The 70,289-nt window shown below is 46.6% G+C and overlaps 2 protein-coding genes and 1 pseudogene across 3 annotated transcripts; all 3 read right to left on the minus strand.

Annotated features, from left to right (window-relative positions):
• Positions 1-18,717: 18,717 nt before the first annotated feature.
• Positions 18,718-25,686, minus strand: Cenpa (centromere protein A). 2 transcript variants are annotated; one of them, XM_013013607.1, is made up of 5 exons: positions 25,504-25,686; positions 21,103-21,200; positions 20,295-20,372; positions 19,870-20,020; positions 18,718-19,554 (listed from the first exon to the last, which is right to left on the minus strand). In XM_013013607.1, the coding sequence occupies exons 1-4, from the start codon at positions 25,592-25,594 to the stop codon at positions 19,886-19,888; spliced, it is 402 nt and encodes a 133-aa protein (XP_012869061.1). In that variant the 5' UTR covers positions 25,595-25,686; the 3' UTR covers positions 18,718-19,554; positions 19,870-19,885. The 2 variants fall into 2 exon arrangements, with proteins under 2 accessions (XP_012869061.1, XP_012869062.1); XM_013013608.1 differs by lacking the exon at positions 20,295-20,372.
• Positions 25,687-33,609: 7,923 nt separating this feature from the next.
• Positions 33,610-50,036, minus strand: Slc35f6 (solute carrier family 35, member F6). The gene is made up of 6 exons (XM_013013797.1): positions 49,899-50,036; positions 39,018-39,090; positions 38,143-38,314; positions 37,661-37,873; positions 36,867-36,977; positions 33,610-35,043 (listed from the first exon to the last, which is right to left on the minus strand). Exons 1-6 carry the CDS (start codon positions 49,973-49,975, stop codon positions 34,574-34,576), a joined length of 1,116 nt encoding a protein of 371 aa, XP_012869251.1. The 5' UTR covers positions 49,976-50,036; the 3' UTR covers positions 33,610-34,573.
• LOC105983564 lies at positions 42,444-46,056 on the minus strand (annotated as a pseudogene).
• Positions 50,037-70,289: the final 20,253 nt, after the last annotated feature.

Consider the following 70,289-nt stretch of genomic DNA (forward strand, 5'->3'; position numbering starts at 1 on the left):
CTGACATTTTTGGTGTTTAACTGGGGATAAGAATTGAAGAACTTTCCTACCTGAGCTGGCTTCAAACCACAGTCTTCAGTTCTCAGCCTCCTGAGTAGCTAGGATTACAGTCGTGAGCAATCAGCACCTGGCTTGTTCTGGATTCTTTACAACACACTTCAGAATAAGCATCAAATTAAGTGCTATCATGATAGTAAGAGAAATGAATCATACTTTATAAACTACTATGAACAAGGGCTAATAGGTGTTTTATAATGCATCCTTCAATCCTTACAACTCCAACAAGTAGTATCATTTATGTAGGTGTGTGTGTGTGTGTGTGTGTGTGTGTGTGCCAGTAACATGGCTTGATCTCAGAGGGCCTAGTGCCCACTTAGCTTGCTTACTCATAGCGAGTGCTCTACCACTTGAACTACATACCAGATTGGCATTTTGCTGCTTAATTTAAAGAAAGAGTTTCTCAGACTTTTCTGCCTAGGCTGGCTTTGAGCCAAATTCTCCAGATCTCAGCCTCCTAATTAGCTAGAATTTCAAGTATGAGTCACAGGCATCTGGCTAATAAGATTTTGTTGTTGGTGGTGATTGGTTGGTTGTGGGTCTTGAACTCTGGGCCTGGGTGCTGTCCCTGCGCTCTTCAGCTCAAAGCAAGCACTCTACCACTTGAGGCACAGTGCCATTTCCTGTTTTCTGGTGGTTAATTGGAGGTAAGAGTCTCATGAGTTTTCCTGCCTGAGCTGGCTTTGAACTGCAATCCTCAGACCTCAGCCTCCTGGGTAGCTAGGATTACAGGCATGAGCCACCAGCGCCTGGCTCAATACTCACTTCTTATAGATGAGGAGACATAAACTTTCTCAGAAAGTAACTTTCTCAGAAAGTCAAAGTGCTCTATATCAGGACCGGAATTCCGAAAGACATCTGCCTGCTCCAAAGCCCAGCCCTTCTGCTCCATCTTGCCCTTCTGCTCTGAAGGATTGACCCCTACCCTATTATCCCAGGCCCATATGAATGTCAGACAAAACCCCAGGTGTGCATGGACTTGCAGGCAGGGCTTGGCCCTAAACCTTCCATTGTGGGCCTACCTCAAAGTTCCCACCTCCCCCAGCCCTAACAGCCTTTTTGATAACCTCTAATAGCCTTTCAATATCCTCTGTCTCCTTGCTTAGACCCCATAAAAGCCTAATTCCAACTTCGCTGCCTTGCACAATCTTCATCCTGCGGTGGGAAGGTTGCTTGTCCCTCCCTGTAATGCTCACCTGTTGAGATGGAGTCCGGCCTGTTCCTTTCTCAGGTTTCCTGACATGCCCCAGCCTCTAGAGACTGGCTGTCTGGAGCAGAGAAAGACTGTCCTAATGGTGAATGGTTCCCAAAAAGCCTATTGCCAAGCCATCTGCTCCAGATGGTTCAACCAGATCCTCCTTGGGGTGTCTTCTGGAACGGAGGAGTTCGCCAATATTTTGAGAGGCTCTGTGTTGTGTCTCCTTCAGTCTTCTTTTCACTCTTGCTCCCTCATACTTCTCAATGGGGAAGATAGTAACCTCAACTTATATCCAGGTCTGTGTTACAGACCTGGAGCCAAAAAAGGATAGGGAAGACAAGTGGATATTGGGAGAGGAAGACAGACACAGAGGAACCATGAAGCTCATATAGAGGTGGGGAAAGGGGGGAGTGGCTTGGTGGTAGAATGTTTGCCTGGCATGCCAGAGTCTCTGGGTTTAGCCCCAGCACTAATAACAATAATAAAGACAACAACAATAACCAGATATACAAACAGTGAGAACTGAGACCACCGAGTTCCAGACCCCAAGGCTGTGGCCACCCAGAAGGACACAGGAGTCATAGGGAAGGGACCAGCGGAGCAAGAGGTGGACCTACAGCTGAAAATATCCAAGTCAATTCCAATGGTTAACCACAGCCCTGAAAAGACCCAGGAGCTCTCCAAGCATTCCTTTGGCCTTGTTGTTTTCCTTATCCTTTTTCTGCTCTTATTTGTACATAGCAAAGTTTAATTTTGAAATAAAAGTCTTTCTTCTCTGAGGCAGGCTGCAAATCAGTATAATGGATGATTCCAGCCGATGAGTCTCCAACTTGAAACTTGCATTGATTTCATACACATATAGATTCTTTTTTTTGGGGGGGGGGGTCTGGTCGTGGGGCCCTGGGCCTGGGCGCTGTCCCTCAGCTTTTCAGCTCAAGGCTAGCACTCTACCACTTGAGCCACAGTGCCACGTCCAGCTTTTTTCTTATGTGGTGCTGAGGAATCGAACCCAGGGCCTCGAGCATGCAAGGCAAGTGCTCTACCACTGAGCCACCTTCCCAGCCCCCACATATAGATTCTTTAAGCTAAAAGGGACCTAGAAATTGCGTAATGTCCCAATGTCAACAGTATACCAATGAAGAGAATGAGGCTTTGTTTCCCGCTTTTTGTCCCTTAACAAATTTACTTGAGCATTAGCAAGAATAACAATGAGGGCAAGAACCCAACTCTCATAATCACCTCCAGAGAACAAAAGGGATACTTTAAGAGCCGGTCTTCAATCATCTTTCCATTTCCTACTAGTCACACTCTACAATATATTGCTAGATTAAACCCCTATGGTGTGAAAAGTGGGACATTGGAAAGAACACCCCACATCCCTACCCTCAAGGTGACTATTTAGAAAACAAGCAAAAAAGTAAAACTGTGATAAATACACATTATTACCGTTACACAGTATTGTTTTGATACTCTTTCACAAAGCTAGTCCTCCTATTGAGCTTATTTTTCTTCTCTTTAATTGCATTAATCAGAATGTATCTTGTTATTGTATAGTCTCAGTTACTAGGGAGACTGAAGCAGAAAAATCTCTAGAGTCCAGAAGTTTCAGGCCAGCCTGGGGAAGCCCATCTACAAAGAAGGAAGGAAGGAAGGAAAGGAGGGAGGGAGGAAGGGAGGGAGGGGGGGAGGGAGGAGAAGGAGGAGAGGGAGGGAGGAGAAGGAGAAGGAGGGAAGGAGGGAGGGGGAAGGAGGAAGGGGAAAGGGAAGGGAAGAGGAAAGGGGAAGGAAAGGGGGAAAAGTAAGGAGGGAATGGGGAAAGTAAATACCTGAATATGTTTTATGTATATTATTCATTTTTTCCCAGGTCATACCTGTAAGGAGGATATCCACTTTATAGAGGAGGAAACAGGATTTTGAAGATCAAATAACTCAAAGCACAGAACAAAGTCAGATTCCCCAGTGTGACTCTAGATTCTATGTTTGTTCCACACTTGTTATGGAACATAATTTCATTTATATTTGTCTTTTTCTCAAAACTACTATGATATTTTGCCTTCATGGAATTTCCAGGGCAGTGGGCCCCCTATTTGGCTTGGCAATTATGTCCAATTCGATTTATTTGCTTCCCACTTCTGGTTAAAACTCCCTTTAAGATGGAAGCCCTTCCTCCTGAGTTTGCAGGGTTGTTTATGGCCTGAGAAATCTTTAGAGAGAACTTGTTACGTCATTCCCAAAGTGATAAGCAGTGGCTGGAGGGTCAGGTGGCAGTGCACCAAAGATTTTAGATGCAACTTCATCAGTATGGGTAAGACATCTTTTTGCATTAATCCATTTAGAGATGGATGCTCTAGAGCCTCTGACTTTATCTTCTCAAAGCCTTTGTGAAGCCAGGTGCTAGGGGTACATGCATAAAATCCTAGCTACTCAGAGGGCTGGGAAGGTGGCTCAGTGGTAGAGTGTTTGCCTTGCATGCATGAGGCCCTGGGTTCGATTCCTCAGCATCACATAAGCAGGAAAAGCCAAAAGTGGCACTGTGGCTCAAGTCGTAGAGTGCTAGTCTTGAGCTGAAGAGCTGAGGGACAGTGCCCAGGCCTAGAGTTCAGGCCCCATGACCAAAAAAAAAAAAAAATCCTAGCTACTCAGGAGGCATTAATCTTAGGATTGAGGTTTGAAGCCATCCTGTTAGATGCTAAGGCACTGTTAGTAAAATCTACAGGCCAAAAAGATATCAGTTAATGAGGATCCTAGTGATACAGGATGCTGAGATCTAAGAATCAAGGTTCAAAACCAGCCCAGGCAAGAAAGTCCATGAGACTCTTCATCTCCAATTAACCACCCAAAGCCAGAAGTGGAACTGTGGTTCAAGTGGTAGAACATCAGCCTCAAGCAAAAAGCGCTAAGAGACAGTGATCAGCTCCATTGTCAGCACAAACAAACAATAACAAAAGAATAAATCTAAGTATTGTTCCACATACAAAGAAGTCATGGGAACATTTGGCTTGATGGACATTGCACCAAAGTCTGCTCTCAGGATATAAAATCTATATTAGCAGCTCTTACATTGTTTTTTCAAAATTAATGCTATTGGGCTTGAATATGGCTTAGAGGTAGACTGCTTGCCTAGCATGCATGAAGCTCTGTGTTTGATTCCACAGTACCACATACACAGAAAAATCAGAAGTGGTATGTCGCGACCACCTCGACCCGCAAGGATGACGTGACAACAGGTCCTTCTTTCAGACAGTTTATTCAGGACCTTGTTTACAGCTTCTTTTCTCCTACTTCTCTCCTGCCCGCTTCTTCCTTCTTCTTCCTGCTTCTCCTTGTTTCTTCCTGCTTCTCCTTGTTTCTCTCCCCATCCGCCCCTGCGCTCCGGTTATAAGCCTCCTGGATGGCCAATCCTGAAGCGCCACGTGGCATATACCGATAGGGCTGCAAACACGGAAGCAAACTAGGAGCCAAGTCATAGCCATATAAGGAGTTGTTTTTACAGAGAGCACTCGTCAGGGGGAAGACGGAAGGCGGGAGTCCGCACCACGCGGCCCTGCCATTTTAGCTACAATGTTGCTTTTGCAGCCGTCTTTGGTCGCGGCTCCCGCAGCTCTCCACAGTGGTACTGCGGCTCAAGTGGTAGCTAGCCTTGAGCAAAAGAATCTCAGGAACAGTGCCCAGGTGCTGAATTCAAGCCCCAGGACTGGCAGATAGATAGATACATAGATACATAGATTTCTTATGTACAATCAAAGATTTAAGGATATCTTTTATTTCCTTCCTTCCTTCCTTTCTTTTCTTTGCTTTCTTTCTCAATTGTGGAGCTTCAACTCAGTGCCTGGGCACTATCCTGGCCTCTTTGTGCTCAAGGCTGGCACTCTACCACTTGAACCACAGCACCACTTCTGACTTTTGAGTGATTACTTGGAGAAAAGAGTCTCAGTCTCAAGGGGACTTTTCTGGCTTTGAATTGTGATCTTCGGATCTCAGCCTCCTGTGCACATTTTCTCTTTTTTTTTTTTATTGGTCGTGAGGCTTGAACTCTGGGCCTGGGCGCTGTCCCTCAGTTCTTCAGCTCAAGTCGAGCACTTTACCACTTGAGCCACTGCTCGACTTCCAATTTTCTGATGGTTTATTGGAGATAAGAGTCTCACAACACTGTGTGCCGGTGGCTCATGCCTGTAATCCTGGCTATTCAGGAGGCTGAGATCTAAGGATCACAGTTCAAAGCCAGCCCGGGCAAGAAAGTCCGTGAGACTCTTATTTCCAATAAACCACTAGAAAACTGGAAGTAGCACTGTGGCTCAAGCAGTAGAACGCTCGCCTTGAGCTGAAGGATAGCGCCCAAGCCCAGAGTTCAAGCCTCAGGACTGACAAAAAAAAAAGTATTGTGAACTTTTCCTGCTTGAGCTGGCTCTGAACTGTGATCCTCAGATCTCAGCCACCTGAGTAGCTAGGATTATAGGTGTGAGCAACCTGCACCCAGCTTCCTATTTTGAGGATACATAAGAAAAAAAAAAGAGGGGGCGGCTGGGAAGGGATGTGAAGGGTAAACAAAGGAGGAGGCTGCAGTGTACGCATTATCCTGCCCATGTTATTGTAACCCCTCTGTACAGTACGTTCACAAAAAAAAGAAAAGAAAAAAAAAGAATGCAAACAAAATTATCCACAAAACCATTGACTAGAGAGTCACAGTAATATTTTAACATTAAATCTCTCCAAGTTTCTTAGCACAATTTTTTAATCCTAGCTACCCAGGAGGCTGAGGTAAAAGGATCACAGTTTGAAGCCATCTAGGGAAGAAGGTTCTTTAGACCCTTATCTCCAATATAAATCCTGAAGTGGAGCTGTAGCTCAAGTGGCAGAGTGCTAGTCTTGAGCAAAAAAGCTCAGAGAGTATGTAGACCCTTAGTTCAAGCCCCAGGGCCAACATATACATACACATAAATTATATTTAAAATTGTAATTATTGGGCTGGGAAGGTGGTTCAGGAGTAAAGTGCTTGCCTTGCATGCATGAGGCCCTCGGTTCAATTCCTCAGCACCACATAAGCAGAAAAAACCAGAAGTGGCCCTGTGGCTCAAGTGGTAGAGTGCTAGCCTTGAGCTGAAGAGCTGAGGGACAGTGCCCAGGTCCAGAGTTCAAGTCCCACGACCAACAACAACAATAACAAAAAAGGTACTTATTTATTCTCAAACAACTTTATGTGTCATCATTTTTATCAGAAAAAAGCAAAGGACTTTTAAGTGGGCAAAGTGATCACTGAATCTTCTGTTTTTGGGGTGCTAGCCATTATCTAGTAGCACCCTGCTCAGTAAGGACCCCCAGCTCACAGCTTATCACACTGACCACTGGAAATATGACTGCTCTGAATCTCAAAACACAGTTATAAGATTTCAAGATATAGCTGAGGCGTGGGGGGAGGGGAAGATATCCAGGTGCTGATGGCTCATGCCTGTAATCCTAGCTACTTGGTAGGCTGAGATTTAAGGATTACCATTTGAAGCCATCCTGGGCAGGAAAGTCCATGATGCTGTTATCTCCAATTAATTATATATAGAAAAAATAAACAAAAATCCAAACAAACCTGGAAGTCAGGTGGACACCGGTGGCTCATGCTGTAATCCTAGCTCCTCAGGCAGCTGAGATCTGAGAATCTGGGTTTGAAGCCAGCCAGGGCAAAAAAGTCCTTGAGCCTCTCTCTGTGCTCAAGGCTAGCACTGTACCACTTGAACCACAGTGCCTCTTCTGTCTTTTTCTGTTTATGTTGTACTAAGGAATAGAACCCAGGGCTTCATGCATGCTAAGCAAGCACTCTACCACTAAGCTACCTTCCTAGCCCCCATGAGACTCTTATCTCCAATGACTCACAGAAAAAGCTGTAAGTGGCACTGTGGCTCAAGTGGTAGAATGCTAGCCTTGAACACAGAAGCTCAGGAACAGAGCCCAGGTCCTGAGTTCAATCCACAGGACCACCTTAAAAAAAAGTAAAAGAGAATACAGATATAAAATAAATCATTTTTATATTGGTTCTATGTTGAAATAATAGTATTTTGGATATAGTGGGCCAAATAAAAATGTCTTGGTATCATTAGTATATTGTTATGCCAGGATGCCTCTTACTAAAGTGTATTTCTATGCACATGAGTGAGAGCGCATGTATGTACATGTATGTGTATGTAGGCACTGGACCCAAACCAGCTGGTATACTAACTCCCCTCCAGCTATCATTATGGATTCAGGTGCCACTGGAACCATAATGATGGCTCCTGCAGACCCACCCTAACTGTACTAAAGTAAAATCGTTTTTATTATGTCATTTTTTTAAGTTTTTCATTTTGTTGGTACTGGGATTTGAACTCTGGGCTTTGTACTTGCTCTGCAAGTACTCTGTGACCCGAGCCATGCCCAAGTCCCCTTATATTTTAATTACTTTTCAGATAGGGTCTTGTGTTTTTGTCTGGAGCTGGCCTTAAACCATTATCCTTCTATCCCTGCCTCCCCAAGTAGCTGGGATTACAGGCAAATACCACCACATCCAGCTATTACATCCTTTTGTGCTACAAGGATCTCAAATCCACTGAGAGAACAGAGACTGGAGTATAAAATGGACAAAAGAAACAGCCAGATGCCAGTGGCTCAAGCCTGTAATTCTAGCTACTCAGGAGGCTAAGATCTGAGGATCATGGTTCAAAGCCAGCCAGGGCAAGGAAAGTCCATGAGACTCTTATCTCCAATAAACCACTAGAAAACCGGAAGTGGTGCTGTGGCTCAAGCGGTAGAGAGCTCTCCTTGAGCTAAAGAGCTGAGAGATAGTGCCCAGGGCCAGAGTTCAAGCCCCACAACCAACCAAAAAAAAAAAAGAAAGAAAAAAAGAGAAACAGTCGAGAAGAAAACCTCTGTAAGGCTCTACCCAAGGGGGGAATCCTAGCCTGGCCTCCTGCCCAGGGTCACAGTAGTAAGTAATGAAATCAGAGAAGCCCCTGTTCGTCCTTATTTGTGATAACTCCTAATTCTTCATCACATAGGAAACACCATCTTGTGGAACATTATTCTCTATAAGAGAATATAGGTTTAAGCAGGATGGGTAGATAAGGGGATTGAGAAATTTATAAGTTAGGGGCTGGGAAGGTGGCTCAGTGGTAGAGTGCTTGCCTTGCATGCATGAGGTCCTGGGTTTGTTTCTTCAGCACCACACAAGCAGGAAAAAGCTGGAAGTGGTGTTATGGCTCAGGTGGTAGAGCACTACCTTGAGCTGAAGAGCTCAGGGACAGCACCCAGGCCCAGACTGGCATATATATATATATATATATATATATATTAAGCCAGATTCAGTAAATATTTTTCCATTACTCCCACCTCTCATTTTCATTCATTCATTCATTTAGTGCCCATACTAGGACTTGAACTCAGGGCCTCTTGCTCTTGCTTGGAATTTCTGGCTCAAAGCTGGGAGCTCTACCCTTTGAACCATATCTCTACTTCCAACCCTCTCTTGTTTTAGATATTCAGTGAATTACAATCTCCTTGAAGGAGTAAGAGAATGCCTTAAGTTTTACAACCACTGTCTCCATGTTTTAACTATAAAGATTCATCCTAGACCCCTTGCTCTGTTTTGGGTGACAGATCCATGCTAAGCCCCTTGTCTCCATGCTTGTGAATTTAGCAAAATGACAAAACCATTAGGAGGTAACCTGATGGCTCTTTCTTTCTGTCTGTCTTCCTTTCTTCCTTCCTTCTTTCTTTCTTTTCTTTCTCTCTCTCTTTTGTTGTTGTTGTTGTTATTGTTGTTCATGGCTCTTGAACTCTAGGTCTGGGCACTGTCCCTGAGCTCTTCAGTTCAAGGCAAGCACTCTACCACCTGAGTCACAGTGCCACTTCGGATTTCTGGTGGTTAATTAGAGATAAGAGTCTCATGGATTTACCTGCCCGGGATGGCTTTGAACTGTGATCCTCAAATCTCAGCCCCCTAAATAGCTAGGATTTTAGGTATGAGCTAACCTGACGTTTTGGTAAGGGTTCAAACTGGAACCTCTTTCCCAGCTCTAATATATAAATATGCTTGGAATGAGGGCCATCATTTTGGGCCTCTCAGCTCCCATCTCATCCTCTATGTTAGGTGGGAGGTGTCCTGTTCTCATTTTCTATCTTTTCCTACTCTATCCTACTTTGCCAAATAAATCCTTGCTAAAATCTGTTTGTGGGCTGGGAAGTTGGCTCAATGGTAGAGTGCTTGCCTCATATGCATGAGGCCCTGGGTTTGATTCCTCAGTACCACATAAGCAGAAAAAAGCCAGAAGTGGTTCTGTGGCTCAAGTGGTAGGGCACTAGCCTTGAGCTGAAGAGCTGAGGGAAAGCACCCAGGCCTAGAGTTCAGCCCCCATGACCGACAAATCAATCAATCAATCAATCTCAGTTTTTTTGGTGAACCTCCTTGACCTGTTTGTTGTTGTGAATTTTAAACTCCTATGATTCCCATGGAAAGTGGGAAGCTGAGTTGCAGATATCTCCCCACTTTTATCAGGAGTCCTCTTCCCTTCCTTTTTTTTTTCTGGTGACAAGGTGACCTGGGACAAGGGTTAGAGCCCTGGGAAGCCACACTGAATTTAAGGAGAGCTGCAGAGCCCCAGAACTTCAGCTTAGTCCTGAAGCCAGAGAGAGAGTTATGAGATGAAAAGAGAGAGCTGGGTGGGCTGAGCCCCAAAAGGCACCTGGTGGCTGGAACACCAGCTCCTCCCAAAGGAGTTCAGCCTGTGCCCAGACTGCTCCAGACTCTTCTATTCTCCCAGGACTAAGGATGTGTGGAAGATGCCAAGGCTGCTTTCCAGCCTAGGGTTTGTTGGAGTCCTGGGCTTTGGGGAACCAAGACCTTCACTCAGAGAAGTACTGACCTTGGATACAGAATTTTGGGGTTCACAGTGGGGGCATTTATGGTATGAGCTGCATGGTTCAAAGGCTAGCATCTTTCTGGTCTTGGCCATGCTTGAGACCTACATGGTCTGTGACACTGGGCTGTGGGCAGGCTGGGATGGGCAATTCCTCACCTGAGAGCAACACTCAAGCCACCTGGGCTCTGCTTTACCCAAAATGAGGCCAACCCCCCCTGCCTGCTCCCCAGGGTACCACCGAGGACACAGGCCAGAGCCTCCTGGACACCAGAAAGAATTTTGTTTTCAGCAATTATGATTGCTTTCATGGCTAGTTCATAGATGAAATGAGATTCTTTTTCACATTGGCTACCGCTACTTGGCCGGAAAATTTAGGGAAAGTTATTTTAAGGTGCTTTGATCTGCTTGGCAGTCAGGCACTGAATAAATTGAAGATGTCATGACACATTAGTCCTCCTGCTTGGGAACCAAGAGTGACTGATTTTGTTCTATAGCTCACGGCAAACTTTGGGAAGAGCTGAAAGCCTGGAGCTCCACTGAGTCTCGGCCTGGAGACTGGGCCCTTTTCTTGTCCCTGCTTCCTACTGGGCCTCCTCATGGGAGATCCTCAAATAGGGCCCAGGTTCCTGGAGACACTGATGGAAGGCTCACAGCCAATTTTGTTTGTTTTTAGTTGGTTGTAAGGCTTGAACTCTAGGCGTGGGCACTGTCCCTGAGCTCTTCAGCTCAAGGCTAGTGCTCTACCACTTGAGCCACAGTGCCACTTCTGGCTTTTTCTGTGTATGTGGTACTGAGGAATCAAACCCAGGGTCATGAATGCTAGGCAAGCACCCTTCCAAAAAGCCACATTCTCCTCTCACAGCCAATTTTGGTCCCATACTCTTTGCTGGATACCAGGGTAGCCGTTCCCAGTAGTTCTGGCACTGACTTGGTCTGCTGGCTGTGAAGTCTTGGCTCTGAGCGTGGTCAGAAGGCCTTCTCAAGTGGCACAGCCACAGAGCAGCAATTCTAACAGCAGCTCTGGTTTGTTGGGGGCCAGGAACTTTCCCACACTCACCAAGCCCCTCAAGCTTCAGCCCCAGGAAGGAGGATCTGGCATCAGCGGCTGAGGCTAAGGGAGTGCTAGTGTGGCCCAGGCTGAGCTATGGGCTAGAGTTGGCTGTCCTAGGCTGTCCTTACCAGGCTTCAGTCTTTTTGCTCTAGTGCTTTCTTACCTCATGTGGAAGTGAGGGGTTCTATGACTCCCTTCACAGAGCTGACTTCAGAAAGAGGCAAGTGGAAGCCCTCTTGAAAGGCCTCTTGAAAGATAGAATGTTCTCAATTCTTCTCACATTTAAATGCCTGCTGTCAGTTTAGGAGTCTAAAAAGCCTGCTGCTGTTCTTAACACCTGGGAATTGGGGGGAGTGAACAGTGGGGTTTGGGGTATCATCTCCCACTTCAGGTTCCACAACTCTTCATTGTACTTGACACAGAATCTTCTCAGAGGACTCAGCACAACCTCTCCTCTATACCCTGCCCCCCCAGTCAACTCCCATGAAAGAGTCTGGGCCTCCCTCCCCAGCTGACAGAGGGTGCAGGGCCTAGCACTGTTGGGTGTTTTTAAATCGCATGGATCCCTGTTGCTGCTCCCTGTCTGCTGGGGTGCTGCTACATCTCCTCAGCTTCCTCTACATATGTTCTCTGGGACAGACCCAGAACCCATTTCTTTTGTCGGTTGTGGGGCTTGAACTTGGAGTCTGGGCACTGTCCCTCAGCTCCTTCTCTCAAGGATAGTGCTCTACCACTTGGCACCACAGCACCACTTCCTGTCAAGTCCCATGTACTTTCCTGCCTGGGCTGGCTTTGAACAGTGATCCTCAGATATTAGCTTCCTAAGTGGCTAGGATTATAAGCATGAGCCACTAGCGCCCAGCTGAGGGTGCATTTCTGCTGTCATAGCTCAGTGGGCTTCTATGGGTACCACTATAGCAGTAAGACTCAGGTAGTGGGAAAGACTTACGTTCATCTGTGCTACCAAAATGAAGCACCATAGGCTGAACAGCAGGGACAACAGAAATGTTATTTCCTACCATGAGTGCTGGAGGCTGGATGTCCAAGGTCACAGTGTTGCTAGAATTGATTTCTTCTGAGGCCATTTCCCTTGCTTGTGGATGGTCATCTTCTTCCTGTGTGTCCACTGTCTTCCTTTGTGTAGCTAAATCTCCTCTCCTTCCCAGGACACCAGTGCCATTGGGTTTAGAACTCTCTCTGGAGACCTCCTTTAACCTCAATTGCTGTCAAGATCTTATCTTCAAATACAATCTGGGCTACATTCTGGGCTACTGGGCATCAGGCCTTTATCAAATGGATCCTTAGGGGGCACATGCAACTCATAAAGAGGGACAACTGGATATTTTAGAGAGTTCTCCAAAGTTGTAATCCTGCAAAGAGAGGGGTTGGGAGGCAGAGAGGGAGCCACACGAATTTAGACTATTGAGTACACAGTATTTACCTACCTTTTTTTTTGTGGCCAGTCCTGGGGCTTGAACTCAGGGCCTGGGCACTGTCTCTGAGCCTCCCGTGCTCAAGGCTCTACCACTTGAGCCACAACACCACTTCCGGCTTTTTGTTTATGTGGTACTGAGGAGTCGAACCCAGGGCTTCATGCGTGCTAAGCAAGCACTCTACCACTAAGCCCAACTCTACCTATCCTTTTTGTGGGAAGAATGGCATATGTGGTCCCTTTATCAGACAGCTGTGTCTCCCTTTAGGATCATGACTATGGCAGGGTGCTTAGACTTCCCCCAGCCATGATTCCATAGCTGCAGACAGATGATAATGATGTATGCCCTGTGAAGCCACAGCCACAGCCCTTCTGGGACCCTTGGGACTCAGCCAGGTTCAGTCTCTACATTTCCTGAGGTGTATGGTACCCTCTGTTGACTGCCCTTTGAGCTGCTTGGCTCATGGTTGATTTTTCTCATGCATCAACTACTAAGTCAAAGGAAATGTGAAAATCAGGCTTCATTTACTTTTGAGAATATTGAACCTCGTGTTTTTACTGGATCTGAGCTCTTCATGTGCTCTGTGTGTATGTGTGTGTGTGTGTGTTGGTAATGGAGCTTGGAACTTAGGGCCTCACACTATTCCTGAGCTTTTTTACGTAAGCCTGGTGTTCTACCACTTGAGCCATAGCTCCACTTCCAGTTCCTTGGTGGTTAATTGGGAATAAGCGTCTCTCAGACCTTCCTGCCCAGGCTGGCTTTGAACTGCAATCCTTAGATCTCAACCTTCTAAGTAGCTAGGATTAGAGGTGTGAGCCACTGGCCCCTCCCTTCCCTTTTATTCTCTTCATTCAACATTAACATTTCATTTATCCTATGTGTGTGTAGACATGCTGGTACTGGGTCTTGAACTTGGGGCTTTGCACTCTAGCCCCTCCCCCCCCTTTTACTGGCTAAGTGGAAATGAAGTCTTTTTTTTTTGCTGGTCATGGGGCCTGAACTCAGGGCCTGGGCACGGTCCCTCAGCTCTTTAGCTCAAGGCTAGCACTCTACCACTTGAGCCATAGCGCCACTTTCTGCTTTTTCTGCTTGTGTGGTGCTGAGGAATCAAACCCAGGGCCTCATGCATGCAAGGCAAGTGCTCTACCATCTTCCCAGTCCCTGGCAATGGAATCTTTATTTATTCTTTTTGGTACGTCATAGGGCTTGAGCTCAAGGCATGGGTGCTGTCCCTGAGAGCTTTTGCTCAGGGCTAGAGATTTACTGCTTTGAGCCACAGCTCCACTTCCTGTTTTCTGGTGGTTAATTGGAGGTAAGTGTCTCACAGATTTTCCTGTCCTAGTTGGCTTTGAACCACGATCCTTAGATTTCAGTCTCCTGAGTAGCTAGAATTACAAGTGTGAGCCACTGGTGCTGGGCTGGAAATGGAGTCTTGAAGACTTTTCTTTTGTCAGTTGTGGGGCTTGAACTCTGGGCTTAGGCGCTGTCCCTGCACTCTTCAGCTCAAGGCGAGCACTCTGCTGCTGGGGCAACAGTGTCACTTCCTGTTTTCTGGTGGTTTATTGGAGATAAGAGTCCAAGGACTTTCATGCTCGGGCAGGCTTTCAATAGTGATCCTCAGATCTCAGCCTCCTGAGTAGCTAGGATTACAGGCATGAGCCACCCGTGCCCGGCTTGAAGACTTTTCTTCCAGGGTTGGCTTCAAACCTCAAGACCCCAGGGATTAAGCCCAGCCAAGGATCCTGTGGAGATCAATGATGGACAAGCCAAGATTGAAAAAAAAAAAAATCAATGAAGTTTAAGTAGCTAAAGCCCCCATAGTATTTTAAGCATGCTAGCTGGAGCTGGAGGAAGGAAGGGTACTTGAGAAGAGAAAGCGGAATAATTTAGGCCAGTTGGATTTGGTGAGTCAGGCCAAACAGAAAGGAGTCACGCAGCACTACTGGTAGATGCTGGTGGACCAGTCTGCTTGTCTAAATCAGATGGTAGGGGACACAGATTTAAAGGTTTGAAATGACGGAGGCTGCAGGAAAGAATGCAAACAATCCTAGAAACTATTAGGAATCTACTTCTCTTGGGGCATTAATGCCCAAGATATAAACAGATCCATGGGGCTTCAAAAAATATTAGAAACATCATAGTCCAGAAAGCAACTCTGTTTATTCTATTAAAGGAGCAAAAGGGCCAATCTTGAAATTTTCAGAAGGGAATTGGTAATGTAAAAAAATCAGAAATGAATCACTAATTTTAGAACTAAAAAAGTAAAATAATTGAAATAAACAGATTTAAAAGGAAGTTAGAAGTAGCTGAAGAGAAAAATCAATGAGGAAGGAGGGTAGAGGAAAGTCAGTGAGCATAGATGGTATAAAGATGGAAAAGTAAAGAAGCAGAGGGCCCGTGAAAAGGCTTAGCAATCAGATAACTGGAGATGCAGGAGAGGAGAAAATGGGGAGGGGCAATACTTGAAAAGATAGCACTAAAGAACTAATGAAAAGATATCAGTCCATATTCAAGAAGCCTAATGGAAGCTAAGCCAAACAAAAGAAGAAATCCACACTTAGAAACATCATAGTGATGCTGCAGAATGCCAGGAACAAGGGCAAATCTTTTAAGATTAGATAAATCAGAGAAATAATATTAGTTTCAAAGGAGTAACAGTGGGACCAACATTTCAATAACAAAACCAGAGCCCAACAAATCATGGAATCAGCTTTCTCGTATGAAGAAAGAAAACTGCCAATATACAATTTTGTACAGAGTAAGAAAATCAGCATAAATTCACAAAATTGAGATGTATGAGAGGCAAAAGCAGCAACAATTTTTTTGAAAGTTAAAATGCAGTTGGACAAGTAGACACTGATTCAGACCTAAGTTAGCAGTGAGAAAAACTCAGCACCATTGCAATCTACACTGAACAATTTTCACACAGTTCAGAAACCAACACCAAATACTTGTGTAACTCAGGGGATGGGCACTGGCTAAAATACATGGCTGCTTGCAAGCTATCTAGGAAAAAACCAAATCCTTAGATGGTTCCCTCACTGATGGCCACCTTTCCCATCCCCACATTTCCTTATTCTTGGCACAACACAATGGAGGATTATGTTGTCCTGAGTGCAAAGCTAGGGATTTTGAATAGTTTTGTGCATATGCAATTTTGGATCTGGGTATCCATAGATCTCATAGAAGTAAGCTAGGTGACTATCTTTACGGCATGTGTCTAGCCTGAGAAGGCTAGCCCTTAAAAGGCTTGTTTGACCATTGTGCTAAAAAGTTCAATATCTTTAGAATTGAAGCTCTTTGGTCTCCCCCTTAAATATAAGGATTGGCAAAAACCTCAGCAGTTAGACTAGAACAATCTCTGGGTGCAGAAAACAATCTGGAGAAAAGTTAATTAATTATACAATCATATAGTACAGAACATTTTAATGACTATCCTTAAAATATTGCAGCTGGAGATATGGCTTAGTGGTAGTGTGCCTGCCCAGCAAACAGAAGGCTCTGAATTCAAACCCCAGTACTGACAAAAAAACACAAAGGAAAAAAAAACACCCCAAAACAACAGAGGGCACCAGTGGCTTATGCTTGTAATCTTAGCTACTCAGGAGGTCAAGATTGAGGATCGCAGTTGGAAGCTAGCCCAAGCAGGAAAAGTCCATGAGCCTCTTCTCTCCAATTAACTACAAAAAACACCAGTAGTGGAGCTGTGGCCCAAGTGGTAGAATACTAGCCTTGAACAAAAGCTCAGGGACAGTGCCCAGGTCCTGAGTTCAAGCCCTAGAAAACCAGCATATGTATGGGAACATGCATGCATGTACACACACACACACACACACACACACACACACACACACACACACACACACACACACACACGCACGCACGCATCCATGAAACAAGGCTGGGACATATGCTGATTCTATTGGCCCCAGACTCTTTTTAAGTTCTCTGGAACACAAGGGGTTTAAAAGCCCACCAGTCACATTCCTAGACTCCCTTGCAGTTGTTTTTGGTTGGGTTCTGCCTCTGGTAGCAGAAGCAGCAGTGGGTGATGGTGTTTCAGCTCTTTGGCCAAAACAGCATTGACAGTTGAGTGCAATGAGGGCAGGGCCAGGATTCCTGCAGAGTTGCAATGAGGATGGTTCAGCCAGCCCTCCTGATGTGGTTCTAGCCAAACTCCCATCAACGCCCCCTGTGCTTGAAATAGCTGGAGGTTTCCAGCTATTTTTGAATAAAACACTGCAACACTGTAAAATATAGAAATATTAAAAAAAAACACAAGAAAAACCTCCTGGATATTAAAAACAGAAATAAAAAAATTGAATGGAAAGGTTAAAAAACCATACTGACTGTACCAATGTTGACTGAATTAGAGAAAGGCAAAGTTCAGACAGGGAAGGTGGTATAAACCTGAAATTCTAGCACTTGGAAGACAGAAGCAGGAGAATTAGGAATTTGGATTCTTGGATATGGCAAAACTAAAAAATGGAAAAACAAAACCAAAAACCTAGAGACAAAAGCAAAAAAACAAAACGTAAACACCATTAAGTGCTCAGAATTTAGTTACCAAGAGGAGGTAACTCATGGGCATCTGGCCTGGCATTTGCATGTAACTCACATGCATTGTAGCGATTGTACTGGGAAGTTTTTTGTTTGTTTGTTTTTAAGAAAGTAACTAAAAGGTACATGTATTTAGGATTATAAAATTAAACTTCCTTTAGATTCTTGGCATAATCTGGTTCTTTCCGCAAGGCAAGTACTTAAGATAGTTAACAAAAGCTGGGAGTCAGTGGCTCAAGTCTATAATCCTAGTTACTCAGGAGGCTAAGATCTGAGGATCACAGTTCAAAGCCAGCCCACGAGGACAGGAAAGTCCATGAGACTTTTTTTTTTGGGTCAGTTGTGGGGCTTGAACTCTGGGCTTGGATGCTGTCCTTGCGCTCTTCAGCTCAAGGTGAGTGCTCTACTGCTGGAGCCACAGTGCCACTTCTGGTTTTCTAGTGGTTTATTGGAGATAGTCTCACGGACTTTACTGCCCGGGCTGGCTTTGAATAGTGATCCTCAGATCTCAACCTCCTGAGTAGCTAGGATTACCGGCATGAGCCACTAGTGCCCGGCTTTCTATGAGACTCGTATCTACAATAAACCACCAGAAAACCAGAAGTGGCGCTGTGGCTCAAGTGATAGAGCTCTGGCCTTGAGCTGAAGAGCTGAGGGGCAGCACACAGGCCCAGAGTTCAAGCCCCACCACCACCACCAAAAAATAGTTAACAAAAGCTTCATCTTTAAAGTTCTCTCTTTGGGCAAGAAAATTTAGATAATCTGGGTTGGCTAAACAAGGCACAAATTCCAACTCCAACTAAAGCCGAAGTCCATTTCCAGCATCATCTGTCTCCTTCGTGATGGTGGTGGCCATAACCAGTGAGGACACCAGCCCCACACAGCAGATACCCAAAGTGGTTAAAACAGCTTTCAGAGAAATAAGTATCCATTTGAAGAAAACTAGAGAAAGACTATGAGCTTCTTATTAATGACACTCTGAGAAGAACACTAAACATATTCATAGGATAAGCTTTATTTAAACATCTACAGAAATACAACTTGATGTCAAAATGCAAGTGTTTCCAAAGTGTTAAAATGATTATTCAATGCTAGAACTTGGCTCTTTCCTTTAGTCTGTCTCTGAATTTGGTAGTGGACATCATTGTGAAGGGTCTCTTTTCCCTGCTCATTTTCATTGTCTTCCTCTCTCTGGTCTTTGAGTGGCATGTTCCAGTTCTCTGGAAACTTCTCACATTGTTTTCATTTCCAACAGAGGGCAAGGGCATTTATCTCTACTCCATCATGGGAATCTATACCCCTCAATTCTCTTGTTCAAATTGTGGCTGTATAAACAGTGTCATGAGGAACTTCACATTACCAAAAAAAACCACTTCTTTTTTTTTTTTTGGTCGGTCGTGGGCTTGAACTCTGGGCTTGGGCACTGTCCCTGTGCTTTTCAGCTCAAGGTGAGCACTCTACCACTTGAGCCACAGCGCCACTTCCGGTTTTCTAGGAGTTTATTGGAGATAAGAATCTCACAGACTTTCCTGCCCAGGCTGGCTTTGAACTGTGATCCTCAGATCTCAGCCTCCTGAGTAGCAAGGATTATAGGTGTGAGCCACCGGCGCCCTGCTTATAATTTCTTTATGCTATAACAGTAACCTTGTTTTTAATTAAAAAATGTTTTTATTATTTCTCTACAAAGCTATAAAATATTTTAAAATACCTATAAAAACACTGAAAAAGCACTTTATAATCCTAAACTGAAAGATATACTTTGTATGATTTACAACTAAGAAATAAGATAGTATACCCTCTGCATTTAAATTTCTGTATGATTTCAAGAGGAATTTGTAAGATGGAACTGGAAAGACTTAAAAAAAAAGATTTTCAATTTCAACTCCAATTAAGTTTTGAAAAGCTACACACTTGCTGATAAGCACTAATGATAAGAAGAATCTGGAAGATTCATACCTAAGATTTGTATGCTAGGCATGTCAAAGCGCTTCCCTGTAACTGATTGAAGTATTTTTCCCTCATTTTTTCCCCTTATATTTTAAATAAAAGTAGAAATATACATATGGTAAAAAAAATGCACATAGTACAGAGAGATCTAAAGGAACAATATGCTTCTCCCATAGCAGATTTATGCCTTCAGTCATATGAGTAATTCACAAAATATTGGCTTTGGAGTCTTCTATCTGCACATATTTTTCAAGCTGTTGGAACTGTCTTGACTTGTCTTCTCTTATACCTCTGTTATAGAGGAAAGTCCTGCAGTCTTCCCCTTCATAAAGAAAGTTTAAAAGGCAACATGCACACGGCTGAGTTCACACAGCACTTCTGACACCACTGAATCTAGTCACATCTCCACAATGTCCCAGGGGATCATTCCTAAAATTCAGGAATCACGTTTACTAGCAAGGCATTTCCAGCAACAAGAAAACCTTCTCTCCAACTAACTGAGGGGATCTGATCTTTGTAAAATAGAGAGACTTGCTCTCTGTTAGACATTTGGGGACATGATAATAGAAAATCTTTAAAAATTTAAAATTGTACCTAAAGAAAAAACAAACAAACAAAAAACACTAGCCAGCAGCCAGGTGAAGGTCAAATCTTCACAGGGGAGGAAAGGGCAGGGGAGATGACACTGGAGTCTCTAGCTAAGACTACTCTAGCTGTCCCGAGAGGTTGGCGGGAGAGACTTACAGAGATGCTGTAGCACTCAGCCAAGTCCTTCCTGAATGCCGCGGATCCTTCTGGCCAGCTGCACATCCTTGGGGAAGAGAGTGACTCGGCCAGCATGTAAAGAGAGGAGATAGGCATCTTCAAAAAGGTGAACCAGAAATGCTTCTGCTGCCTGGGACAAAAAGAGAAAAACACTAACACAGAGAAGAGCAGACACCGCATTTTCTTGGAGCCATGGTAACTTTAATCTGAGGTCTCAAAGGACTGAAGGAAAGTGTTAAGGAACCAGGTTGAACTCTTGTCACCACACAGAAGCTCTTTATAAATGCTCACCTGGTGCTTTTCAGGGGCCCAGATCCAGCCACACACTCCTCAGGTAGCCCCGGAATTCTAGAATTCTAAAATGCTCTTCCACCCACTCTGTCTCCAACCTCATTGTACCTTACCTCTTGAAGGGCCAACAGGGCCTGTGCTTGCCAACTGAAGTCAAAACCTCGAGTGAATTTACTGCATATTTCTCTTGCCTGGTGGAGAATGGGGTTGGGCAGGGGGTGAGTAGAGAATAATATTCAACCGAGATGGACCCTCCAAAGGACTCCAGAAATCTTCCTGTCATCATTCCAGCCAGGCCCCGCATCTTAGGGTACGGCAGGGAGCCGGTGTCACCTCCTGTGAGCTTTGGGACTGACATCTCTCTTGGTGATGGTGGGGAACAGCAATGATGAGGAGGCAAATTCCAGGGTAGGAAAAGGGATCAAAGGGTGGAGTCATGAGGGGTTTTACTTATGCAAACAAAGGGCACCATTGCAAAGGAAATGGGAGAAACCAATTCCATAAAGAATTGCAAGGTGCTTCTGGAGAGCTCATGTTTTCAGAAGAGGAAGAGCTCCCTCTAGGTTAGAGATGTCCCTCAGCCATCTGGATCAGAGTAGGTAGGGAACCTTTCTCTGGGAGATTTAAAGAAAGAGGGGGCCTGGAGCCGGTGGCTCATGCCTGTGATCCTAGCTACTCTGCAGATCTGAGGATTGTAGTTTAGAGCCAGCCGAGGCAGGAAAGTCCATGAGACTCTTATCTCCAATTAACCACCAAAAACCAGAAGTGGCACTGTGGCTCAAGTGGTAGAGTGTTCACCCTGAGCTGAAATGCTGAGGGACAGGGCCCAGACCCAGAGTCCAAGACTCACGACCAGCAAAAAAAACAAAAAACAAAACAAAGGAGGGAAGCATGGGTGACAGAAAATTCTCTGGAGCTTACCAGGCGAGCAAAGGGTGCCTTCCTTAACAAGAGGTGTGTGCTCTTCTGCAGCTTCCGGACCTCTTTAAGCCAGCCGTATCTCCGCCGGAGGGTAGTGCCTGAGCACAAGAGAATTGGCTCATGAAGAGACAGTGCAGTGTATAGGTGGTGCCTTGCAGCTTGGGTCAGATGAAGATAGCTAGACACTCAAGTCATTAGACTTGACTTGTAATGGCTTTTCCATTATTTCCATTGGCTGGCACTCAATCACTTGGAGCCACATCTCCAGTTCTGGATATTTTTCTGGTTCACTTGAGATGGTCCAATCCAATCAGATCTCAGTCTCCTGAGTAGCTAGGATTACAGGTATGAGCCACTGGCACCCAGCAAGAGCAAGGAATTTTCTCTGCTGTATTCATTGTTATTTGTAGGAACTAGAAAATGATAGATAAGATCTAAAGAAATATTTGTTCAATGAACGGATGAGCCTTTGAGGTTTGAGTGTTAACTCATCAATGCGGGGCTGGGAAGGTGGCTCAGTGGTAGAGCGCTTGCCTTGCATGCATGAGATCCTGGGTTCGATTCCTCAGCACCACATAAGCAAAAAGAAAAAAGCCAGAAGTGGTACTGTGGCTCAAGTGGTAGAGTGCTAGCCTTGAGCAGAAGAGCTGAGAGGCAGCGCCCAAGCCCAGAGTTCAGGCCCCATAACCGGACCCAAAAACAAACAAACAAACAAACTCATCAATGAATCCTTTCCCCACACACCTCCCTACTGACAAGTTGCACCCCTCCGCTGGGCCCCATAGTACTGGTCTATCTCTTATCTTTCTCATTTATACTGCAAACTCGTTATCTAGCACAATCCCCTTGTCTTGATCATTCTAGGGTGCAGAGAAGTAAAGCAAGTTTGATACAGTTCACCCAGACCAAGGTGGGACATTGCAAGTAGAATAACTCAGTGCTAGTGCTATGAGATTACAATTTTTGGTTCAAATTCTAGTTTCAACAGCAAAAGAAAAAACAAAATCCTTAAAAATAGAAAATATCTAGAAGTAAAAAGTAAGGCCAGGTGCTAGAGGTTCATGCCTGTAATCTTTGCTACTCAAGAGGCTAAAATCTGAGGATTGAGGGTCTAAGCTAGTCTGGGCAGAAAATCTGAGATTTTTTTTTTTTTTTTTTTTGCAGGTCATGGAGCTTGAACTCAGGGTCTGGGTGTTGTCTCTGAGCTCTTCAGCTCAACTTGAGCCACAGAGCTCTTTCATGCCTGGGCTGACTTGAACAGCGATCCTTGTATCTCAGCCTCCTGCTGTAGTTAGGATTACAGGCGTGAGCCACCAGCACCTGGTCTGAGGCTCTTATCCCCAGTTTACTAGCAAAAAGCTGTGTGGCTCAAATGGTAGGGCGCTGCCTTGAGCAGGAAAAAAAAAAATCTCTGCTAAATTGAACACAAGACTCAAAAAGAGAAAAACCCCATACAACGATTGAAGAATAAAATGAGCTATAGCAAGGCTATTCAAAGGTCAGCCACGAGAACAGAATTCTCACTGAGCAGCAGAAGAAAAGCCAAGAGCTTCGGGGAAAGGGAGGCAACCCAGAAATGGCTGGGGCTGGGCAGCTGGCAGTACAGACTTTATCCTGGATGATGTGAGCCAAAGATACATGGAAGTATCCAGAGGACTGGTGGCATTTAAGAGAGGAGGCAGTACTGACTTAGGAGATAAGCTATGGGTATGGGCTGCAATCTCCCTTCCCATAACCAGTTGTCAACCCCAGTCTCTGGAGGCTACAGCGCCACTTCTGGTTTTCTGGTGGTTTATTGGAGATAAGAGTCTCACAGAGCCTGGGCTGGCTTTGAACCGTGATCCTCAGATCTCAGCCTCCTGAGTAGCTTGGGTTATAGGCGTGAGTCACTGGTGCCCGGCTGGTTTTTTCTTGCCTTTCCTAGGGTATTATCTATGTTTCAGTCTATGTCCCTTCCTTCTGTTAATTCAAATTCCTTTGGTCCAGGTTATTTTGATTCTTGAATTTGGTTCCTTTCTTTTGTGGTATTGGTCTTGTTTCTGGTAATTAATTGTACTCATTTTTACATTTTCTGTGACTGCTTATCAAGGGTGGTCTCCACACCACACGCACACAGTCATTCCAGGCTTAGTGGCTGGTTAGGAGGCTCCAACTCTGTGTGTGGGAATGGGTGTATGAAAGAGGTTTGTGAGGAAGAGATGTCAATGGCACATTAAGTATGCAATCTGGAAACAGGATTGTATAAATCTGCATTTGGTTGATATTGAGTTATGGAAAAGGAACTTAGTTCTGGCTCCAACAGTGGTGTTCAAGGTTATAACATTTACTGAAATGGGGAGTAGAGATAAAGAAGTTGGAGGAAAGCAATCAGAAGTTCAGTTTGGGAAGTGCTGGTCTGACAAACCCAAGAGATTCATATACACAGTCAACTGGCAGAGGAGAGGTCTGGGTACATACAGAAAATATTGAGCTGTCAATGTGAGTGGTATTTAAGACACAAGGATGGAAAAGATCCCTTCAAAGGGGGTAGAAGGGACAAGAACACCAAGGAAGTTCAACATCATTGAGCAGGAGAGATGACACAGTAGTCAAAACCATCAAGCAGGAACTGCCCAGATACATCATACCAGGAAAGCCAAGAGCAAAGCACTGTTCCACACAGAGAAAGTGGCTCATGGTGTCACATGCTTCTCAGAGGCAGAGAAGAATAAGACTACAATCCCATTTATTGGATTTGACAACGTAAAATTTGCTGACAGGAGTAGTTCAAATAAGGGTAGTGACTGCAAGAGTAGGACTGGAATGGATGGGCAACTGGAAGTGAGGAATAGACAGTATGTGTAGACTTAACAATTCTGGCTGGGTGTAGTGGCCTTCTGTGAACCCAGCTACTCAGGAGGCTAAGGAAGGAAGATAGAGTTTGGAGCTACCCAGATGAAGCCTATTCACTTAAAATAGGATTTAGGTGACAATGGAAGCCGTCACATTGATCAAGAAGTATTGTATTCATGACCTGAGTTAAGTTGTAATCTCTTTGTATAACTACTTAATAATAACAATAATAAAGAGGAGTCAAGAAAGTAGGGAGATGGCCATGTGGAGTCAAGGAAACACACCTGCTTTTCATTTTGTTGTTGTGGGGCTTGAACTCAAAGCTTGGGCACAGTCTCTGAGTTTGTGCTCAAGATTAGTGATCAACCACGTTGAGCCACAGCTCCACTTATGGTTTTGTGATGGTTAACTGGAGAAAAGAATCTTACAGACTTTCCAGTGTGGGCTGGCTTCGAATCATGATCCTCAGATCTCACTCTCCTAAACTGCTAGGATTACAGGAATGAGAAACCAGTATCTGGCTTTTTTATTTTTTGCTTGTAAATACTGGAGCACATTTGCTCTACTTTGGGTTTTTTGCTAACTGCAGCAGAAAGGGGAAAGAAGCATATGACTCAGCCCACATTAAAGAGAATGTGGGGGCTGGGAAAGTGGCTCAGTGGTAGAGAGCTTGCCTTGCATGCAAGAAGCCCTGGGTTCGATTCCTCAGTACCACATAAGCAAAAATAAAAATGCCGGAAGTGGCACTGTGGCTCAAGTGGTGGAGTGCTAGCCTTGAGCTGAAGAGCTGAGGGACAGCGCCCAGGCCCAGAGTTCAGGCCCCACGACCGGACCACCCCTCCACACACAAAAAAAAAAAGAGTGGCTTTTGATAGGAAAGGGGGTATCAGTGACTCAAACCTGTAATCTTAGCTACCGAGGAGGCTGTGATCTGAGGATTGAAGTTCGAAGCCAGCCTAGACAGGAAAGTCTGTGAGATTCTGATCTCCAATTAACCACCAAAAGGCCAGGGTGGAGGTATTGCTCAAGTGGTAGAGTGCCAACTTTGAGCAAAAAAGCTAGGGACAGGACCCAGGCCCTAAGTTCAAGTCTCAGGACCATCATAAATAAATGCTAATAAGCCAAGTGCAGTTCAGGCACCTGCCACCTCCAGTCTCCATTCAGAGATTCAGTTTCTGCACCACAAGCTCTTCCCTCTTCCCCCGAGGACCAGAACCTCAGGAAGGCAGGATGGCCAACCCAGACACCCACTGAAGAGAACGAGCCTGGAAAGACACCTCTTAAAGAGTAGGATTGTCGTTTGAAATCATCATAAAAAGGCAGGCAATAATTAGACAATTAAATAGAAAAAAAGACACAAATAATGCTGCTTTTATCCTGCAGGTTCCAGAACCTGTCACAGGACTTCGCTCATAGGACCGGCCAGTCTGGGCCTCAGTTTCTCAATGCTGCATGATACAAAGTGGCGAGAGTGCAGCAGGTTCAACACCAGGCCGAACGACGGCCAGCCCTTCCCCTGCCGGCGCCCTGGCTCTGCAGAGCCGCAGGTTCGCGCCGCGGACACATTACCTCGGGAGGAGCTGCGCCCGGACGTGCTGCGGGTCCGGGTCGGGCTCGCGCTGCGCCTCCTCGGGGTCTCGGGCTTGCGGCGCGGGCCCATGGCGGGCCGCGAGGGTCCCGGCGTCCGATCCTAGGGACCAGAGGCCGGCGGCCGGAAGGCAGGGAGCGCGACCCCACCTCGTGCTCCGGAGAAGCGCAGGCTAGCGTTCAAACCGCCCGCGTTGACTGCTCAGTCGCCAGCGTTTTTTAAAACCCCAATGCAGAGGCTTCTAGTGGTTGACTCTGATGCCAGAGCGAAGAGCGATCGCGGGCAGGACCAATGACATAACAGACTAAGAGACAGCCGGCGGCGGTGATACGACGAGAGTCAGGAGAGGGCGTAGCCACCGCGGAATCAGCCAATGAGCACCTGAAGGCGGAAGGAAACTATCTTGGCTTGCGATTGGGAGATGGAGAGCTCCGGGGAGGGGGAGCTCCGAGGAGGGGGAGCTCCGGGGAGGGGGAGCTCCGGGGAGGGGGAGCTCCGGGGAGGGGGAGCTCCTGGGCTGGGGGCGTGGCGCACTCAGGTGGTACCCAGCCAGCCTAGTAAGCTTCAGTCTCTGAGTTCAAACCTCATAACGAAAGAAGAGGAAAAAAAATAAGGAAAGCTAAGTTATGAAGCTGTGGATGGTGCATTTCTATTGGCAAATCACGTCCCTCATTTTGTTGCCCCATCAACTCAGAAGGGGCTTTAAAGATGAGGAAACAGACCCATATAGGGCCTGGGGGAGGGGGATGTTACACTCTCGAAGACAACCCACAAATATTCTAGAATCTGTTAAGTGTTTACAGACGATTAGGGGCATGGGAACAGCCAGGATGGAGGGTTCTAAAGAGAAATCCCAGGGAGGGTAGGCATTAGCGAAACTTGTGGATTATGCTGTCAAGTATGGTTTACGAAATTGCCCCGAGGGCTGGGAAGGTGGCTCTGTTGTAGAGTGCTTGCCCCTCACGCATGAGGCCCTGGGTTCGATTCCTCAGCACCACATAGACAGAAAAAGACAGAATAATATGGATTCAGGTCATGTCTGGGGACTGACCTGAACATTTACTAAATATTCTACTTGAATTTGTACTGTAATCAGGAAAATCCTTAATTACAAAATCAGTGATTTCAAGGAATGGATTGTGCAGGGCTGAGGGGAATGTAATATAGTACAGCTGCTAACAAAAAAAAAAAAAAATGGTTTGGATCTGAAATGTTTTCCCCAAAGCTCTAATGTTCAGAGGGGGGACGGGGGCTTCAGGAGGTGATTAGTTCTCTGTCCTGATGTTTATCCATTAAGGAATTCACACCTTGAAGGGTTTGGGGGCTGAGCTTTGTTAGAAAAGGCAAAACTCTATGATTCTTGGTCTCCAGAGGTGAGTAGCTTTTCCCTACACCTCCCAGCCAAGATGTTCTGCTCAAACAGCCTAGGTGAGCTTGAACTAAAATGTCTGAGGCAAAAAAATAAATAAAAATAAAAATTTCCACTAAATTGAGTTTATTATGGGCCCAGGGCACCTGGAGAACATCTTGGCCTGGAAATGGATGGCAAAAGATACATAGTTTCAAAAGAAATTGCAACAAGAAACAAAACATCCTGCTTCTATCCTTCCATGCTTCTCAAGTTAATTACCTTGCAGTGAGGCAATTCAGGGCATGGACCTGATTGAGAATTAATAAGCAAAAACCATTGAAGGAACTGATCAATAAATGTAACATTCCAAACACCTAATAGTGGAAAAGCCACATCCAAGTTAAGATTAGTCTGTTGTAGTACTGTGCTTCATCTGCATAGAGGCAACCAATCAGAGAACAGCCCTGTGTATAACCAACCCCCTTCCCCAGACTCAGCTGATTTAGAGAACATCAGGTGAAATGTTCTATCAAGATACTTCTGAATAAATTTTATCACACTAACACTTCCTCTGTGTGTGTACACTTTGTGAGACAAGAATCCAAGAAGACAATTGTAGGAGCAGTCACCAGTAAAACTGCAACGCTAACCGGGGTTGACTGCTATTATTCTCACTGCTAAGAGAGTCAAAAGGAACCACAAAGGTTCTAACTCAAAGGAGCTGCCCAGTGAGAAGAGCAAAAGAAATCCCTATCAATTCATTCCACTTTAGACAGCCCTTTGTTCAAAAACAAATAGCAAAAGAAGCCAAAGTTCATAAGGAATAGGAATGGCTCCCTATGAAGTAGTAGGTGGATGGAGACAGAGGAGGGAATAGTGTTTATGGATGTATACATTTTTATGTATTATCTTTTTTTTCAGTGTGGTGCATGTTAGGCAATCACTCTAACACGGAGACAAATCTTCTGCCCTCCTATTTATTATTTATTTATTGTACTAGGCTTGAACTCAGGGCCTGGAGCTCCCTCAGCTTGCATGGTTGGCAGGTACTTTATCACTTGAGCCACAACTTCTAGCCTGGCTTTTTGGATCTTATGTTGGCGGTGGAGTTTAGTAGACTTTTTTTTTTTTTTGGTCTGGGTAGATTTTGAACTGTGATCCTACAGATCTTAGCTTCATGAGTGACTAGGATTAGAGGGTGTAGGCCACTGGTGCCAGGCTAAATTTTGATTTTTGATCCAGTTGAATTGGTAACCTGTTTTACAAATGAAATAAAATAAATTTTTAAATGGGTTGAGGAAGTTGAGTGCCAGAAGATTTGAATGGAAAATGATAGATCCTAGGGCAATGGGTAGCCAATATAGGAGAAAGAGAAGGAAGATTAGTTTGTTGTGCCATCATGTCTGAGAGACCTCAGCAAAGCGCTGATGGAACTATTCCCAGGTCTTCTTGAAAAGCAAAATTAGAGTTTAGAAGAAACATACCTGAGTTTTCTTGCAGGCTCTGAACCTGCAATTCTAGTGCAATTCTAGCATCCTTGATTTTTTTTTTGTTCCTGTCCTGGGGTTTGAACTCAGGGACTTAGCACTGTTTCTGAGCTTTCTGGTTCAAGGTGAGTGCTCTACCATTTGAACCAAAGCTTTACTTCTGGCTTTTTTTTGGGAGTAATTTATTGGAGATAAGAATCTCACAAACTTTCCTTCTCCAGGCTGGCTTTGAACCTTTATCCTCAGAGCTCAGCCTTCTGAGTAACTGAGTACAGGGCATGAACTACCGATGCCTAGCTTATCCATGATTTTTATAAGATTCTTTGGCATACCTGTGTTTAAGGCCATACCCACAGAGATGAAAATGAAAACTAGAAGATAAATTGAAACATAATGGTTTATGAAATAGATTCTGTCTTGGGTGACCTAGCAGCCCACTCTGCTGTCTTGGCTGAATGCAATGTCCTTTCTGACTCAGGAGAATCTAGATGGTTCCTAGTAAATATGTTTCTCCTGGCTCCCCAGCCAGCCTTTGCACAATGGTTCACAACTTCTGTTCTGCTTGGCAAATGAATGACAGAGAAATGAGAGATGAAAATGGTCAGGACAATTAATTCTGCTGGTTTCTGGGCCTGAAGACAAGCAGAGCTCCAGAAACTCATCTGACCCTGGATTTTTGGAGAAGATTTTGTGGTAACTTTAGCTTCATGCAAGCCATAAAATGAAGTCTCCTATTTTCTGCCAGTGGTTTGCAGGCATGTCTCTTCAGAGCTGTCTATAGGGAAGTGAATGGCTTTCTGTTCTGTCTTGCTTCTCCCCCATGACTTATTGCTGGTACTGGCACTATGTCTGTGGCCTCTTGGCTTTGTACACACAACTCTTAAGGAGACCTAGAAGAAGAAGAGGATGATAATGCGAGGTGTCAGAATTCAGAAGAGGCCGGATAAGAACAAGAAAAATAGATTCTTTCCATTCAATGACTGCTCAGACTGCCACCCTCAGGGCTAAAGAAAGCACTGCCCCCTCTGAATTCTTATTCTCTCTGATCTCCATTGCCTTTATCTTTTAACCAATACCCATTTTGGTTTGCTGTCTTCTGTCCAGCCTCCCACAATCCAATCTATTTCCCCCTAATGATTATAGAAGTCTTCTATGAATCTTCATTCTTCCTTTTCTGTTATGTTCTTGGAAATGCCCTTATAAGTTAACCTGAGCTCATTTTTTTTGTGGGGAGAGGGGTCTGTCATGGGGCTTGAACTATGGGCCTGGGTGCTATCAGCTCAAGGGTAGTACTCTACCACTTGAGCCACAGTGCTACTTCCAGTTTTCTGGGGGTTAATTGGAAATAAAGTTGCATAGACTTTCCTGTCCTGGCTGGCTTTCAACAGCAATCTTCAGATATCAGCCGACTGAGTTGCTAGGATTACAGGTGTAAGCCACCAGTGCCAGGCTTTCATTGTGTGTGTGTGAGTCATGAGGCTTGAACTCAGCCTGGTCACTATCCCTAAGCTCTTCTGCTCAAGGCTAGTGCTCTACCACTTTGAGCTATAGCACCACTTCTGGGTTTTTTGGTGGTTAATTGAAGAGTCTCATGGACTTTCCTCCCAGGGCTGGCTTTGAACCTCGATCCTCAGATCTCAGCTTCCTCTGCAACTAGGATTATAGGCACTAGCCACCAGCAACTGGTGTTGAGCTTTTTATTTTTTTAAAGCTTTATTTCCTGTTTATTGTTGCCTGCTATTTTTCATTTCTCTCTTAAAACTTAAGAAGGGAAACTATGTTTCCTCTGAGTGACAGGAAGTTTGGGGGGCTGCTTTGGTATGTTTTGGATTCATCACTGGCAAGTCTTTTTTTTTTTTTTTTAAATCAGTCATGGGGCTTGAACTCTGGGCTTGAACGCTGTCTCTGAGCTCTTCAGCTCAAGGCAAGCACTACCATTTGAGCTACAGAGCTACTTCCGGTTATCTGGTAGTTAATTGGAGATAAGAGTCTCACAGACTTTCCTGACCAGGCTGGCTTTGAACTGCGATCCTTAGATCTCAGCCTCTTGAGTAGCTAGGATTACAGGCATGAGCCACTGGTGCCAGCCATCACTGGTAAGTCTTGATGGCTTGGGGATCCTTACTCTTCTACAGCCATTGACAGGATGATTGGGGGATGGAAATGATGTCATAGTAAGTAGTGAGGCTGGGGTGTGGTGTATGAGTGTGTGTTGGTAAGCCAGCAGCTGGAGGACATAGACAGTGAGGAGGTAGGCACAACATTGTACTGGATGGAGCAGATTGAAGGAGCTGAGCCTGGGTTCCGGGAGGGGTGGTGGTGGTGGTGATGATGCCTCCCTACTAAGGCTAACAGCAAGAAAACAAGGAGTATATGAAGAATTCCACCAACAGAAATTCTCCCCTTCACCTTGAGGATGATAACGCATCTGACACAGCAGGGAGAGCAAGATGTGGCTTGACATTCCAGCACAGGGGACAATTCCAGCTTAGTCTAAGGCTTGGAACTAATTTCCATCTGCTCTAGCCCTCCAGTTGGCTTGGGCCCACTCAACTGAATTTTTAGTTGATCAATCTGCCCTCTTTTTCCTGTTTTTTTTTTTTGGGGGGGGGGTTCCAGTCGTGGGGCCTGAACTCTGGGCCTGGGCGTTGTCCCTCAGCTCTTCAGCTCAAGGCTAGCACTCTACCACATGAGCCACAGCACCACTTCCGGCTTTTTTCTTTTTGCTTATGTGGTGCTGAGGAATGGAGCCCAGGGCCTCAGGCATGCAAGGCAAGCCTCTACCACTGAGCCACCTTCTCAGCCCCTCTTTTTCCTGTTTGATCTTTTTTGGTTTGTCTATCTGCAGTGCTGGGGACCAAACTCAGGGCCTTGCTGATGCTAGCTCACTGCACCACAGAGCTGTATTCCTAGTTAAAGTGATACTTAGTGACTACAGCAAGATTCAAAACCAGAATCTCTGCACTTAATGGGAGGAAACACGTTGATAGCTAATTTATAAGGCTATCTATGAAAACCTGTGCATTCAACTGGTTGAGAGCACACTGAACACCTGTTATGAAAGGAACCAGAGGTGAGTGGAGGCTTAAGGTGTGGCTCCCTATCCTCTTCAGTTTGGGGGAAACATGCCATATACATGTATGTACTTATGTCATATACACATATATATCCTATATTCCAGTATAGAGTACGGAGCTAATCAGAGTTAAAATGTTCTTTTCTAAGTACTTCAGATAGAATTAACTCATCTAATCCTCTCAACAACCCTGAGGTAACACATATGTCTGTTTTACAAATAAGGAAAACATGGCCCCAGGTAGTCAATCACGTAGGAAGTAGGTGAGTCAGGACTTGAACCTACCTTCTGGCTGTAGAGTCTATGCATCCGTGGTGGAATGGAATGGGCAAGGAAATCTAGCTATGCCTGTAACTGGCTGTGTGACTGTGGAGAAATTCCTTCCACTCTCTGCACTCTAGGGTCTTCATCTGAATGAGTGGGGGAGTAGGAAATCTTTACGCATTTAGATGATACTCCCACATGCCCTCTTGTGCCATTAAAAAAGAAACGAAGCAAGGAAGTCCAATACTGCCAACTTTTCATTTCTTCTTTAAAAAATAAAGTACAAACAATATTTTTATGCAAGGCAACTGTCACATTGTCTCCACCATCCTCCACAAATGACCATTACTTCCTTCTGGTTCTTGGCATTTTTTTTGTTGTTGGTGGTGGTGGGTTTTTTTTTGGGTCCGGTCGTGGGCCCTGAACTCTGGGCCTGGGCGCTGTCCCTCAGCTCTTCAGCTCAAGGCTAGCGCTCTACCACTTGAGCCACAGCGCCACTTCCAGCTTTTTTCTTTTTGCTTATGTAGTGCTGAGGAATCGAACCTAGGGCCTCAGGCATGCAAGGCAAGCGCTCTACCACTGAGCCACCTTCCCAGCCCCCAACTTGGCATTTTTTTGTGTGTGTTTTTTGTTTTTTGTTGGTCGTAGGGCTTGAACTCTGGGCTTGGGTGCTGTCCCTGAGCTCTTCAGCTCAAGGCCAGCCACAGAGCCACTTCTGGTTTTCTGGTGGTTTATTATAGATAAGAGTCTCACGGACTTCCCTGCCTGGGCTGGCTTTGAATCATGATCCTCGTATCTCAGCCTCCTGAGTAGCTAAGATTACAGGTGTGAGCCACCACACCTGGCCTGGTTCTTGTTTCCAGCCTCAAACTCATCTCCTGCCTCAATCTCCTGACTGCTGGGATTGCCAGCATGCACTGCCATACCTAGCTTTCTTTTGCACTCTACTAGAGTGGAGAGGTCCCTCTCTTGACACCCTGTAATAACCCATTGGAATCAAACGCGACCTGAGGTCTCCCTCTTCAAAGGCCTCCTTCCCACACATTCTACTTTAAGGAAGGTATTAGGTGTCTTAAGACTGAGCTGTTGCTCAATCAATCCAGTGAGCAAAACTAGAATTAAGGCTGCCAGTGCCCTGCCATTCTAGATGTCACCTCTCCATATCAGGGCACAAGCCATAAAGCCAGCTACAGAAACACATCCTGAAAATTCCAGAGGCCCAAATGGTAGGTGGGGCTCCAGGTCTGGAATGAGTCAAACCTGAGCTCCAGGAGGAAGGCACTGAGCTGCCTTCTCCAGGCCTTGTTTTTTCCATCCACCTCTGAAGCTATTATGGGAAAAAGAAAGCACCTCACCCAATGCCCAAGATGCTGGAGTCACTCGTAAGTGAAAGAATGGTGGCAAATCCATTATCCCGGAGGCTTTATGAAGTCAGGAGCCAGAGGTATTTTAGGTCTCATCCAGCAGTCATGAAGCTGCCTAGATTGGGAGGGTCTTCCAGGTCCTCAGCCAGAGCTGATTGTAGCAGACCCCTCTTTTCAACCAACCTGTAACTCTATGTCTATCTTCTCACCTTTAAAACAACAGAAGTTCAGCTGGGTGCCAGTGGCTCAGGAGACTGAGATGAGGATTGTGGTTCAAAGTCAGTCCAGGCAGGAAAGTTCATGAGACTCTTATCTCCAACTAACCAACAACAACAAAAAAAGCTAGAAGTGGAGCTGTGACTCACATGGGATAGCACTAGCTTTGAGGAAAAGCATAAGGGATAGAGCCCAGGCCCCGAGTTCAAGCCTCAGGACGTGCATAACAAAAAGTTCTGCCAGTCATCTTAATGCTTGCTTGTAATCCTAGCAGCTGGGAGGCAGGAGGTATGAGTTTGAAGCCAGCTGGCTACCATGTCTCAAAACATAAGACAGAAAGAGAAGAGAGGTGAAGAGGAGACAGAGAAGAGAACGGAAAGAGGAGAAAGGAGAGAGAGACTCATAGAAAGATGATTCCAGGATGCCTGGAACTCCGTTTACAGTCTCTCAGGCAGGGAGGTCTTGCGAATGAGGATGAGGAGGGAGGCTTACAGAGCTGCTCTTCTTTTCTCACACGGGTCACAACCAGAGGCACACAGAATGCTGGATTGGAAGGTGTCCAGACCATAGTATGGTCTCATATGTTCCAGAGCAGACAGATGGAAGACACATGGAGTTTGCTGGGGAGTCCGGGAGGACAGCCAGGTCTTCTGCCAGGTTTACGGAATATCTTCCAGGTTTTAGAAAATACAATGATTGCCGTGTGCTGTGCCTCATACCTGAAATTCTAGCTACTCAGGAGGCTAAGACCTGGAAGAACACAGCTTTGAAGCCAACCCAGGCAGAAAAGTTCAAGAGACTATCTCCAATTACCCTGCAAAAAGATGCCATACTGGAAGCTTGGCTCAAGTGGTAGTGCAAGCCAGGAGTAAGGAAGCTCAGAAATAGTACAAGACCCCTGAGTTCAAGTCCTGGTACTGAAAATGAAAAAACAAACCAACCAGTGGTTAGTTCTGGTTTAAATCTGCACACTGATTCAATGACTTTTCTTCTGGAAGCTTATAGTTCATAAACTAGATAATCTATCATGGCAGTCTAGTTTATGATTCAGACATATTAGGATTGTAGAGCTGAGGGGAGTCACTATGCACAGGCTGGTGGGGGCTGGGTCCCACACCTGTGGTCTCTGGGGACAAAAAAGGGCCTGGATGTTATCTTCTCTGACAGCAGCTGCCCTGGGAGGAGGGCAGAAAGCGGGAGCAGGGTGAGGCCTCGGGGATGGGGCACTAAAGCCCACCAGTCCTCATGGCCTCAGTCTTCAGATGAAGGAACAGCAGAGGCCCAAAGGGAGGCTCAGCTGGCTTCATTGATGGGAGTCCGGCTGTCACCCAGCAGTCTCTCATGTTCACCCTCTTGGGTGGGGCGCCAGCCCCTGGACAGGCAGGATAGCAGTGGGCGGTGCAGCCCATTGTAGAGGGCAGTGCCGGTGAGGAGGATGAGGAAGCCGAGGATCTGCAGTGGGTGGAAGGTCTCCCAGCCCAGTGCCAGGCTCACGGCCCAGATGACCACGGTGCGCAAGCTGTCCAGCACCATGCGGGTAGTGGCGCTCATTTCCTTGGTGACGCTGATGCCGGCAAAGTTGAAGAAGGCAATGCTGCTGATGTTGCCCAGCAATGCCACAGCGATTAGAGGTTGCCGGCCCACCTGGCAGAAGGCATCCAGAGCATCCTCCAGCGTCCCTTGAGGGTTTCCACTGAAGGAGCCAGCGGGGATGTAGTACATGGGGACCAGGCACAAGGAGAGGATCACGAAGCCAAAGAAGCCTGGGGGAGTGAAGAAGCTGGTCAACGTCTTCCCCGCCCCCCTCCTCACAGCACAGCCGCAGGCCCAGCATCTTTAACCTCAGGCTACTCTGACTGGTATCCACAATCTACTTGAGATCCATCCTCTACCTCTCCAGGACCCTTGGGCCTGAGCAATGGACTCTGACTGTTCTCTCTACCTCAACCAGAAGCTTTTTGTTGTTATTGTTGTTGTTGGTGGTGGTGGGGCTTGAACACAAGACCTTGTGCTCTTCACTTATTAGTTTTTCACGGAAGGCTAGCCCTCTACCACTTGGGCCATAACTCCAGTTTCATAAGTGGCTCATTACTTTCTTTTTTAATTGGAGATTAAGAGTCTCTCACATTTGTCTGCCTGGGCTGGCTTTGAACCATGATCCTCAGGTCTTAGCCTCCTGAGTATCTAGGATTAAAGGCGTGAGCCATCACTTTCTGACTTAGAAGCTTTTGACTGGACCACAAGTAGGCAATACATTTTAGGTTGTGACCTAGTATAGCGTGCATACACTCCCAAGACAACAGTTACCCTTACAATGTACCATACTTGCTCACATTTAAATTCTGTGCTTTTCAGGAAAAAGCAAAAAGAAACCCCTAAAACCCCACAGCCCTGCTGGTTCCAGCTCACTGCATTGTTTTCACCAAGTAGGAAAACAGCTCTCTAGTCCAGCACATGGCTGGTCTGAGATAAGAAGTCTGTGCTGGGATGTAAGTCAATACACTGTTTCACACAGTTCTGCTAGAAGAAGAAAATGAATGGCAACCAGGGGTTGGTGGATCATATCTATTACCTTAGTTATGCAGGAAGCTAAGATCTGAGAAATGAGGCTTGATGGAAGCCAGCCAGGGAGGACAATTCTCAGAGACTCTTATCTCTGATTAAGTTGCAAAAAAAGCCAAGGGAGAGCATGTGGCCTAAAGTTCAAATCCCAGTAATAGCACCAAAACCTGGTGCTCACGCTTATGATCCTAGCAACTCAGAAGGCTGAGATCTGAAGACCACAGTTCAAAGCCAGCCCGGGCAGGAAAATCTGTGATCTCCAATTAATTAATTAATTAATCTCCAACTAATCACAGAAAAAGCTGGAAGAAGTGCTGAAGAGAGTGCTAGCCTTAAGCAAAAGAAGCATAGGGACAGTGCCCAGGTCAAGTTAAAGGCCCAGGACCAGCAAAAAAAAAAAAGTAAATAAAAGGGAGTGGACTTGTTTTATTTGCGTTCAGCTGCCAGTCTCTGTTTACTGGGTCAGATACAATCTCTAACAGGTGCTTGTCTCTGGGCCACTCTGGCGCACAGCTATAATCTATATTGCTAATCCTTTATTTTTCAAGCAAAATTTTGATGGTTGCTTGCCTAGTAACAACCTTCATTGGTTCCTCTTGTTATCTAGTTTAAGTCTACTTACCTAAGGTTCTCCATCAAACTTCATTCCTCATTATTTCCCCACAGCAAGCCTATACTGTATATTATTTCTATTTTGCTCCCCAGGCTTTTGGTTCTGTTTTGAGGTCCCTCCTCTCCATTCTTGCCTGTTGGAAATGTGGCTCTGACATCACTTTCAAGACATCACTTGAAGACATCACTTGAACGTTAGTGGTCCAAGCCCAGTGTACTGCCTGGCCCTTGCCACCTGCTGCCTTCCCCAGCCTGACCCACCAGCTGTCAGGACCCGTCAGCTCCTATCTGGGGGAAAAGGAAGGTGTGGACTGGGCAGTTTAGCTTCCGGTAGGGCTGCTAGTACCTGCCCTGTGTGTGGCCGATACAGTTCACACCCCTTGCTACCCTTGGTCCCTGTGACAGGATGTACCTTCAGTGCCCACTGCCCGAAGTGGGTGCACGTTGTGTTTGTAGATGAACTTCTCCTCAAGCACCATCTGGATCGCAACGATGATCTGGGCCATGATGATCAACAGGTCCCCTGAGGAAAGGAGGTCCAGGTGAAACCAGGGCTGCACTATGAATAGGGGTTGGTGACAGGAAGGCCCCAGGAACAGAATAACTGCCAGCTTATAACTTTTTGGGATACCACATGGCAGTTACAATTCCATTCCCTGGCTCCCTGGCCTGAGGGGCAGGCGGAGGCTCCAGAAGGTCTAGCGACCTGTGTGGACTGGAGACCTGCACAACTGGCCAAGCAGGTCGTGTAAAGAGCAGCAGGCTTAAAACAAGACATCTCTGGCTTAATCTTGACTTGAGTGACCAAGGGCAGTCATCCCATTATAAAGTGGTTCCTTTGGGAAGGCTACTGTGATGGGGAACACACAGACCTGAGCTCGAGGCTAGGCCTGAGGCAAGTGCTCCATAATGTTCTTCCCACCTCTTACCCAGACCAGCAATTTGCATGTACATTTATGAATCACAACACCAAACAATCTCTTCCTTGGGCCTTCCAATCTTTACCTACTCCTCTCATGCTGTGCCTCTTCTTTGGCCATCATGCCCCTCTTTGCTCTCCCTTACTTTCTCCATCCCTTTAAGAACACGTGTGTGCCCTTATCATCCTGTACTACGTAGGGCAGAGGTTGTCTAAATCTATGGGACAAATCTGGGCAAGATCCCTAGGGAAGGGACAGGACAGGACAGGCAGCCTGGGATACCTACCTGTGATCACTTCACTGAGCTTGTGCTGACTGTTGTCCTTGCTCAGAAGGTCAGCCAGGCCCACGACAACTAGCCCTGCGATAGTGGCCAGGATACCCAGCCACTGGCTTGGTGCCAGCCTCCGGCCCAAGAAAGCCACTGAAAACAGGCCGGTAAATATGATCACAGCACCTCGTAACATCTGGAAGCTGGAGGCACTGGTCATGTTCAGGGCTAGGAGAGGAAAGACAGGATAGTTAGGTCTGGAGGGCAAAGGCTGGCTGCTACTGAGGGCTCTCCAGGACTGAAGACAAATCCAGCACACAGGAAACCTGTGTGTGTGTGTGGTGTGACAAATCCAGCACACAGGAAACCTCTGTGTGTGTGTGTGCGCATGTGTGCATGGTGGCTCCATGTGCAGTGTCTGTGGGGGGATGGTTTCAATGGTGGCCCTTTCATGCATAGGCCTCATTGGCCCTTGTTCAGTCTGGTTGGCTACTTACCCACATACATGAGGCTGGTCCCCGTCATGTCACAGAGGGCTGGGGGCAGGAAAATAAGGGAATTGAAGGGCTGCTGAAGGTCCACATTGGAGTCTGACTGCCCTGTGGATCTGCACCGGAGCAGGAAGAAGGCAGCGAGACAGGAGAACTCTCCCAGGAACATGCCCACAGCCTGCAGGCACAAGAAGCCCCCCCCATTCCATGCTGAAGGGATCCTGGGATCATCCTTAGCAGTACTGTTTGTTAATGAAACCTTTCTTCAGACCATAACTCACCCAGAACCCTAACATGTTAAACACACAAAAGCAGAGCTGCAGCAGAAGGCCAGATAGTCTCCTGGATCTGCCCAGAAACCTCCAAACCATTCCAGTGGAAGCTCTAAGGCGGTGTGACCCTGTGTGAAGACCCCCATTCAGACCAACTTCTCACCATGGTCCACATGAAGAAACGGAGGCTCAGAGAGGTTCAAAGTCTCATGAAAGGTTACAAAGAAGGTGATGGCAGATGGGGAAATCTGTTTTTGCAAACTCCAGTCCAGTAAAAGTGTATCTTTTATTGGTGGGATCTGCCCCATCCTGCTGGGGGTCTGGTCTCAAGGTGGATGGAGAATAGGCCTTTGCCGCTGGGGCTGGCACTTTCTGCATGCCTTATGATTAGTGGGGGCAGATTCCCAGCTAGGACTTGTGCGGACAGGCCTCCCCTGTGTCTATGGCCTTTTTCCAGGGGCACTCTCTCAGATCCCTTGACTTTGTTCTGGGAGAAAGGCGGACAGTTTTTCTGGGATCAAGGCATCTCTGTCCCTAAGCTAGAAAGCAGCCTAATGTCAGGGTCCCTGTGTGAGCTTTGGGAGACAGGTGGGAGAGCAGGGCCAGTACCTGGAGGAAGGGGTGCTTGAAGGGGTGCTCCTTGCTCCCTCCGCAGCCCTCTGCTGTGAAGTTGTCTGCCCACCTGCATCAGAGAGAGGGAAGGTCAGCCTGGCAGCACACAACAGGTGCTCTCTTTTGCCTGGTTTTAGAGCCCGAGCCCCTGCCCCGTTCCTTCTCAGAAGGTCCAGTCTCTATGATGTGGAGTCAGTATGTTCTGTTTTCTATTTTTAGTGTATGTGTATGCTGGTCCTAGGGCTTAAACTCTGAGTCTCGTGTTTTCCCTTGGCCTTTTCTGCTCACAGGTAATGCTCTACCACTTGCGCCACAACTCTAGCTCCTTATTTTTGAGATAGGGTTCCATAATGTAACTGGGCTGGCTTTGAACTTGTGGTGTTCCTGTTTCTCAGAGATAGGTATGTACCAGCACTTCTGGCAGCAAATTTTTTTTTGGGGGGGGGTCATGGGGCTTGAACTCTGGGCTTGGGAGTTGTCCCTGCGCTCTTTAGCTCAAGGTGAGTGCTCTACCCCTTGAGCCACAGTGCCACTTCTGGTTTTCTAGGGTTTATTGGAGATAAGATTCTCATGGACTTTCCTGCCCAGGCTGGCTTTAATTGGTGATCCTCATATCTCAGCTTCCAGAGTAGCTAGGATTACAGGCATGAGCCACCAGCACCCAGCTAGTAAATTTACTTTTAAATGTTTGATAACTTTGTTTCAACTTAATTGGCTTCTGAAATCTCTGGTCTTTTATTTGTACACTTAAAAACATTACTCTAAAAAAATTACTCTAAAAGAACCATAGGTCACACCAGCCTGCCAAAAGGACCTATGGCCCAATGTTAAAAGCTTCCGGCCTAGCCCGGAGCTGGTGACTCATGCCTGTAATCATAATCTCAGAGACTCAGGAGGCTGAGATCTGATTGTGGTTTTAAGCCGGCTGGGACAAAATAGTCCATAACATTCTTATCTCCAGTCAACTAGCAAAAAGCCAGAAGTAGAGCTGTGGTTCGATGGTAGAGAGCCTGCCTTGAGTTTAAGCACCTTTTTTTTGTCACACACACACACACACACACACGCACGCACGCACGCACGCACGCACGCACGCGCACTCTGGTTATCTCTAGGGCCAGAGATGACTGCCTGATTGTTTTCAGAGCCTGAATGGCCCTTCTAATGCTGACTTTAAAGTAGGTGCCGATGCATTGCAGTCATGAAGCAACAGGCCAGTGACAACTGCAGCAGATGGCCAGATCTGCAGCACTGGGCCCCACACAGCCCAGAACTCTTCAGAGCACACCACTTCCCTTAGCTCCACTGGTCATTCCAAATCATCTGTTACCTGGCATGAAAGCTCCTCTCCTCAATTTCACTTTTGCTGACTATTCTGTCTCCAGAATTGTAGTACAATTTTTCATTTAAAGACCTTTTGGACATTTGGAGATTTTCTGACTTTATTATTCTTGTTCCTATCTAAACGGTCCCAGCTTTTGCTAGTCTTTTGCTCTTCAGGCTGCTGACTTCTGGAAATGCTCTGGAAGATCATGACCTGAGCCTCAGATGAGATTTGACCTGGACACTGGCAAGAAAATGGTGGTTCCCTTGCAATGGACATCATGGGTCAGCTCACACAGCTCCACTGCACTAGCCATGTCACCTGACTCGTCAACACACATCTAGAGCTGTTTGCTTTGGGCCAGGACCTGCTCCCACCATAGCACCTTGTACCAGCCAGTGGATGGGTTTAAAGTGCAAGACTTTGGATTTTTTTTTCCAGTGTTGGGGATTGAACCCAGGGCCTGTGTATCCTAGGCAGGCTCTCTACCACTATAACCCCAGCCCAAGGCATTCCTTTGTGAAACGCCTCCTTGAAATGTCTTGCCAGGGCTGGGTGCCAGTGGTTCATGTCTGTAATCCTAGATACTCAGGAGGCTGAGATCCAGAGATGTGGCTTGAAGCCAGCCCAGGGATTCAAGGAGCTTCTGTCTCCAAAATAACCAGCAAAAAGCTGGGCTAGAGGCATGACTCAAGTGGTGAGTGCCAGTTGAGAAAGCCAGCTGAACCAATGGAAGGCCTTGAGTTCAAACCCCATTACTGAAAGACAAAAAAATATAGACTGTCTTGCTAGAGCAACCATGTGATGGTACATTGCCCATGCTGCTGTCTTACCTGAAACAAGCTCTAGCTCCTAAAGTAAATGGGCAAGGGATTAAGGAAAGAAGTTCTGACATGACTAGTTAGGTCACAGACAGAACCCTGGACCCCTGTACAGGCCAGAGTGCCAGGCAGTAACCAGTCCTAGTACCAACAGAGCAAAGAAGGCGTACACTACTGGACATAACCTTCTAATTTCCAGGGCCTGATCTCTCATTCTGGCCTTTGGGTCTTCAGGCAGGACAGGACATGGGACATGGATAGGGGTCCCAGTCAACAAGTATGGGTTGCCAGGCAGGCCTGCTTCAAACCCAGGCTTCCTTGGCAGAAAAACTCCCTTGCGATGGCCCTGGAAGAGTCAATGGAGTAAAAGGGAGAAGGAAGCGTGAAGGAGTCAAACTTTATGGAGGGCATGGGGCCTACTGCCTCCAGAAAGCCATGGTCACACAGGAACTAGCAGGGTTGGACAAGGGAGGTGCTGCCCAGTCCAGGAAAGTCCCTCGGGAGCTTTGGGACAAGGACCTGTCTTCTTTAGGGGGTGTGGCAGGAATAGAAGCCTGTTTTTTTGTTTTTTTGTTTTTTTTTTACCATCACTGTGGTGTCACAGCTAGACCACAGGCTGGCAGCTCAAGAAGTCTCTCCTGATCTAATAGGACAACAGCAAAACTCACCCTGGGCCACTGTCTGTGCAGCTGACGGCTGTGGTCTATTCTGGTTCCACATTCACTGTGGTTTGAGCGAGCTCAGCAGCCAGTCCTATACTCTCAGTCCCTGCCCTGGGTATACTACTAGAATGAACCAAGCTTTTTTGGAGAGTGAGGGCTGGTTGCATTTTTATTAGATACGCATTAATCAGGCCAACATCATCAGCTACTTTACCTGCCATTCTGTGTGAGCAACCTGCACATCTACACTTAGTCCAAGAAATGAGGATCAAGAAGGGACAAGGGCCCTAGCACTCACCACTCCTGCTATATCTGTTCCTGAATCCAATATGCATGACATCCAGGAGAACTTACTTTTCAGAACCCCAAAGGAAAAGCTGGCTTCTAGAATTACCTGGGGAAATGAGAACTCAGGAGCTGAGTTTGAGGACTAACCACAAACCAGTATTAAAAATCAATTCTTTGTACTGTTACATGTTCTTCACATATCTGGAAATTTTTCCACTGGCTCCCTAGCATCACAAAAAGAAGTCTCCAGGACTCCAGAAACATGAATATCTTTTCCAAGTCCTGAGCACTCGTACATCACCCAGCAAGTCTGCCAGCAGGTGCCAGGCTTCTAGAAGTCATGTTCTGAAGGCTGCAGGTTTGTGTGGAGCCTGTACATGTGACTGAGTGCTTGTATGAGGAAAGCCACTCCAGTGTTAATCTCAAGGTCAGGTTACACAGCTTGGTGTGTGCCTCCTGCTGCTGCATAAAGCTGTCAGCAGATACCCAGAGCTGGGCCATGCATGGGTCTCTCAGATCCTTGAGGAGGGTCTGGATTGCCTCTGCTTTGGAGAGGTTGTCTGAAGTGTGATTCAACAGGAGTTTAGTGAGCTCCATGTAGTAAGGGCTGGGCATGTGGGCAAATGTTTCCTCCTTTCCTTCATGATCCTTCAGCTTCTGGCTCCTTTTCACATCATTCCAGGCTGGAGGCAGCATGTAGCGCTTCTGCCTCTACTTTAGGTTGACAGCCAGCCACAGTGGCATGTCCATGGGAAGGCCAGGGTTGAATGGTTCTAGGTCCCCGTCCCCTCCCCCCCTTCCCCCCCCAGTGAGGTAGATCTTGTCCAAATTGAAATTAGGGATGGTGGTAACCAACTCTTTCTTGGCCAGAAACTACCTCAGCCATGACAGTCTCAGCGGCCGGTGGGGGAACTGAGTCTCCACAAGAAAACCAGGTGTCTGGGGCTGGGAAGGTGGCTCAGTGGTAGAGCGCTTGCCTTGCATGCTTGAGGCCCTGGGTTCAATTCCTCAGCATCACATAAGCAAAAAGAAAAAAGCCGGAAGTAGCGCTGTGGCTCAAGTGGTACAGTGCTAGCCTTGAGCTGAAGATCTGAGGGACAGTGCCCAGGCCCAGAGTTCAGGCCCCACGACCGGACCTCTCCCCCCAAATAAAAGAAAAAGAAAACCAGGTGTCTGGGAAGAAATGCCCACTACAGACCGTTTTTGTTGAGCAAATGAGAGTTCCAGATCCCACCCAGGAATGCAATAGGGCTGAGGCCCAGAGGCTGCATCTTCAGGAGTCTGAGGTGCCCCTAATGGGGCCCAAGTTGAGCCAGAGGTGAGACTTGGCTGGGGGGGGGGGGTCAGAAGGGAGTTTCTGCTTCAGGGTGGGGTACTTCATAGGAAGATGACTGCCAGCTCAGCTGAGCTCCCTTCGCCCCATCAAAGGGGTAGGTGTCTTGGCTTTCCCCACCATGTAGGTCTGTTGGGACAGGCCTTGCTGGCTGCCTTCCCGCTAGAGAAATGCAATCTCTTTGTATCTAAGAGCCCAGCAGACTTGGGGACTAGGTATCAGCATGAAAGGACACCTTGCTCAGTTATTTCTTCTTGTCAGGGAGAGACACTCAGGCCTACAGGTATCCCAGGGTGTGCATCAGGCTTTGGTTCTCTGTGCAGGCTTAGGACTTGGGGTCTTACAACCAAGAGTCAAAATTCAGCTTCTGTTTGAGAAGAGCCATGACACCTATGCAGGATGGCACACTTTGTGTTTGCCAATGCTTCGGAGACACTCTTTATTAAGTACTGCCTTGGTTCCTGGTCTGTGTTGGACACAACCTGTGGGCTGTCCTGGATAAGCCTTCAAAGATGCACCATTTCAGAGGGGAACTCCAAGGTTCAGGGTGTAGACAGCTGCTTAGATCTATTCATTTAACACTCTGCAGCCCTGGGGTCAGAAAAGCAGCAGAAGCTGGGTATAGTGGTTCACCCTTCTATTCCTCCCTACATGGGAGAGAGTGATCAGAAGAACTGCAGCTGAAGGCCTGGCAAGGCAAAAGTTTGCAAGACCCCACCTAAACCAATAAAAATGTGGATTGGTGGCATGTACTTGTCACCCTTGCTATGCAGAAAATGAAAATAGGACTGTGGTCCACGTCAGCCTAGGCATAAATACCAGACCTTATTTGAAAAATAACTGAAGTAAAGTCCCAGTTCAAACTCCAGTATTGAAGAAAAAAAAGCAACAGAGTATCTGGCAAGTTCAGTCTTGACTTTTAGACAACAGTACTAAAATACCTGGGACATGGCAGCTATTCAGGAGGATAGAACTCTTTTTTGAGCCTTTTTCCTTTTTTCTCATGCAGCAGATGCCACCTCTCCATGTATTGGGGTAAGTGTAGCCCCAACTTTGTCCCAGCCTGCAAGCTCCCGAGCCAGCCCAGGAATGTTCATTCTCTAGAACCCGCGCTGCTGGCTGAGATAGAGGCGGCTATTGTCCTTGCACTTCCACAGCCACAAAATGAGGAACCAGAAAAAAAAAAATCAGCCATATCTCCTGAACCTCCTTGACAAATGATCAACCCAGGACTGGGGTTAGTTTGAGGGGCTAGGGCTTATCAGGTGCTCAACCAGGGCTAGGCACCAGGAACAGCAAGCATTCCACGCCTTTTTCCTATCACCTTCTTGCACCAGACTCTGCTTACTGCCTTACTGAGGCATTCTCTGTAGACTCCATATTCTGGGGGACAGGCTGAAGCCCAAGATGACAGTTATCTGCTGGCAGAGGCTAGCTTCTTTCAACATTCCTGGAGTGTAGGCAGGCAGACAATCTTGCTGGGTGGTGAGTCATCCCCAGCAGGCCCTAACCACACTCAAAAGCTCAGCATTCTGGGTGGTATGTGTCCATGTATGACCAGGGTCTGATGCAGCGACGGAGGAAGTAGCTAATGTATCTAGGCTGCTTAGCTATGCGTCCTGCTGAATCTCTGCATTTCCTTTCCCCAACTAGTCAAGCCAGTGAGTCAGCTTCTTTCTCTTGCCTAGGCATCTAGAAGGATCAAGGTCTCTCCAATTTCTGGGGTGTTTAGCAGTTATTATAGCTTATGAGAGGACAAATATCAATTATCTTTCTCATCTCCACAGATGAGAAAATCCTCCTCAGCAGATTGTACAGTGCCTGGGAAGAAGGCAGTGTCGAAATTATCATGCCCATTTTACAGATGGAGAGACTGAGGCTCAGAGAGGCAGGGTGACTCATCTCATCCCACAGCTTCTAAGCCTCATGCTATTTCCCTTTTACTGCACTGCCTTAGCCTTCTTTCAGCTGGCCCTGTAACCTCTTTGAAGCAAACCAGTTCATGGAACCTGAGGTACCAAGGGCAAAAGTTGGACGAGGCATGGAAAGGACAGTGAAAGCTTCTCTAACAGAGAGGCCTGGTAGCAGGCAGGCTCCCTGGCCCAGGAATAAAGGGGAATCAGGCCTATATGCCCTCCATTGCCTAGAAGGCCCTATGGCCTGCATAAAGTCAGAAGGGAGTTGCACCTTAATCCTACAACAATGCAGAACTTCCTGGCCAGGAGTGTGATGTGGTCATGCTGGGGTCTCAGACAAGGGATGAGGAAGGGTATTTGATTCAGGAGAATGGGGCTCCGAAAATCTGGCATCAGTCTGGCAGAAAAAAAAGGTCTCAAGTCGATGATCAACAGCTATGGAAAAGAGAAGCAGCTACTTCCCAGCCAGTGGCAAAGGGCTAGCCCAGACTGGTAGCTTTTCTTCTCATGGGCATGTGACCCTCTCCCCACAGCCTTCCATAACCTGCTGAGTAAGCAGTGGAGAGTGGATCTGTAGTCCTAGCATAGCAAATACATGCTCACATACACCCTTCTTCATCCCCTGCTCTGAGTCTTCCTGAGACTCCAAGGTGACTTACATTATACTCCTGCTGGTCAAGACACTGCCTGAGCATTCTGGCTAAATCAGTAGGCTGATGACAAGATTCCTGGGTCCAAGCACAGACTCAAGGGGAGAGCACCCTGAGGACTGGAGGGGAGCATGGCACCTTCTGGACACACGTTGGCCTATCCAGTATTGAGGAGATGAGAGGAGATAGGGCTTTGGGGCGCTACAGTCCTAAAGAAAGGATGGGACTATAGTCCCCAAGACTTGGTTGCTAGTAGCCCCCATCTCCTTATCAGCAAACTGGGCCACAACATAAATTTCTTATGGAGCCTCCCCTGTGAATTGTGGGGATTAGACTGGATGATTTCTATTTCTAACAGTTATAAAACACCCATAAGTTGGACATGACGGTTCAGGAGAATGGTGAGTTTAAAGCCAGCCTAGGCTACATAGTAAGAACCTGTCTCAAAGGAAAAACAAGTAAATAAATAAACAGATGCCCCCAAATGACTGGAGAAACCCCTAGCCTCTTTCCCATTGGCACCTGACAGCATGAATTCTACTTGGGGTGTAGCACTGTGGTAGAAACTTGCCTAGTATGAGTGAGGTCTTAGATTTGCCCCCAAGCACCTTAAAAAAATAAATAAGGAACACATGCTTGAACCAGGCATGGTAACACATGCCGGTAATGCCAGCACTTAAGAGGCTGGGTCAACAGAAGGATCATGTGTTCAAACATAGCAAGATCTGGTCTTTAAAAAAAATAAATCATGGGGGCTGGGAAGGTGGCTCAGTGGTAGAGCGCTTGCCTTGCATGCCTGAGGCCCTGGATTCTACTCCTCAGCACCATATAAGCAAAAAGAAAAAAGCCGGAAGTGGTGCTGTGGCTCAAGTGGTAAAGCGCTAGCCTTGAGCTGAAGATCTGAGGGACAGCACTCAGGCCCAGAGTTCAGGGCCCACGACCGGACTCAAAAATAAATAAATAAATAAAAAATCATGGATTTAGAGTCAGGCTATGTTGTTTCAAATAGAATGTCTAGCAGCTGGTAGGTGAGTTGAACTTGGTAATGAACTTAATCTTTTTATAACTCAATTGACTTATCCAAGGAAAATGAACTTGTCTACCTAGCTGGGTGGTTGTGCCAATTCTGGGTTCACACGGAAGGTAGCCAGAGCAAAGCCTGGCATGTGGTAGACTGGGTGCTCTCTAGGTACTGGCTGCAATGCCAACTGTGATCCCATGCTGTCCCACACCTGACGGAAACTGCAGGCCAGTGGTGCCTTTCCAATCATAGTTAGATCAGGGTGTCTATGTTGCTCGCCCGCGTTCTTTCTCTCATGGTCTGGATATTTTATTTTTCACTTTTGATGGTACTGGAGGATTGAATGCAAGGCCTTAACACATGCTATGCAAGCACTTAAGCCACACACCTAGTCCTTTTTTTTTGTTGTTGTTGGTCATGGAGCTTGAACTCTGGGCTTGGGCACTTGTGCTGTCCCTCAGCTCTTCAGCTCAAGGCGAGTGCTCTACCTCTTGAGCCACAGTGCCACTTCCAGCTTTCTAATGGTTAATCGGAGATAAGAGTCTCATGGACTTTCCTGCCCAGGCTGGCTTTGAACCGTAATCCTCAGATCTCAGCCTCTTGAGTAGCTAGGATCACAGGCGTGAGCCACCAGCGCCCAGCTTTTATTTTGTTTTTGAGATAGGGTCTTACCAGCTTTGCCTGGGCTAGCTTCAACTTCTCAATTCTCCTGCATCCACCTCCTGAAGACATTGGATTACATGTTATCATGCTTGGCCTACGTTTGGCTTGAGAGTATTGTTTAGGATCCAACTCTGGGGCCTGTCTCAGGATGGGAGGTTCCAAAAGGCCCCATACTAGGCTATAGGGCAGAGGACAGAACCAAAGGTTAGGCTTCTCACCTGAGAGCCTCCTTCCTGACTCACAGATAGTCTCTGATCTGGAGCCTTCTGGATTTGAGGAGTCCCTCAATTCCAGTTTGGAGTTTTTAAAGGAAAGAGCTGAGTTAGTAGTTTACCCCAGAACTAAGTGACCATTTGGACTCTCTCAGAAGACAGCAACCTCTGCAGACTTACAGTTACTCACTCTCCTGAGTGCTTAACCAGGCCTTGGGTTGTTGGATAGCTGAACCCAGTTCAGACCAGTTCAGATCCTGACTTGAGATGAGGGCCCTTGGTTAGGGACTCCTTTATAACCAAGGGCTCAGCACAAGGAGTAACCTCCAGGTGACCAGCAGTTCTCTCCACAAGACATAGCTAGTCAGAGGGAAATGCAAGACAGGAGAGCCACATCCAGAGCGCCAAGGACTGTGCTTTCCTTCAGCGGATGGTGGACATTGTGTACACATCTGTTTCCTCCATCTGAGATTCTAAGCATCTCAAAGGCAGGAACCTCCTCTTGGTCACTGCCGCTTTTTCTTCCATATATTCTAGATACTTTAAAACCATGTGATGAGGTGAATACTTTCTCCCAGGCTCTCCTTTGAAGCTCTCCTCACATCACTGACCAAGTATGCTAGACACATATGTCTCAGATGTGAGGAAGAAATGGCCTTGTCTCTCAGCAGGCTGACAAGTAAGTTCCTCAAAGTGCAGAGATGGATAAAAATAAATAAACAAATAACGCCAAAGCTGGCGGCTCATACCTGTAATCCTAGCTACTCAGGAGACTGAAATCTGAGGATTGCAGTTCAAAGACAGCCTGGGCAGGAAAGTATGTGAGACTTTTGTCTTCAATTAACCACCAGAAAACCAGAAGTGGTGCTGTGGCTCAAGTGGTAGAGCACTAGCCTTGAGCTGAAGAGCTCAGGGACAGCATCTAGGCCCAGAGTTCAAGCTCCACAACTGACCAAAAACAAAACAAAACAAAAAATAACAACCTGGGTGCCTATGGCCCAGTGCAAAAGGTTAGCTTCCACAAGTTACCACACTGAGGCCTGGTAGGACCCAGACAGAAGTGAGGCCTGGCCAGAAGAGGACACTGTCCACTGTCCATGCGCACTGGGAATCAGTTTGGCCAAGGGTCAGTCTCTGGGCACTGCTGGGGCTGTTGATAGTGAATGGAAAGGGAAGGAAAGCCCTGCAGAGGTGCAGGTAGAGAAACTAACAAAAGATAGACACAATGAGGCGTGTCCTCATTGTCACACCTAAGCCCCAGAGCTGAAGAACTTACTTGTCCTCACTGTGTGGGTTAAGAACCCTTCTCTTCTCTCAGACTGAAACTCCAGCCTGCCTCTACTTTACCTGCCCCACTGACACCTTCCAGGTTCCCTCATCTGCTAGCTGCAGCCACACAGTGGGATTCCCTGTTCAAAGGACTCTTCAAGTGACTCACATAGCTTCCTTCATACCACTTTCAACATGTCCCTTCCCAGCTCAATATCCTCTCTGGTGCTGGTGACAAGCCACCTTCAAGCTGGCCTTTCTGTTCCCTGCCTCCATGTTTCAGCCATACAGACAATTTGATTCATCCAAAGTCAGATATGGTGGTGCGTGCCTGTAATCCCTGCTCTGAGGGCCAGAGTTATTGAGACTCTATCTTAAAAACAATGACATAAGGCGGGGCGGCTGAGGACGTAGCTCAAGTGGTCCTGGGTTTAGTTCCCAGTACCTTTTTTTTTTTAGAATCCAACCTAAGAATCAAAATGTAATTCGAATCCCTCCTCTCCAGGGCCGCATTGATCACTCGGCCCACCCAGCTGGGCTCCACAGCGGCCGGGATGCCCACGCCCTGGGAAGAAAACTGAGGCCTCGCACCCCTTCGGGTGGTCCATAAACAGAATCAAGACAGAGCCCACCAATGGGCGAGCCCGGGGAAGCCAGAAAACAGAGCGGAGGGGCGCCCGCGGGCCCCGCGGGGCTCCCTCCGGCCCCGTCCGGACACTCACTTGGCCGACAGCGTGTTGATGGAGCCAGTGATGAGCATGAGCCCGGCCAGGAACAGCTGGTACTTGGTCCAGGCCATGGTGGTCCATGCACGGCCCGCGGGAGTCCGCAAAACTCTGTCTAGGGTCAATCCGGGGGGGAAGGGGCGAAGGCGGGGTCTCTGTTTCAAGAGCTTCCGGGCCGTGACTCACGTGACCCGAGCAGCCCCGCCCCACGCCCGGGCGCCCCGCCCCACGCCCGGGCGCCCCGCCCCCAGGACGCGCAATGCGTGGGCCGGCGTTCGGCTGTTCGTGCTTGCGGGACGGCTTTGGTGCGTCTCGTCCCGGGCTCTCTTCTTGCTTTTTGAGGTGCTGGTGATTGGACTCACGGGAGTCATACAAGTTAGACAAGCCCTCTACCACTGAACTACATTCCCCCTCCCCTCCCCGACCTCCCCGTTTGTAATGGAACGTGTGTGTGCGCGCGCGCGTGCACTTGAACTCAGGGTCTGGGCGCTGTCCTGCAGCTTTTTCACTCAAAGCTGGCGCTCTACCCCTTGAGCCACAGCTCCACTTTCTGGTGATTTAATTAGAAGAGTCTCCTGGATTGTTCATTGCTTCACTGTTTAAAACGCCCTAGCTATAAAAACAGCCCAGATGCCCCACAATTGATGAGTGGATCCAAAAAGATGTGGAACCTATACACAATGGAATTTTACACAGCCGTTAGAAGTAATAAAATAATGTCATTTGCAGGGAAATGGATAGAACTAGAACAAATCATACTAAGTGAGGTAAGCCAAGTTCAGAGAGACAAACAGCGCATGTTCTCTCTGATATGCGGAAATTAGCTCCAAAATACACTGGGATATGATAAATTGTGCAGAATTCTACATATAGTGAGACCAAAAGAGTATATTCTTAGGAAAGAAACAAAGGCACAGTGCCCAAGTGCCTCTTCGTATTTATATTAAAAATATACATACTAAAACAAGCTCCAAGATAGGAAAACAGAGACCTCTTCCCCCACCCTGTTTTCTTAGTTTTTAGTTTTGATAATTTTGTCTTCTTTACATTGTGTATATTGTATTCAACAGTACATATTCAGAAGGGTTGGGGGAAGGTTACAGAACTTAAGAGAAAAAGGGTGAAAAAGCTCAGCAGTGGAGCTCACTGGACACTGATGAAAGTGAACTATACAACTTGTGGGTGGAGATAGGAAGAAGGGACTGGGAGAGAATGAGGGAACAGAACACACTGTATGAAAGGAAGCATACTCATTACCTGACTCATGTAGTTGTAATCCCTCTGTACATCACCACTATAATAACAATAACGTAAATGCATAAAAAGCCAGTCTGGGCTGCCTTCCAATGGTGATCATCAGATCTCAGCCTACTGAATAGCAAGGATTACAGGTGTGGGCCACTGGTGCCTGGCTTTGTGAGAGCCTTGTGAGAGGTTGAACTGAATGATGTCTGAGACTAGTTTTGATGGGGAAACATTCAGTCTTAGAATCTCTTTCCAGGGTCCCCAGGGAATTCCCCAGAGACCAACGAGTTGTACCTAGGGACCCTACACTACTGAATTGCTCACATTTTTTTTTTTTTAGCAAATTGGTGTAGAAATCTGGTTCTAGTTGCCAGGGAGGCTACTTTATAGCAAAACTGAGGGATTTGCTTAAGATCAAGCTTATGAGTAGACTGGAGGGTTCAGATTCTTCAATCTCTGAAACCTAGTACAGTGGACTTTGGACCCAGTCCCTGCCTCAAATCTTCCCCAGTGCTCCTTTGTGGAACTTCTGTTGCTACTCAGAGGCTTCGAGGCAAAGACTGGCTCTAGACTGTCTGCATGGGATTTATAATCCTACTCCTGATTCTCACAGCTGCCTGCTTTCCTCTTCTCTAGAACTCCAGTGGGTACCCAGGCCCTGTCATACCAGAGGTTAGACCCTTTGGGGAGCTGCTTTGACCTTGCACACACATTTCCTCTGCTTCTGCAATTTTGTTACTGGAGGTACGAAGATCAGACCTGACTACTACTTCTTCCTGCTTCTCCTACGACTGCCTTGAACTTGTGAATATGACTAATGTAGAATGAGAACCCCCCCCCCCGCAAGAGATTTCACCAAGACCTCTTTATTGTGGAAAGACTCCATGAGAACGTATTCTAAGTAGGGTCTTAGTAGGAGGCCACTATCTAGAGGAAGAGCTTTCCTTTAGGAAGGAATGGTATGTTCAATGGCACAGAGGCATGGCTTAAGTGTGAATGGTATCTAAGATGGGTAGATCATTCTAGAACTTTCTTTCCCTGAAGCTTGCATTTTTTTTCAGTCAACAGGGAATAGGAGACCCAGAGGAGGTTTCTTATGACCTTGTTCCCTACAGTACAGTTCCCTACAGTTTTGTGTGATTTCAAAGATGGTCAGAAATTTACTGAAATTCAGGACAATGGATGGCTGGAGGAGCCACACAGGTGATAGCTCCCTCCCTGTGGGAAATAGTTCCCTTAGACCCCAGTGACTCACTCAGTGGGGCTCTGGGTCATTTTCCTACATGTGTCCAGGCCAAGGGTATTGTCTTGAAGTAAACATTACTAATATTATTGGTGTCACCAGCCCGACATGATGTCAGTATCAGCACAGTCTCTGTCTGTCTTTATAACCACATCATAAAATGAATTTTAATTTAACATGATGTTCTAACCATTCATCAAACAACTGTCTGGAGTCTGGCACACAGGACGATTTATTGACAAGTACACATGGTGCCCACTAAGTATAAGGCCGGGAGCTAGGTATGGAGCCCCCAGGAATAGCCAGACAAGGTCATTGTCCTCAAGGAGTTCAGGATTCAATGGAGAAGGGGGTGAGCATGTCATTCACCACGTGGCTATGCTAGAGCCTGTGAGAGGTAGAGGGATTTGGGTGAAGGAATGGATTCCTCAAGGAGACAGGCAGCGAGGGAGTGACAGTGATAATTATAACTAGCTTGGACTGGATGGCCAGTTGTGTTGGGTCTGTGCCTGCAGCTTGACCTTTGTGTCTCAGTTTTCATGGCAGCCCTATTACTGAACCAGGCCTGTTTTACTTACACACAGTATGCCCAGCACTGAAACAATGAGTTTTTCAAGAGAGACAAAGAATTTATTTGCAAAGTGGCCAATCATGGAAGAAGGAGATCCAAGTCTTAACTTGGTCTTTCCAAGGATTGAGCTTGTGGATATCTGTGGGATAAAGAAGTGGAGAAGGGCTAGTCACAGGTGGCTAACACTTGTAATCCTAGCTACTCAGGAAGCTGAGATCTGAGCATCAAAGCCCAGGCAGGAAAGGCTATGACTTTTTTTTTGTCGGTTGTGGGGCCTGAACTCTGGGCCTGGACACTGTCTCTCAGCTCTTCAGCTCAAGGCTAGCACCCTACTACTTGAACCACAGCACCAATTACGGCTTTTTCTGCTCATGCGGTGCTAAGGAATCAAACCCAGGGCCTCATGCATGCAAGGCAAGCACTCTACCACTGAGCCACCTTCCCAGCCTTGGCTATGAGACTCTTATCTCCAATTAACGACCAGAAAGCCAGAAGTGGTGCTATGGCTCAAAGTGGCAGAGTGCACCAAAAAAAGTACCATTGAGCACAAAAGCTCAGGGACAGCGCCCAGGCCATAAGTTCAAGCCCAGGGCTGAAAAAAAAAAGCAGAGGAGGCATGGTTTATACCTGTAAAGATTGCAAAGATTGAAGTTTGAGGGTAGCAAAGAGAAAAAGCCAGATTTGATCTGAAGGCCTGCCAAAGTAGTGAGATACATTTCAATCACTAAGCTGGGCATGGTGGCATTGCCCCTGTCATCCCAGCCATATAGAAGTTATAAATTGGAGGATCAAGGTGCAAGCTTGCTTGGACAAAATCGTGAGGCTCTATTCAAAGAATTAACTAAGACAAAAAGGGCTGGAGCGATGGTTAAAGTGCAAGTTCAAATCCCAGTACCACCAAAAAGAAAGAAAAGTTGGTCTGGGGTGAGCAAAGGTCATTGGAGCACACATGTGTTATCAAATGTCATAGTTCTTCATCGGATGTATGTTCAAACATTGTTGATGTGATGTTAGCAAGATCTGAAGGTAGATGTTTTGGCCTTCTGACCTTACCAAGTCACATTGGACACCCGTGTGGGTCCAAGCAAAGAGTTGGCAGATTCAACAAAAATGGCTATCTAGTGCTTGAAAAAATAACCTAAGCAGCTGTTATGGTATAAGTCATACATCAGAGATGTTACCTAGCATCAGAGCTAGTGGGAAGCTTATAACATAAAGCTTATCTGCATGACCTCCAGGATTAGTGCTTTTTAAAGCTAACTAGAAGAAAGTAACTAAGGGGGAAGCACAAGGGCTCAGAGTCAAAGAAGTAAACACTTCTAAAGATTGTTTATAGGGGCTGGGAAGGTGGCTCAGTGGTAGAGCACTTGCCTTGCATGCCTGAGGCCCTGGGTTTGATTCCTCAGTACCATATAAGCAAAAAGAAAAAAGCCGGAAGTGGTGCTGTGGCTCAAATGGTAGAGCGCTAGCCTTGAGCTGAAGAGCTGAGGGACAGCGCCCAGGCTCAGAGTTCAGGCCCCATGATCGGACCAAAAAAAAAAAAAATTGTCTATAAAGGATACAAGGCCTTCTGTGTTTGTTGGCTGGCAATCAGGAAAGTTCAGATCTGTCCTCCCATTGAGTCATACTTAGAGACTTATTCTTTAAAATTATTTTTTTAATTGTAAAAATGTTGTACAGAGGGGTTACAGTTACATAGCAAGCATTGTTACTCCTCCTTTATTTTTCCCCTACCATCACTTCCCTCCCCTAGAGACTTATTCTGTTGATAGCTCTCATCCTTGAAAGATGCTTGTGAGCTTTCAAAGGTACAAATTTACCATTGAAAGCTCTTCTACTAAATGCCCAGAACACAGTTGTGGGCAATCATACAAAGGTTTTAGCTCTGTGAAACTGGAGTTCAGGGGAGATTTGAGAAGGAACTTGAAGGGGGAGAGCAGGATTGCTCCAGAGAAGTTGAGGTATCACATACCACATGGACACAATGGGAATGGCTGGCTAGCTCTCACTCTGAGTCTCAGCAGGTGAAAGCAAGGATTGCCCTTACTGCCCACAGGTAGCTGTGAGGCTGGGGCTAAAACTAGGGCTTCCAGAAAAAATTCTGAGAAAAACCAGGGTAGGTATGTTTACATATGGGCTTTGCAAAATCCATCAGCTTGCTTGATGAAATTCAGGGATAAAACTCAATTTGTACATTGGATTACACATTTGCCTCATAACTTTTAGAAGACCTGATGTTTTGAAATAAATGACATATCTACAAACTAGCCCTTCTCTCTCTTCTTCTCCTACCCTTCTTCCTTTCCTTCCTTCCTTTCTTCCTTTTCCTTCCCTCCCTTCCTTCTTTCAATCCACCAATTAGTTATATCCCCAATAGTAGTTATTAATCTTTAACTTAGGAGATCTACTGTCCTAGATGCCTGGAAAGATATGACATCTTTAAGAACATTGCCCGGGGAAGCCAGTGAGGACTTTAGTATCTAGGAACAGGATCGCTCTTCCTTCAATTCTGAGCTTTACAGGGGTGGAAAACATCTGGCCCATGGGCCATATAAGGCCTAAGAAATCATTTGGTAAATGATGGGACAGACATGTATGCTTCTCCTCCGCTTCTCTTGGCCCTTCTACCTGTATGGTCCCTGAATGATGTCATGATATCCAACTGGCCCTTGACACTGCTCCCCCCCCAGTTTTCCCCCCTCCAAAGGGGGTGAACCTTGCCTTGTTTATAAGGGACCAGTCTTATAATTGCTTAGGTTTCACAGATGAAAGCTGAATAAGCCAACAACTTGTATGAAGTTCCAAGTTACAAAAGAGAGCAGTTTTAGCACATTTTTTAGCCAAGCAAGGATAGTTACTAAGAGTTAGGGGTGTCCTTTTCACATAACCCTGCACTGGGATGGGACACTGGGAAAAGATAGGATTTGTTTCACGTACCCTGTTTAAGGGTACATCACAACAGCTTTAGATATAGTTGGCTCTGATTCCTACAGATGTAACAGAAGAGTGCATTTTGTCAAATAGGGAAAAGGAAACAGACTAGGAAACACCTGGTTGTCTTCAGTTTACTTTTATTGTGGTAAAGGTAGAAGAAGGGGCTTGTTTTGCTGATTCTGTAGACTGGAATCTCCTTTTTTCAGAGAAACATGCTTTATTTAGAGCTCTATCTGCTTCCATTTGACCATGCATCATTTAGCATGAGTGCCTATTTAAAAATTTATTTTTAGTACTTTTTTTAGTGCTGGTACTGGGCTCCCTACTTGCTTTCTGAGGTGTTGATAAGGGAACTCAGGGGTTCATAGACGTTAGACAAGAGCTCTACCATTGAGCTATATTCCTCATACCTGGCCTCTTCCTTTGTATAAGGGGCTAATCACACTTTGCAATGAAGATGTGCCAATATTAGAACGAGTTTTATCTTGTTTTGTGCCAGTACTGAGGCCTGAACTCAGGGCCTGGGCACTGTCCTTTAGTTTGCTTGCTTACTTTTCTCTTTCTTTCTTTCTTTCTTTCTCTCTCTTTCTTTCTTTCTTTTTTCTTTCCTTCCTTCCTTCCTTCTCTCTCTCTCTCTTTCTTTCTTTCTTTCTCTCTTTCTTTTCTCCTCCTCCTCCTCCTCCTCTTCTTCCTCCTCCTTCTTCTTCCTCAAAGCTGGTGCCTATACTTTCATTTCTGGCTTCTTGCTGGTTAATTGGAGATAAGAGTCTCACAGATTTTCCTGCCCAGTTTGGCTTTGAATAGTGATCCTCAGATCTCAACCTCTTGAATACCTGGAATTACAGTGTGGATCACCAGTGTCCAGTTGGTGACTCCATTTTGATCTTGTCAGGCTTGATCTGTTACAGCTTATTGCAGGAGTTCAGTTCAAAACAAGGGCTTCCTTATTTTTTGTGTAAGAGACAAAATCTTCAGGTGTGGAATGACATAGATGTGAATTATCCCTGACTAAGGAAGGAGGCTAGATGGGCTTCAGTCTGGATCTACTACTTGGAGTGAGAAAAAGAGAGCAGGATTCATGTTGAGATGGATTATATAGGGAGAAGCAGGAGGCAGGACCAGAGTGGATGTGGAAGTGATGCCTGGCGAACCTCTCACTGTCTGAGGGAAGCCAGTCCAGGGTGGTTCAGGAAATGACCTCAGTGAATGAGGAAGTGACTACAGAGCCTGGGATCCTTTGCTGACTCACGGTCAGGTGATCACTGATTTCAAGCAGGTGAAGAGGAAGGGGGGAGGGGCTGTCCTCCTGGGCAGACCTCACAGAAGTGACTTGCATTTGATCATTCAAGCACTGAAAGGTTCACTTTCCTATCTGTAAAATGGAAACCATATTTCTATGTATGGAGGGGAAGAGAGATGTCAAAGGGTACTGCAAGAGAGAATCAAAACAGCTGCTATAAGATCAGGGCCTGTCCACCAGCTGGAAGTACAGAGATCCCAGGCTGTGCCTTTCAGAGCACTTTTCTTGCTTTGCATAAACTGAATCCAGTCTTCTGGCCTGGTCTTCCATAGTCAGCCATGTTTTGAACCAATTTGCATGCTACCTTTCAAAAGCTTCTAATTTCAAGAGTCAAATAAAATGCTCAGTGCAAATCCTGCTTTTGTATTCAAAGCTGGCTGCCTGTGGCTTGTCTGAAGGACTGAACATTTTCTCAATTAATTTAATCACAGTCGGGATTAAGAGAATTACTGTGCTCTGGGAAGGACAGGGATCTGTGTACAAGCAGGCCATGTTAGCCTTGAGGTTTTCAGTAACTTTTTGCTGCATAACCTTGGGCCATTTTTCTTTCATGGCTAGCCTGTCTAATGGTTAGACTGTGACCTCTGTCAGGCTAGGACTGGGTGTCCTGCCTGTCTCTCTTCTCCCCCCGTAGGATGACACTGGAGGACAGCCATCCAAGGTTTTGGCTGCACACGGGGGCAAGAGGCTTGGGAGGAAAGGGGCTGGGATAGGACCTGAGAGAGAATTGAGACAAGCAAACCAGGCCTGGGGAGGTCATGGAGGAAGGGAGTGGGGACTGTACACAAGCAGAGCGGCATGAACACTGGCTCATCCAGCTCCTCCAGGCGGACTTTCCAGCTGGTTTCTATGGTGACCATAGATGATTAGATTAGGAGTCACCTGTTCCTTCCAGCTTCAGGTTTGATTCTCAAACCTTTTCTTAATTTTTTTTCCTTATCTTCTCTGTTCCTCAACCTCACATCCCCTCCCTTTTTTTTTTTTTTTTTTTTGTCGGTCGTGGGGCTTGAACTCTGGGCCTGGGTGCTGTCCCTCAGCTCTTCAGCTCAAGGCGAGCGCTCTACCACTTGAGCCACAGCGCCACTTCCGGTTTTCTGGTGGTTTATTGGAGATAGGAGTCTCATGGTCTCTCCTGCCCGGGCTGGCTTTGAACCGAGATCCTCAGATCTCAGCCTCCTGAGTAGCTAGGATTACAGGCGTGAGCCACCAGCGCCCGGCTATCCCCTCCCTTCTTAATCAGAGCTGACCACTAGCTACGGGGTGAGTCACTAGTTTCTAGAAGTTAGTGTTTGGCTCGAATCTCTGGGAGAAGGATGGAGGTAGATCCAGATAAAATGAAGTCTCCCAGCCGGGCGCTGGTGGCTCACGCCTGTAATCCTAGCTACTCAGGAGGCTGAGATCTGAGGATCGCGGTTCAAAGCCAGCCCGGGCAGCAGAGACCCTGAGACTCCTATCTCCAACAAACCACCAGAAAACCGGAAGTGGCGCTGTAGCTCAAGTGGTAGAGCGCTCGCCTTGAGCTGAAGAGCTGAGGGACAGCGCCCAAGCCCAGAGTTCAAGCCCCACGGCCGACAAAAAAAAAAAAAAAAAATGAAGTCTCCCAGTTAAATCTATTTCAGATAAGGAATCATTTTTAGAAGACAGTCTCATGCCACGTAAATAACAGGGACACATTCTGAGATCTGTGTTATTAGGCTAGCTTGTCATTGTGCACATGTCCTAGACTGCTTGGGAACAGGGATTAGAAGCTGCTTTTGCTGGAAAGCACAAACTTATTTGGGCCTGCAAATGTCCAAAGGTCACTAAAAGCAGGATCAAAGCTAGCCATCTCTCTCTCCATTTTGTTTCTATGTTTTTTGCCCTGAACCATCCTTTACATCAGTTATCTGCAGCCACCTTGGAACCTAGGAAGGTCAGAGCTGATGGGTAAACATCCTGTGAGGAGATTAAGCTTTTCTCTGCCAGGCAACAGGGCCTTTCTTATTGTAACAAAACCTTACCTGACCAATCCTGAAATAAAGAGCCACCTAACCATTGGACCACACCTGTGGCCAGGACTGCTTAATAATCATTAACAGTTATTTGTAACCTGCTCCCAAGTCTTCTCTGTTTAAAACTTAACTCAGCTGGGAGCTGGTGGCTCTAGACTTTAATCCTAGTTACTCAGGAGGATTGCAGTTTGAAGCCAACCTGGGCAGAAAAGCCTGTAAAACTCTATGCTGCAACAAAAATCAGAAGTGGAGGTGTGGCTCAAGTGGTAGAGTACCAGCTGTAAGCCAAAAGCTTAGCACAGCCAGTACAGACTTCCAAAGAACAACAAATAACAATATAATCTCTAAAGCTCAAGTCTATACCATAAAGATAGGCTGAAGTGTTCACTTTGCCTTTCCCTAGAGTGTGCTTGTTTTAAATGAGTAAATCTCCTTTTTCTGCCCTTCATCACTACCTGTCTCTTTATTTGGCATTTCAAGGGGAGTGGCTGGACTTGAAACCCTGGAATCGGGCCTGGGGCCTAGAACTTTAGTTACATGTGTACACAAATTAAGATGGTTATAAGAGCATTTGGAAATATCTGTTCCTAGACTATATACTCTTCAGTCCCTTGTGGGGACTGTGAAGTTACTAATTTTGCAGCACATGGCTATGTAAGAATGTCTCTAATGCTGCTTGGGACATAATTATAGTAAAAGATTATCTGTTATTGATCTGAAATTAAAATTTCCTTAGGCATTCTGCATGTCATTTCTCAGTTTGCCAACCCAACAAATCAAGTTTCCAAATTTGGTCAATCACCCCCAGAACAGAAAAAGAACTTTAATCAGTATAATTACACCAGTAAGATAAGGGGATTTGGGTCCTTAGCTCTGCCTTGAGGGAACTGAAATGAACTCCCAGATTCTAATACAGGGAAAGGAGAGGCAAGAATTCAGAGTCAATAAGTCTCAGTCTAGAGGTGGCCTTGTAGGTCATTATCTCAGGATTAGTGGAGAAACCTTGTTCTCAGTAAGAAAGTTGTGATTGCTCTTGTCACAAGATATTTACCCATCAGACCTATTGTTCTTGGAATTCAAGGTGCCTTCAGGAACAAAGGAGACAGGTGGAAAATGAAGGCAGATAGAGATTCAAGCTTTTCTCTTACTTTTAGTTACCTGTTGGGCATGAAGAATCAGTTTGTTTAGCAAAAGCAATCTCTTAAGTCCTTGTTACAGGCCAAGCAGGCAAGTGACTTGTCCAGGTCAACAATAAGTAACTTGTGGCCTGGTATAGTTGTATATACCTGGAATCTTAACACTTGGGAGGTTGGAGCAGAAGTGTGAGTTCAAAGCCAGCCTGGGATGCCTAAGAAACTTAGCCTCAGAATAAACATCCAACCAACCCAACCCAAACCAAACCAGCCAATCAACATGCAACAAAACAAAAGCACCATCACTTCTACAAAACAAACAGCGGCTGGGAATGTAGTTCAGTGGTAGAACACTGGTCTAGCATATACAAGCATGTTTATCTTCAGCACTCACAAACAAAATAGGACAATAGTGGTGACTTGTGAGCTGTTTGACTCTGTATTTATTTATTTGAATCCAGTTTTACTTACTTAGTTTAAAACAGCAATTGTTATACAAGCCTGTAAATATATTGAAACTATGAGTTGTACAGTGTTTATGGGAAAATTTATGGTATACCTTAGTAAAACTAACCATACCCCGATACAAAAAATAAACACAAAAGGAGAAAAGCTAGGGTATATAACTGGACAATTTGTGGAAAAGAAAGGACTTCTTAGGCCCATGAAAAGATGCTCAGCATTGCTTATAATAAGAAAAATGCAAATTAAATGTACAATGAACATCATTTTACTTGTCTAAATGAGCAATGTTAAAGTATGACAGTGCTGTCTGTGGGACTGTGTGCACTCATGGTGGAGATTGAGACAGTACAACTTTATGAGGAGAGTTGATCTGGTAATATCTACAAAACTTACATGTGCACACCCTGGCATGGAGCTGTTGTGTGCCTCTGCTCTATCTGATGCTAGACTTGTTTAACATGAGATAATCAGGCCACATATATATGTGTGTGTATATATATATATGCATATGTGTGCATATATAATGTATATACATATATGTATGTATATGTGTGTGCACCAGTACTGAGGACCAAAATTCAGGGCCTAGGTACTATCTGTAAGCTGTTTTACTCAAGACTGGTCCTGTACCACTTGAGCCACAACTCCACTTCTGGCTGTTTGATGGTTAATTGCAGATAAGAGTTTCCCACTTTCCTACCCAGCTTTGTGTGGTATGTGTGTGTGGTGTGTGTGTGGGGTATTGGGCCAGTTCTGGGGCTTCAATTCAGGGCCTGGGTGCTATTCCTGAGAGCTTCTTTTGCTCAAGGCTAGTGCTCTACCACTTGAACCACAGAGCCACTTCTGGCCTTTGCTGAGTAGTTTATTGGAAATAAGTCTCAAGGACTTTTCTGCCTGGGCTGCCTTCAATCGTAAATGCTCAAATCTCAGCTTTCTGAGTATCTAGGATTATAGGTGTGAGGCACTGCACTCCACCGCCCCAGATTGGTTTTGAACCTTGATCCTCATATCTCAGTCTCCTGAGTAGCTAGAATTACAGGCATTAGCCACTGGTGCCTGGCTAGGCCCTTCATATTGAAACTTATGTTGAGTTTTCTGGCATATAAGACCAAAGTGAATTCTAACTGGTATTCCCAGCAAGTTCACTTCTGGGAATTCATTCTGATATGTGTTCCAACAAATGCTTGTTATAGCAATGGATATTGGGAACCACACACTGTCCACTTAAAACATTGGGGACCAACAGTCATCAGCAAGAGAGTGATCAAATAAATGATGGCCCCTCCACATATGGCCACATCAGGAGGCTGGGGGGTACAGTGTCACTTAACAAAGGGATGGGGAGATTCTTCATGGGCCGATGTACAGTGATGTCCTTGATAGGATGTTAAGATGCTGTCATATGTATAAAAAGTACTTGTATACACTTGTAAATACACAAAATCTGGCTGGATGTGAAAACACTGCTAATTGGATGGTGGAGGGCTGGGGATGAGAGAGAGACTTATTTTCACTGCATGGTTTTTTGCATCTCTTATACTTTATAGCATGTACAAATGTACCCATTCAAGATGAGAAACAGAATAGAGGGTGCAGGGCCAGGAAGATGGGCTCCCTGTGAAATGGGACATTTTCCTCATGTTACAGCTACCAGAACCAGCAGCCGGCTCTAGATAAGCAGCTTCTCCAGAACCAGGGACATTAAGGAAGCATGGTCCTGCTACCTAAGAGCTGGGTTGTGTTTGGCCCTGGAGATTGGATTCTACTTAGGTTGCCACTTCACTTCTCACAACCTCAGTTGCATCACTTGTCTGAGTCTTCCAGATCTCTGGCTTGATCCTGCAGTTGGCCACAATGAGGTTCACTGCAGCCACTAGATGGCGCGCTGATCCTGTGTGTAGAGGAGATGCTGCTGAGGCCCAACCAGCTTTAACAGTTGATTGTGGGTCACCTGAGGGAAATTTAACACTAGGAAACAACTCCCTAGAGATGGCAGTACCCTGGACATTAGAAGGTGAGGGGCTCAGAAAGGGGCTCCCCCAAACAGTGCAGAGGGCTCAGCTTTTCTAGGGGTGAGAAGTGGGAGAACACTGTCAAGTACCCTCCATCAAGATGGCGGGGAGGTCCCACTTAGGAGCTTGGGTAGTCACCAGGCCTGGTGGTTGGCTTCAGAGTCTGTGCCAGCTTCGATGTCTTCCATGGGGGGGACCGAGAGCCTGGAGGGGCATGGGATATGGAATCAGAGATGATGTGGAGATTTGTTGGCCTCATGGAACCTTTGTTTTCCATCTGTAAAATGTGTGTAACAGTTATAGCTACTTTATGGGGTTAACTGTCAAATATGTAGTTCTTTAGTAGTTTTTGTTCTGGACACTGTAATATAGCTGTCGTGCTTCTAAATCACGAGGATGTCACTTCCAGGGGATTGATGCCCACAGCTCACAGGGAAGGAAGGCCGAGGGCTTCTGGGAAGAGGAATCCCAGACTGGGGCCAGCAGCTTCTTACGCTGCTCAGGGCTCCAGAGCAAGTCCCTGGCTGGCGATGTAGATGTTCCCCAGATTTTTCTTTTTATAGGGACATGTCAGGAAAGTAGTGCATATCTTAGCTTAAAAGCAGTTCTGTATAAATGCTATAAAACATAAAATGCTATGGAATAAGGATGGCCTTTTAAAGAAATTTTTGGGCCAAAGCCTGAATCTGAAACTGTTGGAAACCTCTAGGGCTGTTAATGTAGGGTGCTTAGTGACTTTGGGCAAAATGACCTCTTCTTCACTCAGCTTTAGCCTAGAGGAGTCAGGCAGAAAGATGAGTCTGTGTGCCCTTGCCTGAGGGAAGAGTAAGATGTTCAGGCCTGCTGTGTGGGTGAGGCGTCAGCTGAGAGCCTCTGACTTCTTCCCTCTCCTCTCTCTAGCTAAGCACAGCGTGGGGGGGGGCGGTGCCTGAGGAAGGAACACCTTATTTTCCTACAAAAGAGGTGTTTTATTCTCTACTGAGGTTGTGCCACTTGTAGGGGTCTCTTCCGGATTCCATGGCTTGCTTTGTTCCTGGTAGACAGGAGGGGCAATTATTTTTCTTTCTCTAAAATAGACCCAAAGCCTTTCTTGAAGTCAGTATCTATTTCTTGAAGGATCTGAATCTTTATTTCTCTAAATGAATGCTTCCAAAATATTCCTGTTAAAATGCAGTTTCCCAGGGGCTCTCCAGAGTGGGTCTGGCTGGCTGGTCTTGGCAGGGGATGGGGATCAGTTAGCTGCCTCTCCTCTCTGGGGATGGCCATCATGTCATGAGGGGACCGAGTAGCAGCTGCAGGGACATCACTGAAGTAGAGAGCTGGCCAAGGGCCCATGGTGCTGGCCGTGCCATGGGTGAAGGGAGGCAGAGGGGAGGGAAGGACATTGCACTTTCATTCTGGGCTCTGCTCCGTCCTACCTATTCAAGTCACTCAATTCTCCTAAGCCATGTGCCACCTGGAAAATGAGGACAGCAACTCCTGCCTTGCTTGGTGCCTGGCTTCTGGCAGGTGCAATGACAGCATTTCTCCTCTGTGTTACAGCATTTGCACCTGAGCCCTCTGGGCCTCCTGGGGCACAGGTTTTGGGAATGTCTTCAGTAAATCTTTTGTTAAGTTTCCTGAAGATCTGGTTTTTTTTTTTATCTTGTATTTTGTATTTTTTGTCAGTTGTGGGGCTTGAACTCTGGGCCTGGGCACTGTCCCTGAGCTCCTCAGCTCAAGGCAAGCACTCTACCACTTCAGCCACAGGGCCACTTTCAGTTTTCTGGTGGTTAATTGGAGATAAGAGTCTCACAGACTTTCCTGCCCAGACTAGCTTTGAATCACAATCCTCAGATCTCAGCCTCCTGAGTAGCTAGGATTATAGGCTTGAGCCACTGGTTCACGTTTCTTATGTTTTTTAAAATTTATATATATATATATATATATATATATATCTTTTTTTCAGTACTAGATTTGAACTCACTCTTGTTAGGCAAAGGCTCTACCTTGAGCACTTCTAACCCCCGTACCTCCTTTTTTTGTTTTGGCTTTAGTTGTTGGATAAAGTCTTGCATTTTTGTCTAGGGTGAACCTCCAGACAACTGTCCTACCTCTCTGGTCTCTGCCTTCCAAGTAGCTGGGGATTCTGACATGAGCCACTGTGCTAGGTCCACTCTGAATGGTTTTTTGCTTGTTTGTTTGTTTTGTTTGCCAGTCCTGGGGCTTGAACTTGGGTCCTAGGCTCTGTCCCTGAGCTTCTTTGTGCTCAAGGCTAGCACTCTACCACTTGAACCACAACACTACTTGCGGCTTTTTCTGAATAGTTTCTTAGAGATAAGAGTCTCAGGGACTTTGCTGCCTGGGCTGGCTTTGAACCACGATCCTCAGATCTCAGCCTCCTAAGTAGCTAAGATTTCAGGCGTGAGCCACTGGTGCCTGGCTCCTTATGGGTTTTTGAGGGGAGATCCTTTGAGACTGGTCTAGAAGCCCAATCTCTGTCTTCCAGTTTTAGCTATGAGGTTTTAGGGGACTCCACCAGCCTAACAGGTGGAGCCCTCATCTCTAGAGTGTGCACGATGGTGACTGGCCGGCTGGCTCCACAGGTTTGGGGAATGAAAGAAGCATCCTTTGTGAAATTTGGAGCCAGCTTTGGGGAATTACTTGAAGCAGAATGGAGTGGGAGAAGAAGCAGCTGCCACAAAGTTTTAATGTTTGAAGCAGAACCAGCCTGTAGGATATAAGCCCCAGCATTCTGGGAGTCTCCCTTTCTAAGCCACTCCCAGATAGGGGTTGACCACAGGAAGTAGTGTCCTGAGGAGAGAGACTTGGGCCTTCTGAGGATCCCTGGCTGTTAGCTGGAGTGGAATGGACAGGTGGTACCTGCCTCTCCAGAGCCTCATCTCACTTGGAAAGTGTTGCTTCCTCCTGCCTGCCCTGGAGCCCCAAGGCAGCCATGGCTAGGCTGTCTTTCTAGATTAAGTTTGTTTTTAAAAGCTTTGTATAAATGGGATCCTACAGTGTATGCTCTTAAAAATGATTGTTATTGTTGTTTGGTGCTAGAGATTGAACCCAGGGCCTTATGCACTCTACCATGGAGCCACATCCTCAGTGTCCTCCTGTGTTTTGTCTAACTTCTTCTCATTCAGGATGGCGACTGATCCCCAATTGTATCACTGCATGTACTTGTAGTTCCTTGTTTTTGCTCAGCTGTGCAGCATCCCTTGACACATGCAATTTACTTATCCTTTTAGCTGCTGTTAGAGTAGCTAAAATGCACTGCATTTCCATTGCAGTGTGTCTCAGATAAGGCTCTGCCCTGGGGCTGATGAGAAGGGGGGGGAGGATCACTCTCCAGGGAGCCCTGAGGTCCTAACTCCGTTACCTGTGCCCATCCCCACCTGTCTCCCAGCCCCCTATTCCCTCTGAAACATGAAGCCATCACCTCCCATTCCTCAGGGCCTCTCTTGTTATAACAGTTTGGTTTCTCTGTTGTTACCATGGCCTCTTCTCCACTCCAGTCCTTGGCCAATGGTGAAGGCTGGTCTGGTTTGGATACCATATAGTCCAAGCCTCACTCTGGTGTGGAAGGGAAGTCTCTATAGCTTGTCAGCTCTGGAGGGCTTAGGCCAGGGTGGTTGTGTAACCCTGGAAAGTGATCCACATGTCAGGAATGGATGTCTGCTCCATCAGAGAGCCTCACCCTGTGCAGAGGGGATGTGGAGCTGGATGTGCTCACCCCCACTCTCAACTCTCTCCCACTGACCGCAGCTCCACAGTGGGCTGGCTTCCCTCCTGTCTCCCAGCAACTGCAGCATGCCCTACTTAGACCCCAGACAGGGCAGCCCAGCTGTTCACGGAGGGGCTGGAGGTGGAGGGCAGAGGTTTCCATCTCATCTCTGGTGCCACATCTGGAAGACTAATCCCCAACTGCTGAGGTCTCAGGAGCACAGGCGAGGTTTCCCTGCTGTCAGCACCACTCCTCAACCTGCTGCTCCCTTTGGGGTTTAGCTTCTTCCTCTCTTCCAGAGGTGACAGAGCCATATTGAAGGCCCCCAATTGCTCTAGAGTGAGGTTGGGGCAAACCTGAGAGGCTAGAAAACAGGTGATACCAAAAGGCAGAGAGTGTATTGGCCAGTCAGGAAGATGGAACCATACAGCCTTAGGTTCAACCACTTATTGGTTGGGTGACTTTGGGTAAGTGAGGTGACTTCTCTGAGTCTCAGTTTCCTGCCCTTGTATGGAACAAACGGTGCCTTGTCTTGCAGGAGAGAGAGGAGGACTTGGTAACACTCCTAACCAAATTCCTGGCCCTAATTTCCTAAATATTCTTTGTTCTGCATACCCAAGCACCCAGCCATTGAGTTTCAGGTAGGATTATGGCTGTTTCAACCCTTTGTGGTCTCTGTTCAAGGTCAGCCCAGTTGCCTGAGAGAGGGCCTGGGAAGGGGATGAGAAGGGAGGGTCAAGTCCAGAGCAGAAGCTGGAGGGGGGTGGGGCTCGGGCTGGACAGAGGCTTAGTGAACTGAAACAGCCCAGATAAGGTGGTGATGGCTTGTGGGGATGTTGCGGAAGGCTGATCTGGGTGAGAAAGTTCCTGCTATTTTCAGCAAGTTCAAATCCCTAGCCCAGGTCACCCAACACCCTGGGGACTAGGGAGGCTGTGTTAACGGGACTGGAACAGAGCCACCTGCCGGCTTTGATTAAACAGACAAATTTAGAGCTCAGATAAAAGGAAGTGGTGAGTCGCTGGAGCCAGCAACAGTTCACCAAGAACCTGCCAGAATAAATGTCAGCCTGAATTAAGAGCCTTCTATCGGGTCCTGTCTTCTTTGATATTTTCATCAAAGGTCTAAATAATGGCACAGAAGGCTGAATTATCAAATCAGTGGGTCATGTGGGGCTGGAAGAGGGTAGGGATTGATTGAATGTAAAATTGGGCTTCATCGTCAACTGGAGTACCATGAAAAGCGTGGCCCACCAGACAGCAGTAGAGGCATACAGTCTTTCACTGACATAACCAGGAGCCCGGGCTTGGCTCCAGAACACCAGTGTCAAGTGCAACAGGCACTGTATGTTGTCTTGCCTTGGAATTTACCACCGGAATGCATAGCCAAGGACAGAGAGGTGTCCTCAGGTCTCTCCCACCTGGATAATTAAGCTAGACGGAGGGGGAATCATGGTGATTGGGGGTTCTCATCCCCTAATCATGCAGGGACAGTAGGCTCCTGAGTCTCTCAGAGGCCCTGCAAGAAGGGCAAGGCCATACTCTTGCCTGGTGCATGTCAACTCTTGACATGAGCTTTTGTCACTTTCCATGCCCATGCCCAGGCGACAGACATGGGGCAGAGGTGGCAGGGCTCCCTGGGGGCTGTCAGCTCTCCCGGTGGCTGGTGTGGAAAGGATGTGCCAGTGTCCCGAGGGACAACTGGACACTAGAAAGTGTCAGAAGGCTGGTTGTGGGGACAGAGGGGGCTGTGGCAGCAGCGGAGCAATGCTGTGGAGGCATCTGGTTGCCCTCTGTGGGACACAGCTGGGAGACTCCTGCGTAGGATCTGTCCTCCAGTGGGTGGCAACCTCTGGTGCTTGGTCCCACAGAGGGTCTATTGTCTTTTGTGTCCCTCCTCCCCAGCCAGAATTAGACATGAGGGTGGAAGAGGAGAGAACCTGACTCTTCTTTTTCTGCTCATGGGTTAAAGTGTGGTCCATTGTGGGAACAGAGAGAATATTAGTGTTAAGTAGATTGAAGATTGAAAGTTTCAGCTGGACTGGAGTGTGTGTGTGTGTGTGTGTGTGTGTTCCAGTGATAAAGCTTGAATTCAAGACTTTGAGCAATCATCTGGCTTTCTGGATTATAGCTGATATTCTACCATTTGAATCATGCCTCTAATTGTGTTTTTTTTTGCTGGTTAATTGATAATTAGAATCTGGGATTTCTTTGCCTGGGTTGGCTTTGAACTGTGATGTTCATATCTCAGCCTCTTGAGTGGCAAGGTTTAAAAGTGTGAGCTACTGGTACCTGGCTTCGACTGGACTTCTGATACCCAAGAGTGGCCACGACTTTTTGGGATCTTTGACCACTGCTCTTAGTTAAGATAGAAATAGGAAAGATGGGGGGAAGGGGGGGAAGGAGAAGGATTGGGATTGGGGGGGAGGGGGGAGGCTGGGAAGGGATGTGAAGGGTAAACCAAAGGAGGAGGCTGCAATGCTTGGTAAGAAATGTACGCATTATCCTGCCCATGTAATTGTAACCCCTCTGTACAGTATGTTCACAAATAAAATAAAATTTAAAAAAAAGAAATAAAAAAAAAGAAATAGGAAAGATGGGAATGTGGCTTAGTGGTAGAGTGGTAGCATGTATGAAGCCTAGCATGTATAAAGCCCTGGGTTTGATTCCTCAGTACCACATACACAAAAAGCCAGAAATGGTTCTGTGGCTCAACTGGTAGAGTGCTAACCTTGAGCAAAAGAAGCTCAAGGACAGGGCCCAGGCCCTGAGTGCAAGCCCCACGACTGGCAGAAAAAAAAGAAACAAGAAAGATGTTAAGATCATTGTGATGAGTTGAGTTCCTGCACTTGGACTGGGGTAGTATGAGTCACTTAGAAAGGTCAGCCCTGCCTTATCAAGGCAGAGGAACAGCTCCTGCTCAGGTCACCAGTAACTCTAGGAGAATTCTAGTGGGCTGCAAGCTCAGCCCGAGGCAGCTGCCTGGAAGTCAGCTGTGTGCTTGAGCTGTATTACTGAAATAGCATCCAGGGCAAAGGGAGGGGGTGGGCTCCATATCTGGGCTGACTGGACCCCAATGGCATATTAAGCTATAGATGTAGAGGGATTCTGAAACTTTCCTGGAAAAAGGGGCATGACTTAAGGGGTAATGGTGAGAAGCAGTGTCCCAGGTGGTATGGTAGAAGAACTGGGGCTTGGAGACACCTGACCATGCAGGAGCCATCTGCCTTCTAGTGATCCAGACTAGCGTCTACTCGTGTCTCAGTAGAAGGATGACATTGGGGGCCTTTAGAGTAGTGACTTACTGAGTGAAGGGGCTATTCAGAGCCTGGGGTCCGGTAAGCTAGGACTCTTGTCCTGTTGGGGAATCGGTGAGGGGATGGATTCTTGCTTTAGGAGGGGCTGATGGTGCATTGCAAGCATGGCGGCACAGTGGAACTTCAGCCCCTGGGAGCTCAGGAACACACGCAGTCCACTTGCAACTCCCGGGGGAGAAGCAGGTGCTCAGTACTTCTGGCAGCCAGAAACCATCCTGAGAGCTAGCTCTGGTGGCTCTAGGATGAAGGCAGAATGAGACCTTCACTACAAAGAAGGGGGAGAGGCCCAGGAGGAGGCCAAAGCACAACATGGCCCATGCCAGGCTCCCTGCCCCAGGGCCCTACTAGCGTGGCTTCCTCTTGCCACCTTCATCCTGGAGTCAGACTAGAGTAGCTGGTGCTCAGCCTCCAGATGACCTGGTTAGAGGTGCCCTTGTCCCGAGTGCAAGAACAGAGGGTAGAGGTGAGGAG

The sequence above is a fragment of the Dipodomys ordii genome, unplaced genomic scaffold (genome assembly GCF_000151885.1).
Source record: "Dipodomys ordii isolate 6190 unplaced genomic scaffold, Dord_2.0 Scaffold20, whole genome shotgun sequence".
NCBI classification, from domain to species: domain Eukaryota; kingdom Metazoa; phylum Chordata; class Mammalia; order Rodentia; family Heteromyidae; genus Dipodomys; species Dipodomys ordii.

What these genes read in the sequence shown, in the direction of transcription:
- Cenpa (XM_013013607.1), bottom strand. Translation starts at nt 25,594, where the DNA reads ATGGGCCCGCGCCGCAAGCCCGAGACCCCGAGGAGGCGCAGCGCGAGC. An exon ending in CGGGCGCAGCTCCTCCCGAG is followed by an intron (nt 21,201 to 25,503) that starts GTAATGTGTCCG and finishes TCTTGTGCTCAG; the next exon opens with GCACTACCCTCCGGCGGAGA. An exon ending in AGGCACCCTTTGCTCGCCTG is followed by an intron (nt 20,373 to 21,102) that starts GTAAGCTCCAGA and finishes ATTCTCCACCAG; the next exon opens with GCAAGAGAAATATGCAGTAA.
- Slc35f6 (XM_013013797.1), bottom strand. Translation starts at nt 49,975, where the DNA reads ATGGCCTGGACCAAGTACCAGCTGTTCCTGGCCGGGCTCATGCTCATC. An exon ending in ATCAACACGCTGTCGGCCAA is followed by an intron (nt 39,091 to 49,898) that starts GTGAGTGTCCGG and finishes TCTCTGATGCAG; the next exon opens with GTGGGCAGACAACTTCACAG. An exon ending in GACCAGCCTCATGTATGTGG is followed by an intron (nt 37,874 to 38,142) that starts GTAAGTAGCCAA and finishes TTCCTCTCCTAG; the next exon opens with CCCTGAACATGACCAGTGCC.